General features: G+C 32.7%; 1 long non-coding RNA gene across 1 annotated transcript; it reads right to left on the bottom strand.

The window, feature by feature from the left end:
• Positions 1-11,056: 11,056 nt before the first annotated feature.
• On the bottom strand, positions 11,057-59,855 carry LOC112552720 (uncharacterized). The gene is made up of 2 exons (XR_003096757.2): positions 59,199-59,855; positions 11,057-12,632 (listed from the first exon to the last, which is right to left on the bottom strand). It is a non-coding gene; the product is annotated as an uncharacterized LOC112552720 (long non-coding RNA).
• Positions 59,856-60,378: the final 523 nt, after the last annotated feature.

Raw genomic sequence — 60,378 nt, 5'->3', positions numbered from 1 at the left:
GCGCCACTCCGTCTAGCCCGACGTCTACTCTCTGTCAACTGTTTTATATTTAATCCGAGCCGCTTTAGTAAGCAATAAACAAACACTGTATCACATAAGCGCTGCTCAAATTAGCCTCAATACCGTTTCAAACAGCCATCTCGCATTTATGAAGATGACCGGGGATGGTGGCCCACCGGAGAGTTCTTCGTACGATGGTCGGGAGTGCGGCGGAGGAAAAAAGGGGAATCACCGTAGAGAATCGGCGGAGTGGGAAGGGCTGCCAGTGGGGATTTGGAGGGGAATACGTGATGACGTCACGGAATGCCATGGCACCGCCTACCGGTATGCAATGGGCGGGAATCTCGCTACGATTTACGATCACCACGCCACCGACATCTAGTGTCAGTCAAGCGAAGTTACGCGTTTCCATGGTGGCCATTATACGTTCACGATTGGCTAGAATCGTAGCACAACGCGAATCAGATGACGCTTTAAATATGGATTTTTTTTCTCCAGCTTGAAAATTGTGATGAGGGATTCGTATAAATTGGAAATGTAGTATTAATGAATGTTAGGAACAACAAGCACATAATGCTAATGAATTATTCTAGATGCACATTTGTTTCCAGCAGTAAATCCATATTTGCTTAATCGAGAGAAGACGCGAATGGGGTGGAACGCGATCGTGCATTCTTCTTGCATAAGTTATTGACAAAAATGTTATTTTTTTTTTCTTATTATGTTATATCAAAATGTATATAAATTAGCAAAATTATAAAATTTATACTTTTCAGATATTTTATTTAGATAGTATGATTTTAAATATACATGTATAAGAAATATCCAAATAATTTATATTCAATTTTAGCATCCCCAGATATTTAGATAACAAATATAAAATATTACATAATTTGTAATTATATTAATTTTTATTAGCATTTATATGCAAAAACATATAAATGTCTTTTACTATCAACAAGTAATAATTAAATATATGTACATATTGAACAATATGTTTTTCAAAATTTAGTATAGATTAATTATGAAATACTATCTGTAAATAAAAATATACAAAAAAATAAATAAATTATACAAATGGCAGATAGTTTAATAACAAATCATAATTTATCCATTCATTAAAATTATTAGAACAAAAGCTAGATATGTTAATACTTACGTATTAATACTTACTCTATTGCACATTTATATACAATTTTTAATTATTATTGATAGTTAATCTTAAAATTGAGTTTTATATTTTTTTTAATAAATAGTTTTATGATTTTTATATAATTTGTCTTTTTCTTAAAATAGTGCTACACGCGTTATTCTATGCATTATACAAACTTATTTATATTTAATTAAACAACCAGAAATTTTTTTTCGAATATACAATGTTAGGTTATATTTGTAAATAATGCTACAGAGCATCAGTAACGCATAACGTCAGAAATTCTTTTCTTACTTGATATTATAAATTTTTAGATTTTATTACAAAATCTATTCTAAACTTTAAAATAATTTATTTTATCTAAAATTAAAATATTTATTATTAAAATAAAATACATATAATATTTTGTTTAAAACAAAGAACTAAAAATCTTTATGGAATTTGTTATTTATAATTTACAATGATTATAAACTGTAATATTTTTAGTAATTAGTTGTTAAAATTTATTGCTGCCACTTTCATGAAATTAAGAAACCTCACTCTTACGGTCAAGTTTTAAACTATATCAAAATATTATGAAATACTTGAAAGATAATTCTCCTGCAATGCCTACAGAGTTTTAGAATCTAACTTATCGCCAGTGGAAAATTAATAAAATGGAGAATTATCAATACTTTTAAATAATCTCGTCTACATCAACATATGATAAATCATTGTTATAAGCAAATTTAAAAATTTTAATAATTATTATATTTTAAATATCATAATTTTTAAATATTCTTCAAATGTTTCAATTGTCACAAAATTTAATTAGGCATGAAATTAATTAAAAATAATATTAACATAAAGATGTCATTTATTATATATATATATATATATATATATATATATATATATATATATATAATACATGTGATAATAAAGACATTATTGTTAAATAAAAATATAATATAATTTAAAAATTGTATAATTAATAGATAGCAAGAAAAAGTTTTATATATTTGATTTAAACGTAAGATTGTGAAACATTGATGTTTGTAAGACAAATGACGGTTATGTGATTTACAGTTGTTTTTAACAGATACTGTTGCATGCAACTTAGCACTAACGCAGCTTTACAAAACATAATTACACTAGGTTAATGTTTTATGACAAAATTTATTATCTATTACTTCTTTACATGATATTACATGATATTACAATAATAATAATTGTCAGTTTTATTTCAATCACAAATCAACGAGAAAAAATTGGTATCATTTTAAATACATAATCGCAAATGGGGATACAATACTCTAGAGACGATCTGACCATCTGTTGTCAATGAAATGCTTTTTGCTCATGAAATTAAGATTCCTATGATTATACTAGTTTTCGCTTGAAGTTAACTTTGGATGGTTATAGATGGAGCTAGTTATAATTATAATATCCCTTCAAAATCAACTTTTTACATCTAAATAATTGTTAATTCTTCATTATTTTCAGGTCTACTACTTTATTATACGTTTTCACATTTGTATGTTACATAGAGACAAGAATTTTTTTTATCTACATTTAAAGATATTAAAGAATACAGAAATTGAATATAAAATAATTAATTTTCTGATTTAATTTTATATTTACAATAGCAAATAAATTATTGAAATCATAAGTACATATTTTTAATAATTCGACCATATTATAATTATAAATTTTTATTACCGTGTATAGTCAATATCAATAACTGTTTTTCAAGTCACGTGTATACTTACTTACAGTCGTTTACTTTTCAAGCAGAGCTCCCAATATTTAAGATTGCTGTTGTGAGATGGCGCCACTATATGCCCATATATTTTACTGTATTTCTATAAATGATAGAGCACTACGAATATTCATTTCTATTATTCAATCAGATATTTCTCAAATACAAAGTTATTGAAAAATATTGAGAGTTTATATCTTTTATATCTGAAACAAGAAAAACATAATAATAAATTATTTTAAATCCAGTTCTGTTACAATATTCACAATTTTATATTTTTTATTAACAATATTTTATAACAAATATATTTTATGTGTATATATTTTATGTATGAAATAATTCAATATTTAAATTATTTTTATTTTAAATAATTGTTGAATAAAAATTATTATTATCTTAAGAGCAATTTGAAGTAATAAATCAAATATAAGAGAGATAATATTGATTTAGTGGAACAGGTAGCAAATATATTGAAGAATTAGTCTAGAATGGGTTCTTAAATTTTTATGGCTACTAACATCAACAGAGGACATTTCATGGTGCTTCTATCAATAAATCCACGCTCGCTGCGGGCGGCGGAACTGAAGAGACAAGATGCGAAGTCAAACGTATCTGGCAATGTCATCAGTTACATTTATGAGGCCGTGAAGGATAAAGTGAGCACCTTGAGGTTGCATCATCGTCACTTTAAATCCCGTTTGCCCGCTCGTAAAAGTCTTTGACGACTTTGCCGGAGTGCTGCCGGTATAGCACGAGCGAGTTGCCTGCCATAAAATCAAGAAAAAGGTTTTCCCTCTCTCGTCTATGTACTGTTAACCGTGATAGAAAAAAGATTACAGTTTATTTATTTATCAATAATTACTTATCAATAATTTTTAGTTGTTTTATTTAATATTATTATAATGCAAAGAATACAATTACATTGCTAATGTATATACTATTGTACTTTACATTTTATAAAAAAAAAATTCAATGTTGAGATTAATATTTATAACTTACAATGAACTTGTAACAACTTTCTAACTTTACAATTTCTGCAATAAGTTGTATTATATTGATAATGGTTATTGATAAATGGTACACATACATATTCGAAAGAGACCATTTTCATTTATTTGCAGTATTATTAAGTATAAGTACAGATATTATGCGTAGGTACAAGATTTATGTCCCAAAATTATTTGTGACTTATATTCCACAGACATTGTCTCTCGTTGTCTAAATGAATAAAACATTGTTTTCGATGTGGTGCTTTATTCACATTTCACGAAGTAAGGGACTTTAGATACTCGAAGTAAGCGAGTATTCGTTGCGAGTTCAGTTGGGTCATTCATGAATTGGAAATATCCCACGGTGGCGACAAAACAACCTATACGACGAATAAACCGCTCTATATCGATAAAGCGTTGTACGATTACTACGGCTGTTGGCAATAATCTGTATTATTTATATTTTTGCGTCGAAAATCTTCATTTAATATAGAAGTTTATAATCTTTCCATAACACTCATAATTTTTGTTTTATAAAAAATATTACATCATTACGACTTAAGAAATCATGTTAAATTCAATTAAATATAACCGCATTCTGAACCAATCGTATTGTGCTTTGATGAAAAATTATTTATGATGACTTTAGAGTTAACATTGTAATAACAGGGCAATACTACACACATCTGCTTCCTTTTATAGCTCTCAAAAGTATTAGAGTTTCTATTCCATGTCAAAATATAATAAAGGTGAAGAATGAATCATTACTGCATCAAGATCATATATGTGCAAGTACGTGACGAATTCGATTTTCACATATAGAGATGCAGTTGTTGATATTATACTATTCACATGTGACCTAAACCACTTATGTCTATTACGATCTTCGGTGAAATGTATTGATTGTTCGAACTTTCCCATAAAAGAGAGTTCGAAAGTCTTTCTTTCGTTTCTGCTTTCAACCTATCTATTTCTATCAATGAACCGCGACGAAAGTTTCGCGTGTAAATCTCATAACTGACGTTTCAAATATAGTACCTGTGCAGCGCTCTTCTTTTTTTATCGAAAGATCTCGTGGAACGTTTTCTGGTGCGTTATTAAGGTCAGCCACCTGCCGCTCGATGGAGCTCACTTCAGGGATGAACACTATTACACCCCTCCTATAGCTATATATAAGAAAAAACTTTAGGGGTGCAACGGGGTTTGGTCTGACTGAACAAAGAAAATAAGAGATGCGAAACGGCGCGTCGTAGATGGCGGAGGACAAGAAAGATAGTAGAAGAGCAGTTTCCTTTTGGCGCGAAGAAAAGGGAGAAGGAAAGAGAGGTAGAAGGGAGAAGAGGAAAGAGTCCCGGGACTTCTGGAGCCAGAGAAGAGAATAAAGGAAAAGCGAGAAAAATGTGTCTAACGTGGCAAAGGCAATTCTTCAACCGGAGTTGCCGCCTTAATGTCCGTAGGAGAGAGGCGATTGGTTCTCGAGAAGAGCCCGCGGGAAAGATGGCCGCCATTTCCCTCCAACCACCCGTGGAAGTGTTCCCCTCCTACCATTTAGTCTCTCTCTTCCTCCTTTGCTATCGTATCACGACCTACGAAAGGAACCGCGTTCGAAGAATAAAGGGGGAGAGTCTGACGAAGAGACTCTTATTCTTATTAACTGTTTAATCTTTCCGCGTGACATACGAGACGCATTACCGCCTGCCGGGCTTGTTTATATTTTGCTGGATCACCACAAAGATGCGGTACCTTCGTTCCGCTGGAATCGGTATATTCATGAATATATATTCATTCTGAATGATATATCATTGTTGTCTTTGAAACTTATTTTGTCGAAAGAAAACCAAAATTATTGATATCAGTTTTTTAGAAGAATGCCATATAAAAAAATAATTAGAAAAATTTGTGTGTGTGTGTGGTGTGTGTGTGTGTATGTGTGTGTATATAAATTTAATAAATTTCTATTTAATGTTGCATATATAGTTTAAACGTAAAAATTATTAAAATAAAATAATATATTAAAATAAAATTATAATATAATAATATATAAAATATATATATATATATATATATATATATATATATACCAATATTTAAAAAATTATTTATTTATAAAAGGTAATAGTTAAATCTACAAATAAAAGTAACTGCGTTAGCAACTCCTTAATAGAATATATTTAGAATATTATTGTCTTTTATACAATGCGCATGATCTTTTTCTTATTATCTATTTGTTAATTATATGCATCTTTTTATAATAAGATACATGTAATTAACAAATAGATAATATCGTGAAATCGGCATAGCTTGGTCTAGTTGGCGAACGAAAGGAGGAAAGAGATATTGGAAGGAATGAGAAGAACAGGGCACAGGGAACAACGAGATAGCGCTGAGTTACATCTCTCAATTATTTGATAATGCCGCCGACACCGCGCTGAGGGGATCTCGTTAAAACTTAAAACGAGCTCTCCCGTAATCTCCTCAATGTTTATACTTGATTCGTAAATCTGGGCGAATCTCGGTGGTGTTATCGCTGTACCGACCGAGAAAGGGACAATAGATAATATAAACTCTCGAGACTTACAACAATACTGACATTATTCGTTTTTTTTTCTTTCCAATTAAATTCCTTTTAAATTAAATTATCAGAATATATGATGAAATAGTTTTTAAAACTGTAAATAAAATTTAAATCAGTAAAATTTAAATAAAATTTAAATTTATCAACACGTATTTATTTACAATTAATTAAGTGATATAAATATATATTGGATTTCTAATTATTTATATTTTTATGATAATATTCACATTTGTGAATTAACATGTCTTTTTTTATTTATATATCTTTTGCAATAATATAATTTAATACTAATTTAAAAAATTTCATAGACGAGTAATTTATAATAACGTGTTAAAATTCATATCGCATATATATATATATATATATATATATATATATATATGTGGTTCATCATGCAATTAAAAAGAATCGAGCAATTATTAAGAATCGAGCGATTGTAAACAGACAAATGGCAAATTAGGTGAGTGGACAGTTTCGATGGCCAGTCGAAGTCGTTAAGAGCGGTTGATTAATCGGTTACATTAGTGATTAGTTACGGAGATTACTTAGTTCATTATCGCGCATTGTCTGCTCGTTTTGCCATCCATAAATAGAGCGGCAGAATAAAAAGAGAGAAAAAGAGAATCAACTCACAACGACGAAATAACGAGCATATAGAAACTGGTCGGTCCTTATGAAGACACGTGAGATGAGACAGAAGGAAAGGGGAAGCGTTAAAGAAACGGCGAGGAAAGATTCGAGCAAGACAGGCAATTAGTTGTTAGTTGAGATGGTACCGGTCGATCAGAGGCCGGGTATATCTAGATTAAGATGCATTGGAAAGAAAAAGAGTCAAGATTGGACAAAAGAGACGAAAGGAGAGAGTCGGTCCCCTTTTGAAGGGCTGAAGTGACGAACGACATCATGGGACTTTGAATGTCTTTGACTGTCCATGTATCGCTGACCTCGTCGTGGGTCTTTCGGGCTGAAGGGAGGAGCCAAACGACTAGCGGAGAACTCTCTTTGCGTGATGTACGAGCACGGGGACCACCCCTGATGATAAAATCCCGAATCTTCCAGCCGGTTTCACACAAAAATCATATTTATCGCGTTACCTACCTGTACTGTTCTTTCTTCACCTTTATAGCCGATGGGTAGATTCGTTTTCATTTTTGATCTTAAACTACCCGTTATAGCCTGCACGAGTAATTGCCATGTATGGTTAAATTTATATAGGTAAAAAGAAAAATTCTTGAGCTCTCGATCACTGTAACAAAATAGACATGAATATGTAATGAATATCTTCTTTTCTGTGATATTTATGTTATGTGTTCTATGATAATAATGTTTTTGAAAACAGATAGTCATTATTACAACATCGCAGAAACAATGAACAGAGTAATGAAATGACTTTAAAACAATCGATTGTTATTATTGTTTTTCAAATCAAAGTGAGATAGAAGGATCATAATCGGTCGTTACGACTCGCTCTGTTATTTCTTTTATTTATAAGTTTCTTCTCCCTGTTTCCATGTAATGGCAATAGATGTGTTGCAAGAAGGGTGTAGAATAGATATAGGAAAGCAGCGAAGGTTTTGTTAGACTAGGGCCATTTCTTCCCAAGGGATGAACGCCATTCAATAACTCAAATCCGACTCAATTTTGCGGGAAGAAAGTTTACGCAGATTGTCGTATCCTCGAGGCAGACAACTGACGGCAAGTTTATTGACTTTTTAAATTTATCGCAATACTATGTACAGTTTCATGTTACACAATACAGTTAAATAATAACATAACCTAAGACTTATCATTTATATAAATGTATTCTATACATTTAAAATTAGATATCTGAGAATTATAATCGCATGTCAATTATTGCCATATGACATCGCATAAAAATATGTGGCACAGACAGTGACAGTAATTGAGATATGTAATTTCTGATGATAGCAGAATCACCCGACATTACCACCGTGAAGACTCGAGTCGTAAAAAATCTCAACCTAGCAATTCCAAACACACGCGTATCGCGCGGGGAAGAATGAGAAATGCTAGCAGTGCCCAGGCGCATTAAGAGGGCTGTAGGGAACGGCGCCGTAATGAATTAAGGGAAATCAGAAATTGCTTTAAATAGCACCGTAAAAATAAAGTTCGTTTAAAGAAGGGGAACCTCGGGTGGGAAGCAGCGGTGGAAAGTACGGTAGAAAGAAGAAGACGAGAGCATAGCACCTTGGGTTTCGTGCCGTGGAGGGGTGCTAAGTCGGTGGTGGAATGTGTAGCGCGGAAATTGCCGAGAAACGCGTATTAAAATCGCTGGATTTAGTAGGGAGATAAGCCGCGGCGGTGAGACTGCGGGGATAAGAGTGGAGATCCGGGGGAAAAAGAAAAACTCTCTTTTACTTGCGCCCCGGCAATGCCGTCGTCTTTCCGCAGTCGTTATCCAAAGCTCAGAGCCTAGACTACGTCACCACCCACCAACATCGCTACCCGACGATGTTACCCGGACTCTCGCGTGGTCCTCAAGAATCCAACTCCTAACATTCGCATCATTTAAGTCGCTATGCACACTTCCGCCTGCTCATTCTTTTCTTCTTTATTGCATGCGGCTTTGTGTATTTTCCACGAAATGCTTTTCCGTCTTGAAATAATTCGATGAAAATGTAAGTCGTTACCGTTTGCGTGAAGCTCGGCGCAAGTACGCAATTTAGCTTTTGGTCTTCGCAAATTTAGATATTCAGAATATAATAAGATATATTAATAATTTGACCAGTAATGTTTAAGAAAGAAAATATAAAAGATAGTAATAGCGATAAAGATGATATAGTAATGCAATATAGTGCTGTAGTTATACGGAAAGAACAATTTTGCTGAAGGATTTAAATATTTGACTAAATATAGACTTGAAATAATTTTGTTGGATTATCAAAATAATCATAATATATAAAAGGTTCAAATTAATATATTGCCAAAATATAAAAAAATGTTTATAATATTATCATCATGCTTGAATGTCCTACATAATGGTTTTAATGGTTCAGCAAAATTATTTTTCCGATCTATATCCTGATTAAATTTTTAGACTATTCAATAAAATTCTTTTTGTACAGTAATAATTTATTGATGCAAGAAGGTAAATCGTTAATTGTTAACGTTTAAATAAAAATATTGCAGCTCATGGATATAATCTAACTATAGTCCGTGAGCAATTAACTATTACGAAATAGAAAGTTTCATAAATATATATTTTTGTGTGAAACTTTCTGTAGTAAATATATTTTTATTACATTTTTCTACTTGAAAATTCATTCTTTTAGTTAAGAATATAAAGAATTTTTTTAATCAATTTTAGAAATTTTGATGTGATTTCTGTGCAAGGCGCATATTTAGTTAGCAACTTCAAAAACGTGCTACAACTTTCGTAGACCCCTTAAAAGGATGCAGCACAACGTGCTATAGCGCAAGACCAGATGCTCGATGTGGGCTCTGTGATAAAATCTACTTACATAGATATTAACAATGAGACTTGATATTTTGTAGTTAGAAATACTATATTATATATTAATTTTTATATAAATAACAGTCATTAACAGTCATTACACTTAAGAAGCATCATTTGAAGAAGCTTATCTAATTGAGTATTTTTTGTGTAAATTACGTGTATATTAATAGAGCAGGCTTCTTAAATAAAAATATGACAAAAAATAAATCATTTTCTTTGAAATGAAAAACTAAATTTGAAGAAACGTTTTAAAAAAGATGCGTCAAAAAGATAATTTCGTAGAAAACAAAATAACGAAAAATAACGAAAATGTTTTATAAAGCTTGTTTACTTTATAGAGAAGGATTTAACAATTTTATTCATTAATCCGTATATGTATTTTTATATTCTTTTATCTGAACCTGTCTTCAAATCGATGAAGAAAACCGGCACGCGCCCGAGTATGTGTAAGTATATACACATCGTCGGAGGTAATAATCCATCGGAGGATTCCCCCTTACAGCACTGTGCCCACTCAAATGGTCGTAGCCCGCGCTTTTATGCCGTCGTAAAAGCGCAGTAACAATTAATAAGTATCTCGTAAAAGCTATTGCCGTTGACACCTTTTTGAATGACAGGGGCGGGCTAAGAGAGTACGCCATCGTCGGCACCCTTCAGCATCTCCGTTTGGTCGCGCCGACTTGTGAACGTCAACTAAATAGCAACGATAAGATTGGTCATAAATTTTATTTACGCGTGAATCGTTACTTTTAATCGGACAGTTATGCGAACTATTCTGCGGATGCTATCTATCACCTCGTCTGACATTTTAACACCTCTTATGTGTTTACCATTTAACATGAAACGATCCTTACAGGTAGTAAAATATAAATGTGTAGTAATAGATTTGCTATGCCGTATTACAATGCAGAATAATGTTTGCATGATACTAATATCTGTTTTCGTTATTATTTTCTGAATATTAATTTTCGTAATTATAAAATTCTCGTTAATTATTCGTATAATTTATTTTATGTAATGTTAGATATTAATATTTTCTAATCTTTATTTTATATCATATTATTTTATATTATATTACAATTTTTTTTAACGATGATATATTTATATAAGATGAATATAATTGCATGTAATTACACATAATTGCATATATTTGCATACATATACATATTTCTGATGATGAGAAAATTGGAAATATACATATATTTTACACACACACGCGCGCGCACGCACACACACACACGTACATCTTGAATTTTATTTTAGAAATTTCAGAATTATCCCACATATAGAAAACATAAATATTAACATTTTATACATGTTATTTATAAAGTTAAAATAAATAATCAAAAATAAAATTGAATTTTTTAGTAGGACCTTAGAAGACAAAACTTTACAAAAAAATAAAAATAAAAAAGCTTTGTCTTATTTTATGATTTTATAGATTTGAATTAAAAAGAATTTAGTTTTATAAAAAAACTTAAAAAAATTAATGTTTTTTAAAGATAAAGAAAATTCTTTTCTTAGAATTAGCAAATAATTCTAACACCGAAGAATTCTAATTCTAAAGTGGTTGTTTTAACATTAGATGTTAATTTTTTTTTTCTTTTTGATATTTCTCAAAAGCATAAAAGCATAATAAATGTAAAAATAGACAGTCTAGAAATGTACATGTAAATGTAGATATAACATAACAAATATAATTTCGAGCTACATTGCGGCATTTTACGAGTTGCGAAGAGAACAAGGGAACAGACTAGATAATATTACGCAGAACAGATATAGAGAAACGGTAGCCACAAACCCGCGGTCGGGTTTGCGTCGTTGGCTTAATTAAGTTACATGTTGGTCGCATTGTTCTGAATATACATATAAATGTCAGAATAGAAGGTAGAAAGGAAATATTAATTTATTTTAATAGCAGTTCTTCTTGTCGAATCTATTATATTCTATTGAGTTTCCGATATTCTATTAAGTTTTCATACACATCATCATGTTTAAACTACAACTCTTGCAAATAATATTGTGAAAATATAAAGTAAGGATACAATATAAACTATGTTTGAAATGATTGAATTAAATCGATAATAATGCTTACGATATTCGTTTATAAATCTTATTACTCATGACAGGAAAAAATATAGACAGAGATGTAATCACAGAAGTAACGAAAAATAATAAGTTTCTTGAGATATATCTCTAGTATATATGCATTACTTAATCGGATTTAGAGAATAATCCAGGATATCGACGATAATTAATTATGTCCTACTGAATAGGATTAGATTGAGTATACCAATACTCTATGTCGACATTTCTGAGGGTATGAACGAGGTGCGTATAGAGGCACGAGGGTAGAAGCATTCGGGTAGCGCTAAGCCAGCTTTCTCAGCTGCGGAACGCAGAAGGGAGCGCGGAGTGAAAAGGGGTATCGAAGAAGGGATGGAGGGCAGAGCAATAGCCTTTACGACTTGGCCATAGTATCAAACGATCTATCCTGCCATTAAGATAGTCTCAGAACGATTCGGTAACCTTTGGGTCCGTGGAAAGCGATACGCTATCGACTTCGTAGCTTGGCCGCGGCATTTTGTGAACGGATAAGAAAGGCACTCTTCCCCCTGCCGATTCGTCCTTTCACCCGTCGTCATTTCGTCTTCATCCTTGAATGAAGGTGCCAATAAGGTTGACTGCTGCCATTCCTAGAAAGAAGATTTTATCTAGTCTCACTTTTCGATCATATCGTACACATTTTGACACACGCTCTTCTGTCAATTCGTCAGTTCTTTCAATGTTATGATGGTTATAAGATTTTCGATTTCAATATTACGAGCTATAGAACATATATGTATTCTAAGAACATGTAGCATATGCTTCAATTTTATAGAAAGCGAAATCAAAAACGTGATCAAATATTTTTTGATTAATATTTATCATAAAAAGATTACAAAAAATTACTATTGTAAATTATTATCGTAAAAAATTTACAAAAAATTCGATAATAATTGACTAACTTTAATGAAAAGAGTAATTCAAGAAGTTACTTATCATAGAAAGTTAGCATTTATCATTTATCTACCCAGCGTTTTATTTTCGGTTATTTTTAATACAGATGGAATATTTTTTAAAGTGCATATTTTTCAAAGTTTCACAGCTGTTTATATCATAAGAGATGCATTAAAGTGAACTGTTCATCAAAATAATTTCATTTGGGATGAACATGCATGCATATTATACAAAATGCAATACAAATGTTCACTGAGGTGAATCCGGGGAGGTGGTAGTTTGGAAGGGAGGATACCATGCATATACATCCAAGGGAATGGAGCGTCATGCGCCAAGAAAGTGGGGACAGAGCTTGCGCGGCAACGTAGCTTGGGAAGCGCCGTGTTTGACGGGGGGAGGGGGGAGGGGGGGTTTCCCTGGTACGAGAAGAGGGGTATGGTACCGCGAGAGTTTCCAGGATAGTCCAAGGGGGTGGAAAAGGGGTGGAATGGAATGGAATGGAGTCGAGCGTAGTGCCCGTAGGGCGAGGTGGTGCCGAGGGGCCGAGAGGACCGAAGATTGATAATGCAATTCCAAGACTGCCATTATCCCCGTCCACCCAACTCGCTCCGGCGCTTCTATCTTTTTTGCTTCTGCGTTTCTCTTGCCCGCTTCTTCTCCTCCATTCCTCTCTCACTCCCCGGCCATCGTATGAGGACCGACAAGTTTTAGAAATGTTAACTCCATAAATGTCACGCCGTTCCTTTTTTTTCCTTTTGAGAAAAGAAAAGGCAGGTAGGTAGGCGGTCTGATATACAATCTCGTTTATGGCAAATAGAAGATATTATTCGTGGGAATTAACTACCTCGGATAAACGCTGAGTCATTCAAACTCGCCATATTAGTTTTTTGTGCTAACTTCGTTCTGCGGATTTTGCGGTAAAAACCGCGTTTTAACTTTCAAAACTAATAATTAAATTCAACAAGAAAGAAGAGAAGAGAGCTAATTACAGTTTACTTTTAATTCTTTTTTAATATAGAAAAGAACCATGGCTTGGAAAAATTCACTCTGAATCTTAATACTGGATATGAAAAGGGGCAATTCTAAGCCCGACGTCCAGAAGCTCGAAGATTGATAATCCAATTTCAAAATTCCCATTATCTCCAACCATCCAGTTATCCCTCCGGGCCTTCTAAACCTTCCTAGGTTTTTCTTTAGAATCTTTTACTTCTAAACTTATCCATTTTCAAGAAACGGATTTTATATAACTTTTTTCTTTCTATCAAAATTTCTACGAAATAATTTCTATGTTTTCTAGAAATAATTATAACATGTAACTTTATGTGGATGTCGCAAAATCTTTTTTTAACACTTTAGAGGAATATTCCCCGCGCGAAATACCTCTTTCGCCTTTCGTCTGGTATCCTTCGGGAGATGCCGACTGGCTGCCGTTGGCGTTGCCCTGGGAACCCCCTCAGAGCCGTATTTCCTTGGCAGGAAAGCTCGCGTTTTCGCCTCGCTTCCCAAATCCCGCCAGGAAAGTTTTCGCCGACTGTGTGTTTGAATGGATGTTGAAGTAGAAAGCGAGGGGGTAGTCAGGAGAGTACGTGCTGGTTGTGCAAGCTTTTCGAAAAATACGATTATAACGATAATTGTATCTGCCGACTATATCTTGTTTATTCTTCGGTTATGCACTTAGGCACTGTGACCGTAACGTGAATATCGTCAGATTCAAATGGAGCACAGAATATAATGCAATCGACACTGCTTTACTCAATATATCGTAACATTGTAGAAGAGTTTATCAATCATTTATAATGTAAATAAATTCGTAGTAAAGTAATAATAACTTCAACGTAAAGTAATATCAGTATAGCGTGTTTTCTTTTAACTATCATATGTATTATCTACGCAATCAATAGAATTAATGTATATGATAATAGAATGATTTCTTTTTTATAATTATATTGATACATGTAAAATATTTTATATAAAATATTTTCAAGATTTTTAAAACATTTCTCTGATCCCCCCTCCTTCTCTTTCTCTTTCTCTGTTATTACTATAATCTTCTCAAAATTATGCTTTTAATATAAGCTTTATCAAAATTAATATGTTTTATTTTTAATTATAATATTTGCAACAACATTTATACAAAAGATTAATATTACAAGAAATTATATAAAATATTACGTAAATATTATGAGAAATAAATATTATATAATTTTATATATATAATTTTATATATATAATATAATATTTTATATATATCTAATTTTATATATATTATATATATAATTTATATATATAATTTTGTGTAATTGTATAAATGCGAAACAACTGCAATCAGAATAATTATTTTTTGATAAACAAAAATTTATAAATTACATAATATGTTTATATTGTAAGAAAGCAGCATCGATAAACTATTAAGGAAATTATATTATTAAGTTATATTATTAAATTGTTATATTATTGACACTCTCAAAAGATATACCAATGTCAATTGTAAGTGTACCTGAGGAAATTGGACCCTAATTTTCGCTTGGTCATATGGTTACACTACGACAGTCTATCGAACCGATCTCAGAATTATAATGCATAATATTAGCCTGTTGTTTACTAAGTATCATTTCTATATATATTATTTTATTTTATTTTTTATTTATTTATTATTATTATATATTACTTATTTTATTATTTTTTTAACTATAAGGATAAATAAAAGAGCGAACTTTTATTATCAACGAGGAGCTTCTTCTAAGGTTGGCGGGAGAAAAAGCACATGTTGAACTAAAAAGAATAAACAAAGAAAAATATTTGATAAATAATTTTAAGAATGTTAAAGTGAATGATAAACATTCTTAAAAAAAATACAACAAACAAAGTTTGTGAATTTTTTGATGTATATATATATTTCTTTTTTGTACCTGTATTTTCAGATTAAGGCACTTTTGCAATAAATAAAATAGCTAAAATTATAAATTTGCAAAATAATATTTTCTGTAAAATATATAGACATATAAACATGCTCATTAGGAGCTTTAGTAAATTCAAGATACTAAAAGGCTATGCAAACAGAAGAGTTTACCGAGAATAGCGACGCATTGAGGAGGAGATAGGAAAGTGTTAATCCTCCCGAGCAACTTTGCTGTAGGGAACTTGCACGCTCATGCCGAGAGGATTTCCATCCAATAAATTTGGAGCTTTGTATAAGCTTTCCACGCTTGAGTTTAAATCCCAGTGTTGGCGCGAGCTTACGTGTAACCGTGTTGGGAACGCTATATATCTGCAGTAGAAAACTCACTTTTCTATCGCTATTTGTTAGAGGACATTCATAACAAAGCATACAAAAGCAAAATTTAATCGACAAAAGCGACAAAATTAATGTTTTGTTTAACAAAGCAACAAGATTAATTACACAAACGGTTTTATGAAGTTAAAACTTTTCTAAATATTTCTTGCGTATTTTCGCGTTCGAAAAGATCTAACATGGACAGTGATGAAGAAATCGTGGATTTTATCAGTCTGCATAGTATTCGAAAAAAAATCTGCCGACGGAGAAACGATATCATTGCGTATAGGTATTTATAGGCATAGGTCTGGTCGTCACCCTCTTATGCGCAAATACCTGGAGTGAGACTAGGTAGAAGGAAAATTTTCGTGATCTCTTCGTGGTATGGCTCCCCAGGCGCCCTTTCAGTCCAAGGTGGGTCTGGACTGGAACGCGTAACACGCATTTTTATCAAACGTTACGAGCACCGAAACGAGCGGGATGAAAACCAATATCTTACTACCGCATGGGAATTCGCTCCCAATGCCAGCGCACTATTTCCCGTCTGTGTATTCGATCCCTTGTTTACATACCTTTCGTAATCATACGGCCTTTCATCGGGGCCTTTCTAGTATTTCGAACGTATGAAACGCAATTACTACTAACTAAATTGATAAATTTTAGAATATTAGTGAAAAATTGAACGATTGAATAATTAAAATGAAATTAAACTAATATTATCGTGACAGTTAATTAAGAAAAGATTTGAAAAAGTCGAAATTTGCGTTATTTGTGAACCTATTCTCTCAGCTTATCCTCAGAAAAAATTATTTCTCTTGTAACAAAAGTAATTCAGATCATTGCAATAATTGAAAAAGAAAACGGAAGTTATTTTGTTTAATATATTTCAATATATTTTTTTAATATATTTCAATATATTAAATCAGTTAGTCAATATATTTAATTATTACTTTATTTTTAATTATTAAACGATTAAATTATATCGTTTATTTCACATGAATTCTTTTATTGCTACAGTTTTTATTTTCTCTCCTTCTCTTTCTTTCGTACTTAGTATATATAATCGTATATAGTATTTTTTATAAAAATTGTAAGCTATTTATGTGGCATATTTTTATCTGCAAAATATATCATTGTAAATATTCTTTTCATCACTCTACAATATATTTCTATATTGATGCTTAAATAATGATTTCTTAATTATTATTATTATCGATTATTATCGTCAGTAAATTTTATATGTGAAATAGCATATTTTTTAAATTTTATTAAACTTTTTTAATATAAAAATGTATGCTACATTCTCTTATGAGTTTAAACAGTTTTGCTAAATTCCAGCAGTAGTTTAATGAATTCAATCAATCGATATTTAAGATGTATCCTAATAAACTTGATTTTATGATCCTTAATCTGTTAAAAAAAAAAGCCGAATTAATTACAAGTTATTCAAAACACTTGATTGCAATATCTCTTATCTAGATCTTTAAATATCGTAAACTTTTGTGGATATAATGAACTATCGATAATTAGTTTCCAATCACTGTAGATTATATATAGAATATACAGAATATAGACTGTAATAAATAAAATGCTTTATAAGCAAAACTTTATAATTTAAAGTGTGCTAATTACAGTACAATATTTTACAAAAATTTATTACAAGATTTATATTTATTAAAAGATAAAATTTTATCTATAATTTTTTTCATTATATTCATCATATCATAAAGATTTTAAAAATTGTACAAACTGTTGCAATTTATATCATATACAGATCAAATAAAATAGTTAAATAACATTAATTTTTTATTGCAGCTAAAATATGTGTCTCTCTCTCTCTCTCTCTTATAAATTATTTAAATAAATACATCAACCGTAGTAATTAATTCGATGGTAATAAAATGCTTCGCGATTGCAAAATAACATTTACGAATCTTTTTATAGAAGTGAATGTTGTAATAATTAATTTAATAGACAATAAACATGTTGGTATATTAATATTTATTTATAAAATATACCGAATAATACAAATATCGCTTGGCATAAATTAAATCAGAGTATGTTGCTGGACACGTCATTCGGTGTCGTGGAATTTCCATAGAAACGTAAGGGTGTTGGAAGCAAGTAACTGTGATGGTCAAACTAGCTTGGGAGATTACGAGTAACCTCTGGATCTGAGCAAGCGAATCAGGTAGAGAATGTGGTTGGGGATACGGTCCGATAAACACCGCACTACTCCACTGGAAAGCATTTCTCGCGCCAATATACAGCCTATGAACGTAAGCTCGGTCACCTATCGAGTAGCTCGATCTAAATGAAGACATTTACTCGCAGCAAATTTGATCGTGATTACTTACGGTAATATGTGGATGTATAAACAGCTATATAACTGACTTACTTCTTTAGATTTACTTCTTTACAAATTAACGAGTTTGTTTCACACAGTAGTGGCAAACTCGATTACTTTCTTCGATTACTAGAGTTAATCTGTAATTCTAAATAGTATCTTTGATATATTTAATAAACTGACAAGCTAAAACTATTACGTTATTGTAAATTTTCTTGCGCGAGATTTATCAAAACTGTAATTATATATATATATATATATATATATATATGTGTGTGTGTGTGTGTGTGTAACTTATATTTTCACGTAAAATTTGTTAAAGTATCTTTAAATATACTTTTTTATAATAATGACAAAAAATTCTTATATAGAATATGCATATATTTACGGTATTCTACAGTTGTAGTAGATACATACAGATCTCTCATGAGAGAGATATCGCTCTGCTGAATCAAATGACCCATTTGGTTTTAGTGGCGCGATATAATCGACGTCTATTCGCCGTTCGACATGAGATAATATCAAATATGAAACCTAGAAAATCTTGCCATCGGGCATTTGGCCGCCCGCGATGCACACCAAGAATAGAGCACGCAATCAAAGCCACCGTATCACTTCATGAGCATTCACATATTATTAAGGATTAATTCAACAAAATCGCTTTAATCTTTTTTAAACATTGGAATGAAACTATATTTTCTTTAGCCTTATTGGATAAATATATAGTTATGTAACAAAAATCGCAAACAGTTATCATTATATCAAAATTTGAGGCAACACAATGCTCAAATCGTATCTTGGATCATACGACCGTATTATCGAGTGCTATATGTAATGCTACGTATAGATTTTATTATGTAATTTCCACCGATCTCTTGAAACGTTCGTGCTAACTTTGCGTCAGTGTCTGGAAGACAAGGCGAGATCGAGCGACGGCTGTATAAGAGCATCTGGGACCACATCCAACGCTTTCGGATAGTATGGTCGGGGTAGATTAGTGGAGGTGGAACACGTGTTCGATGCTCAGGGCGGACTCCACATCGTTGGACTACTACTTGGGTGGTAGTAGAAAAATAACAAGCGGGGCGCTGGATGGAGTACGTAAGACGTCGTTATGCGCATCCGGCGCCGCTACCGAATTCGAATCCGAACTCACGAGTTTCAACACCCTCTCGCCGAACATTTCATCTTCCTTATATAAGTGACTGCGAGGACACCTTGTAAAAACGTCTAAATCACCTCTATCGAGGTATTAAGGTGCTATGCGATGTGGATTCTCATTTATTCCGTGGCCCAACTACCTTCAACCTGGCAACGCACCAAATTGAAAAGCGCAGATGCAAAGTTTCCCCGGTCCCCGGTAGATCTGGTTTGACTCGCAAGTTACGGAGGAATATGTATTACAGTGAAGTAATCCAATCCCGGTAAACGTTACCGCGGGCTTTCCATTGATTCATCGAACAATCTGCGAGAGAGCACTTCTGCTCGGAACGATCGGCAGGATTAGATGATTTTGAGCCGTTTCAATTTGGAAAAGTATAGAAAGCACGGACTAAATTAGTTTTCAGTCTTTAATTTAAACGCCGCACGGACTAGTCGGTTTTACATTCATAGAATTTGTTAATAAAGCACATGGTTTCTCTTTTACTTTTCTCTTAGATTATTTTATGTATAATTATACCAACGATTCAATAATTTATAATAAAAATAAACTTATTCCAAATAAGAGATATTGCAAATCATAAAGAAGCAATGGGAAACAAATGTGAATGAATTTCTGGATTGCGTATAGTTTTGGCATTGATCCAAATTGAAAAATACATTCGACATATTTTCTTTACCTTCTTTATTTTAGTCATCCAGTAGTTGGATCTTTAGAGGGAGCTGAATGATATAATGATCCGTCATTAATATGAGTGGAAAGTGGAGAGTCGAGGGGTTCTCTGTACAATAGTAGCAAAGAGCCAGCAGCGGGAGGAGGTGAATTTATAATGAGAAACTGTGAATATTCGGATTTGTGAAGGTAGGGAGCCCATCTAATTTTACTAGCCGAATCAGAGAAATTGTCTGAAAAACCAGACACCAGTTAGTTGATCGGTGAATTCAAATAAAATACAGATAGTGGATTCCGGCGATTGGATAGCAAATCCATGTAATCTATGTAATAGTAATACCAAACGACTATTCTTCCCACCCTTTTTCTCAGCCCTCTCTTCATTCGCGGGCATAATTCTATGAACGAAATTGTAAGTAACAAACGTTTGCTTATCGCATTTTACTCTTTCACCTTATCGGGTTGATCACACCGATAATGAATAAAGATTTAAAGAACGCGTGTATATTATTTGAATATTGAATGTAATTGAATGTAATTTCTACGAGATAGTTGTTGCATCTGCGACTGTAATATAGTTACATCTTAATTAGTCTACGATATAAGGCGTAGAGGGATGGAGGGGAATTTAATGAGACTTTACATGGTCAATGATCGCTTGACACGCACATGAAATCTAAAACGGGAAAATGGTTAAGAGAATCACTCTTTAGCATGATTTACATTTAATATCGGAAAAAAAGAACGTGTGATCTCACTTGTTATACTTATAATAAATATATAAATATATATATAAAAAAAGTTTATTTAATTTACATTTGTAATATTAAGAAATAGTGAAATAAATAAGATGGCAATTTATCTTTCCAAATCAGTGCTTTTCATTTGCAGTTTTATTTCTACTTTTAAAAACAATGGTCGATGATGTCGCGAGACGTTAGTAAAACGGAAGGCGTTTGTCTTCATCTTTTCTTTGAAATTGTATAAACTCTATGTCGGGAAACATTCATAAATCGTATTTCATTGCGAAACGTAAATGTGCACGCGCAGTTGCCCGTGGGAAGAGAAAGAGGAAGAGAATAAACGAAAGAGGCTGAGGGATGCGGATACGAGCGCAGAGCCTTCGTGGCGCATCAGCATTCAAAGTACTTGAAGGTAGAAGGAGGGCGCGGCTCTTCAGGGCAGAAGAGGAACAAAAACCTCCCGAGAGAGTAGGATGTTGCATTAATATTTATATGCGAAAAGAGGGTCTGTTGTGTGGAAGGGTGAGAGGACGAGGTCGGAAGTAGGAGAGGGAGGGTCGAAATGAAATGCAAATGCCTTAACGAGCCACTGAGGGACTACCGGAGCACATCCTAGCTTCGGTCACGGATGTACTCTGCCTCTCATCAACACTTGCGTTATAATACGCTACAACTGGTCCCCTTCATTATCCCCATACATACACGTCAATTCATTCATTTATCTTTCTATCGTCGTATTTTTAAAAATTTATGGGTTTCGATATCTAATTAATTTTAAATCATCGATACGAAAGCATGCAAGAAAATTAATAGCAAGAACAATGGTTGTGTAATGGCCTCTATACCTACATTTTCCTGTCGGGAGTACAATGAGAGAGAACGACCAAAGACGATTGTATATCAAGGTTACGACTAAGAAAGCTTTACTGATTCCTAAATGCGCAACTAGATCTTCATTACGAGGGGAAACGAATCCCACCAATCTTCAACGCACATCATCAATGTGGTAGATAACATAGCTATAAGAGATAAATTACATTTGATTGTAAACTGAAATTCTGTAACTAATCATCTATTTATATAGTAATTCTTTTTAAATTATTTCTTCATTCACATCTCGAGAATATTTGATTATATTATTTTATTCGATAAATTAAAACCGTGATAAAACTACTATAATTTGGATACCTATAAAATTAAATTTTACATTTTTTTAATTTCTATACTACGATTTGGCTAGCGTCTCATCTTCTGGGCAGCATTAATCCTGCCGGCACGTGTTCAACTCATCCAATTAAGCTTGATATAGTAGCAGAACATTCAGTCCGCCATTTAAATATGCAATGTCTGGCTGCATAGGTGCTGCCTGCATATCTAAGATTCTCCACGGGGCGAAAACCACGGAGTAGAAGATGGTGAAGAGAAGAAGAAGAAGAAGCAAAAAAAAAAGAAAGTAAGATGGAAACGGATGTATGTCGGGCACGTAGCCGCGGGGATTGCCTCGATGTGCCATAGAGGCAATCATGCCGGCAATGCAGAGGCCCATCTTACCGCGTTACCGTCCTGCATAGCTACCCTATAGCTACCCCCGAGCTATTCCGTATATATTTACTGTCTCCGTGCTTCCACAAACCGTGTTTCCTCTACCACTCTCTCATTCCCACTCGCCATTACGTACCGCACTTCTCTCCGTTTCTCTCAGCACGCACTTATAAGAAAATTCGTAAGATACAGAATGTATCGTTGATCACAGATTTTACTAATGATTGATGTCAGAAATATGTTTAGATGTGTAGATGTAGATAAATTTTTAATTTAATCACTATTAATACATCTTGCTTTTTTTGAGAAAAGTCTGATTTTTATATTTTATGCATTTTTAATGTTACAATATATTAAATTGTTATATATTTAATATTATAATATGTGTAATAGAAAATTTTGAAAACTTCTTTTGCATGAAATAAAAAAAAAATTAATGAATTGGTATGTATATACATTGATATATTCAAACTAATAACTTTTGTAATTAATAGTTTTCTACAATATATTTGTAAATCAATTCAAACGAGACAAATACAATATACAAATATATATATATATATATACGTAATGAAAAAATTAATAAATTTAATTGATCGCGTGGCATTTAGTCTCATAGAAAAATACGGACAAATCATATAATTCGTATATCATTGATATGGAAGGCCCATCGAAGTTTCGTGAGTCAAATTGAAGGAGTTTCAATATAACCCACCCTTCCACAGAACTGGGGGATTTAGAAGGCCGGTATTAGTAAGTCGCGAGGGTGATTCCAGCAAGGCTCTATGGCAAAAGCTGGAGGCACGAGGCGGCGGTAGCTCACCAGCGTTTCATTAGCGGAAGATGCTCCCCGCGGAGATGGTGGGGCAGAGAGCGAAGCGGTTTGCTTGCTTCGAACTGGAAGAAGGAGGTGAGGAACGAGGCGAGATAGAGGCGGGAAAGCGAGATTAGAATCCTGTGCATGGTTGGCAACGCGTATATCGAATAATAACTCATGTCTAACATAAAATATCTTCCTCTGGAAGTGTAATGCGCGTGTATCTTCCTCCGGGATTGTTCCCCCTTGTTCATTCGAGGCTTCAATGCTGTGATTAAGCTGTTATAAAATTATGCTCGTAAAAGGCGTACATTTTTAATATAACTGTAGCATCTTTATTTGAAAATATCACATAACATTAATAATAATAATTACTAATGTAATTGTAATTACATACAACGCGATTGTAGAAATACTTAATTTCAACAGAGCAAAAAGAATTGTTAATGCTTATCTTTCAATCTTTTATATTTCCAAGAGAAATTTTCTCTCATTGGTATAAATTATTAACGATTAATTATAAACATCATTATTTTAATATAAAATTTTGCTCATAATCAAACATTTAATTAAAACGTTTAATTATTTTATCATGTATATTATCTGATTTGAAATATTAAAATGTGTCATAAAATATATGTATCTTTTATTATATATCTTATGCAATTACTATTTATTGCGTCATTCCATAGCAATATGAGAAAGCCTCTCCTAGTGAATAATAATTGATTACTTTATTATATAGCTTCGAGTGTTTTCGTGTCGTATATTGAACGGCTTTAATCCAAGCTTTCGAATACTCGCGCGACACTATGGCGCCAATGACATTTACATCCTCGCGAACCGGCGAGACAAAAGGGGGAGCGGATGGCCGAGATACGTCAGCGAAATCGCCACGAGCCGCAGCGGTCGGCATTCACGAGCTTCCATGACCGTCGGTTCGACCGTTTCGCAGTAGCATAAATGAGAGACAAGATTAAACCGGGGGTGACGTACGGTATGTGTTGCTTTACACACGGCCAACCGCTACCATTTTTTCAACCCGTTGTTTTTTTTCAAACCCCTCTCTTTCTCTCTACTACGGAGAAAAGGTTTAGGAAGGGAAAGAAAGGTAAATATGCGAAGCTGTTGGAACAATAGATAGGGTTGAATACAAGGGAATGCAATATTCGAAAAGAGGAGCAGAGAAGGGAATAAACAGCGAAAATGGCTAAATAACAAAATTATCTGAATGAAAATGAAAAATCACATCTTATAAATATTAAAAAAACAGTAATATTAATAACATAATTATATACGTAATATTAAACTAAATTCATGAAAATAATACGGCTATTCAAATTAATGAAATCTATTAAATCTCTTACATTTATATATGACTATATTAAAACTGCAAAACCAACAAAGAACAAAAAACAAAAAGTTAAATGAAGAACAGTATATATATATAAATAAAATTTTCAATACATGTGAGTTGAGACTACGCATTACAAGTGAATCACAACTGGAGGAGTTATCGTTGGGCTGGAGGGTATTCATATATATGTCTTGTGGGGGATTAACTTGTACCATGTAGAAGCGTCTGCCGCTAGCGTACAAAGGGTGCTCGTAAGTTTCTGGAGATACCTGGCCAATGAGAGTTACGATCTTAGTAGCGAAGGATTCTACGGCACAGACACATTAGTTTCCTCGGTGTCTTGGTCCTCTCGCCTACGTCTATATGCACCTACCAGCTACTAAGCAAACCGGATTGGTCCACAACCGCGCCTTTTACTTTATTCAAGATACACGTGGCAATAACTCTATCTGCTCTCGTCGATATCTTACAATCAGCACTGATGACATAGATCCGGGTAACAGTAGGATATCCTTTCTGTAGATATTTAGCTAGAATTGTTGGAAATAAAAATCATTAATTATAGAAAATATATATAAATAATTGCTCAATTTTATCATATGCTATTATTATTCTTCTTTAATATAATAAATATTACACACACACACACACACACACACATACACACACACACACACACACACACACACACATACACACACACACACGCACGCACGCACGCACGCACGCGCACGCACGCACGCACGCACGCACGCACGCACGCACGCACGCACGCACGCACGCACGCACGCACGCACGCACGCACGCACGCACGCACGCACGCACGCACACACACACAGTATTTCTTATAAAGTTTATAATTTCTTATAAATATTATAAAGTTATATTAAAAAATATTAAAATTTTATAGAATATATCAGAAGTTATTTTCTTTTTCGTTATTTTGAATTTATTAATCTGTTTTTTAGTTTTAGATAGTATATTATAAATATGTTATTTCATTACTTATTAAAAATAGTTAGGATAGCTAACTTTAAAAACGTTATTAATTAATTACAATTTATAATTGTGAAAATTTGTATTATAGAAAAGATGTGATTAAGTGAATTTCATTGTATACTTATTGATTTAACTAGATGCATATATGTTCTGTTCTGTATAAAAAAATGTTCTCAACATTTCTTCAGAGGCAAAATTTAACGTGGCCATTATGCAGAACGAGTTGTATTGGCAGAGTCTCAATCCCAATTCCCAGGGATAGCTAACTGGTCGAATGGCAAAGCCAAACAAACCTTATTTATGTCTCAATTAAAAACGGGAATGGGATGCACCCTCGATGGAGCGACTCCAGACAATAAAGCAGTCGAAAGAGGGAGGTTGAGCGCAAGAGGAGGAGGAGGAGGAGGAGGAGTAAAAGGATGGTATAGAGGGGTCAGGAGGATGAGCGAGAGATAGGGATGCGAGGAGGCGTCCGAGTGGGACGGAGAATGCCAAAAAGGATTGGGGATGGAGATGGAAAGCCGTGGACTGTTGAACGTCGACCTCTGGGTTCTGCGCTTTCCCGGTCTATGGCCGCTACCGACCAAGAGGGACGTGGAATACCGTCGGTTTGGCTTACGGATCCAGTAGTCGTATATCCAAAACTGAACTAAATACACCGAGGGGACACCGAGATACCGAGGAGATAACGAGCGAATTCGTGAAACGGCCATAGATCAGGCGGCTTAATTATCTCCACGCATCGCTGCCTACCCCTTCTAATCGGCGTTCTACACCCGCATTCGTCCGGAAACTGGCCTCTTCCAGCCAATCCCTGAACGTCGACTCTTCGATGTACAAAATAAAATTTATTGCTATAAAGCTGGACAATGTACATAAGCAAATGCATCGTATCCACACGGCAAATACATATTTAATATATATATATATATATATATATATAGAGCTATTTAAATAATATATATAATAATATATATATATAATAATAATTATATATATAATTATATTATATCATTATATACAATAAGTTATTTAAATCAAGTTTATTGTTATTGAAATATTATTTAAAATTTAATTTTGTCAACTAGTGTGAATCAAAATTTTTTTAAATGTTAAATTTTTAATTTGTCTAAAAACAGAATCTCATAGAATTTTTTATTTTGTATTAACTAATTAGATAGATAGAAAATATAAAAAACAAATTTTCATACAAGTCTTCTTTTTCATCACGAATATATTTTTTAAAATTTAAAATACAAATATTAAGCTTTTATTATTTATATAATTAATACGTAATGTATTTAAATCATTACTATAAATCTTGCAAAATCTACTGCCTCGACTTGCAGTTTGGCATAAAAAATTTACGCGAATCATGTCTATAGTAAACATACGAACATCGCGCCGTCGTCTTTATTTACACAAGTATCACGAAGAATCTCAAGTTTATTCCCACTTCGGCTGTATGTTTGTACGCAATAAGATATATTGATATTCCTCCCATCTAAACCCTTCTTTTCCATCCCCTTCCATCGCCGCCACCAGTTCCGGCACGGCACCAACCCTCGTTCCTTTTTATCTCCGTAGAGTTTCCACCCCATCAGCCTCACCCTCAGACCCCCCCGCCACCCCATCGCGTCCCTGTATGCGCGCCGTTCCCTTCGTCCTCATTCCGCTACCGGCATGAACCGTATCCAACCCATCCCGGTCCCAGCCAGCCCCCTACCCTCTAGCGAAGCGCCACGGCAGTCATGGCGGCAGTTACGGAATCAATAAAAGTGGTGCTCATGCGCCTCAACTGCCGTCGCTACTGCCGTCCGCTGCCACCTCCCACCCCTTCACTTCCTCCTCTCTTCGTCCAACGCGACTTTGCCGCCGTTTCAACCCATCCCTCTCTTTTCGTACCGTTGCTTGCTTTTCGTTGTATCTTGCTCTCTCTCTCTCTCTCTCTCTCTCTCTCTCTCTCTCTCTCTCTCTCGCTTCTTCCTTCATCCCCGTGCTACCATCATGCACCGGGATCCCTCTCGCCACCGCTATGGATTTCGTTCTTTCCCCTCAACCTACGACTTTGAATCGCGCCAACTTCCATCTCCCTGCCCCCTCTTTCTTCCCTTGATGTATCCGTCTTTCCTGAAACTACAGCTAAAACTATACAACGAGCATGCTCTGTACCGGGTGTCTCGGCATAATCTCCTTTCGTTATTTCTTACATCTTGGGATACACAGTACGGCACAAAACACTCGAATGTTTTAGCATGCGATTTTGAAGCTACACTATGGAGGATTTATGTCAGCAAATGGTCTTTGTCTCGCGGATATTCGCGCATTGTTGAATATCGATCATGCTTAAATCCAGCATCGAATCTTTGCTAATTTACATTGAAATTGGTTCAGTGATCTCAAATTTATTTGAAAGCAATGAAAAGCAACAATGATGAATGGAGATAGAAATATATGTATATATTTAAATTCATTCAAAATATTTTTTTCTTGTCAGATCGAAATTGAACAAAATTTGTGATTTACGCCGCAGAAAACGTTACAGTCGTGCAATTTATGAAAGCGCGTGCTATAATAAAAAAATAAAAAAAAAAGATTTTTCTCTTCTCACTCCTCTTGTATCATAAATTTAAATTTGTTTGAATTAATTTCATACTTTTTTGTAAAATATATATTAAATTACATTTTTTCATCAAATATCCTTTCATTGCAAGTAAATTATCTAAAATAAAATTTAGATTCAACTTATAAATCTTATATAGCATATTTGAATTATAATAACAATATCTCCAATTCGTTCGCATCTTGTAGTTAAGCGAAGCACTTCGTTGCTAATTTCATGAGTATCTGGGGTTATTAATTAACTGGAATAACAATGTACAGGTTGATCGGAGTAATTAATCATTTTCCACTATCCTGGTAAACAGAATCAATCCTGCAATGGTTTGTAGGTTTTCCCAATGCGGCGCGGATGGGAAGCTGCGGATGTGGGAGCGGTCAGGTAATGTCGGGATAATGTTTCACATAAATTGTGGTGTGTCACATGTACAACAACGTGAATCTGCCTATATGCTTAAAAATAAAGCGTAGTGATTGGCGATGTATATGCAATCTCTCGTTATACGCTCATCACGGCTTACATTTGACAAGAAAATGTTTCCTAGTGTCTACTATATTCCGATTTTCTTTGAATACGTAAAATAGTACATCTAACGATTATAAGATAATGCTTGCTTGGAAAATCAAAAATGTTAATTTAATTACATAAATCTGTTTTAATTTGTTGCTTAATGTCTTTGAGAAATCTTAATTAGCGTATAATTAAAAGATACCCGTAATCAGTAGTCAGAAATTTTCATATCCGCCGGAAGGAAAAATCCTACAAATCCTACAAATCTTGTGAGCAATACTTTACGGATCATATTTGCTTTATAACTTTCGTGAAAGGACATAATTTTTGTTCATACCATATACTTTGTGTCATGTAACGTGTTATAATTAATATCAAATCTTTAATTAATGAATGAAATATTCGTCTTGAGATAAATTCCTCACTTGAAAAGACGATAAGCATATTTTACATGTGTGATTTTTGCTTTATTATCATAAATCTTATTCGCGACGATTGTCGAGAAGCGGCTTCATCATTTTGCATTGCGTAGTGTAAAAAGAGGTCGCGTTTTAAGGATCATCTCTGGTAAATAGCTCTTTGCGAATAGCGCCGGAGTCTCCGTGTTGTAGGAAGTACCGAAAGAATGCTTAGCCCGCTAGGAGAAGAGGTCGAAACAGACGACCCTTTCACGGCGAATGGGTCGTACTCTCGAGCGAAATAGGCCATAGCTGCAGCAACCAATGGGCAATGCAACCCTACCAAAGTATGGTGAGCGCGTTTGTGTATAGCTCGCGGACACGGCGGAAGAGTATATACCGGCACGGTACACCGGTACAAGTACGTATATGTGGTGGCCATGTGGTGTGTGCGATATGGTGTTTTATCTTAGAGGCAACCCTCAGGGTTTCCTGCTTCGGAGAGAAGTTGTGTTGCTAGCTGCGTGCCGCGGTAGAGAGCGCCTATCCTAACTGAGGCGATAAATGCTCTTCTGTGTTAGTGCAGCTAAAATCTCGGTTTCTATTTAGCAACGTGATTCATAAATAATGCAAGATTTCGCGTAGCGTAGTTTACCAATGATTTTCTCTTACCTTACTGTCGGGCAGTAGTTAAATCCCCAGTTAGTTACATCTCCGAAAGTTCTCATTACTGGTTTGTTTTATAATCCGCTTCAAAATCTTAGAAAGAAATTGTGATCATTCTTTTCTCTTAAAATGTTATAATCCTCTCGTGAAATATCTCGTTAAAGTGATTGCTAAACTTGGAATATGACGGTCACGTTCAGTATTCGAAAGAGATATAAGTTTTATTTTTTGCAAAGTGGGTTTTTTTTTTTTTTACTCTATACAGTTGCTTAAAAGTAAAACAGACATTCTGAATAATTCAAACGTTACACAGCGTATATAAATTCATAACGCGCAAGATATTAAGCTTAACTGTAATCCACAAAAGATTATGCACCAAGATTCCGGCCCTCATTTACATTATGACTGTTCGAAACTTCAGCATTTAAATAACAAAACCTGCACGAAGCAATAGCGCTTAACATGCGTACAAATCGAGTAAATGCAAAATCCAATATTTTCAACGCTCGTGGTAAACTTATTACACGCGCATCTAAAAAATAAACTTTATTGTTAGTACATGCAAATTTCACTTTACATGTTTGTGGGTTTATCTTGCAAGACGCGTCGGGTTTTATTGCGCTGCATCACGCGCGAAATTATTCGTGCACTATAGTCGTTGTCAATGACCACTATTGTGAATCAGTGATTGTACTTCCGGGCAATTAAGTTTTTCCAAACACCCACGCAATTGCGCTCGTTAAAATAAGCTGGGTTATTAGTCAAGGCGCAGTAACGTTACACCTACGTCGGTCAGAGAGATCTTGTAGCATCTTGTAGTATCTACAGGTACAGGTTATTTCAAAAGTACGCTTACCATTATCGTCACAGTATCCGTATATGCTAGGTTCTATTATGGTTAATCTAAATCTCGGTTTCGCAAATAACTACATTATTATGAAACAGTGAATTAATTCTAAAACTATTATATTATTATATTTAAGATTATTATAATTGATAGATATAATATCATTAAAATAATTGCTTGCACGCAGATTCGTGTATTGATATAATATTTTGATTTTACATTCCAAAGGAAAAATAAAAATCACCCATTTGGATGGCTGCTTTTATTTCGAACTAAAAGTAGCAGTCAAATATTTACATAGAAATATATTTTTAAAGTTTTTTTTCAAAACTTTACACATAATTTTTATCAGATATATATAATTAATGTTAATAAATCTTCAAAACTTATATTTTTTATTTTATTGTAGTATATTTGTACGTAATTGCTATAAATTTAAAAAATGATTGAATGATATCGTTAATTAAAAATATCTATTACATTAATTATTTTATTTTGTAACTTTATAAATTTATTTGAAATTCACGGAATACGATTTTTAATAAAATAACTAAAAATGTTTTTATTTTTCATTTGGTATTTAGTGTGAAGCAGGTATAGTTCATAACTCAGAGTGCACTTTTCATAAGAAAATTCAAGGATAAAGAAATAAAACACAGGGACAACACGTTCGGAGATTGTAGAACGGAATTAGATTTAAAAGATGAGAAAATCATTGTTCCTGCAGACGAAGGCTAAAAAATTCGACAAAAGGGCTATGTCATAACGGTGCTTTTTGCTCGCATTGTTATTCCTCAGACGGTTTTTTTATAACTACTTCGACACTGTTATCTATGTGGTAATAAAGTTCGAATCTTTTACGGCAATTTGAACGGGTTCTATTGATTTTTACATTTTTTATACTTTTGCAATATATTGTGCCACTTACTGAGAGAAAACGTAAGAAAGAAAAAAAGAATTACTAGAAGTGTAAAATAAATTATCGATACGCAAGGCGAAACATTCTATTCATTACTGATTGATTTTGACATACAAATTTATATATATATTTTTTAAGGTATCTCCTACCTATCTTCAACATGAGAATGACTGCATGTGTATTAAAACTGCAGCATCTATTTTAAATTTTTACAACTTAAGACAAAAAGAATTATGGACAATTTTTACATATAACTTTATGAAAATTACATATGTTGTGATTTTATAGAAATTAATAAGCAAAAATTAAAAAATAACAACTTTAGTTAAAATTAATTGCAAAATATTCATATATTGTACACACACATACATGTGTGTGAAAAAAAAAAATATATATATATGTTTAACTTGTAAGTTTTACGTGAAAATTTGATGCAACAAATTTTTTCTTTTTGATAAACGTTGAAAAAAGACAAGTACAAATAATGGAACTATAATATATTTGATACACCCGTTATACCAACCTTTACACAAATTAACTTGTATAGAAGAACGACCGTGATAGGATACCACGAGATGTATAGGCAATCTTGCAAATGAGAATCGTGAGTAACGGCGAACATTAGCGCCGTCTGCGCCACTATACCCTCTTCTAAGGAAGAGTATGCGCCTCTATAACTAAAAAGTATATACGTGTTTTTTAGATAGTAGGTATGAGAAGACTTTTTCTAGATAATGGTCTGCCATTGATATTTTTTTTATATTATCGTTTCAGAGAGAGAGAGAGAGAGAGAGAGAGAGAGAGAGAGAGAGAGAATGATTTGCCTAAGAAAGAAATATTATGTTTGTACTATTACTGCTATCTTTGCATTTATCTTTGATAAATGTAACTGAATATTATATAAATTCATATAAAAATTATTAAATTAAATAATCATTTATGTTATATAATTATTTATGTTTTTAAAAATTAAATTATCAAATTTTTCCACTTTAAAATTAAAAATAATTTTTGCTAGAAAGGAAAAAATCAATCCTATCAATTCTATTAATGCAAGATAAAATTTATACGTTAATTACATATTCTTATGTTAAAATGAGTTTTTCAATATATTAGTTACTTTATATATATTATTTTATTATATTTTTTCTCCTTTGTTTTTGTAAATTTAATATGAATAATATACATAATATGATATATATGCATATAAATTGATTTTAATTTTGTGCGATAAGTTTATGTTTTTTTTTGAATATTATTCTTACTAAATACTTAATTAGTGGAAAACATTTCGCGAAATAAAAAGATTAGCATGTTTTTCGCGCGAATATTCACAATATCAGTATTGTATCGGTCACCAGTCTTCGTACGATAAAAAATATTATTTTAGTGACACGATAGTATGAGAATGTTAAACGGTTATCAACGTTTCACGCCATTAACGAAATTCTATCATGCGCTAAAGCCCTCTTCGCTGGATAAGAAAATAATTGCTCAAGTTTCACACTCTAGATGACAACACAACTATTTATAACAAACAAATTTATCGCAAGAGATTCATGTTTGTCTCAAAACTGATATATTCATTTCTCTGCTATCTTTTCTGCCATTTTCAAAGAGAAAAGAAAAAGAGGAAGAAAGTATTTATTTTTAAATTGTGCAGATAAATTTTCTGTTTAATACATTCGCATTACATTTGAATTAAAAACGCGAGCTCATTTAACAATTATTGTCCAAAAATATTGCGACTAGGCGAGACAGAAATAATAGCATCTCGTAGTTGTAATAGTTGGTTGTAATTGCAGGCTCTTGTCCTCACTTAACAAGTAATTACTGCTCCCAAAATCCTATGTTACTTTTACACGGTGTTGTAATTTACATCATAAAAACATCTCAGTCCCTTCGTATGAGAGTTTGCACTTATGGACAGGACACGTATGTATATGATAATGTTATGAACAAGGAAGTTCAAGGGGAATCCCGTGCAAGGGGAATGCACGAACAATGTTTGGCAGAGTACCGTAGAATCCTTCTCTGCCTTGTAGCTAAATATTATATCATTACGACATTTTTATGAAGAACATTTCTATATTATTTCAATCAAATTGAAAGATTAGAATTAAAATTAATATTAGAATAGTATTAGAATTAGAGAATATTTATTATACTAGCAAAATGTAAATAATTTAATATTTTAATTATAAATTACTTTATAAATAAAATTAAATGTACTGTTCTTCGAAGAACGAATGACAGTGATTTTTAAAGTTAATTATTTTTGTGTAAGAAAAATCCATATATATCATATTTAGATTTATTTTTATATTTTTAGTAATGCACATGTCGTCTTCAGTTAATTATGTAAAAAAAATAAAGGATGTGTTAATTGTATATTATATTCAGGGAACCGACGAAAGATACATATCTTCAATACATCGTTAATCAAAGATCATATTGCTACTGCGGCGCTATCACGCAATTAATTCATAATTGGCTTATTTTGTAATCTTAATTCAATCTATCGCCAGTAGCGCTTCGTTATAATTTTTGGCAGTTAAAAATGTTTTATGTTACGGGATCATATTTCACAACAAGAAGAGAGATTTGTAATTCTTAATGTAATAATAATTTATTGTCGCAATCCATAATAATAGTGTTAAAAACAATTAAAAGTATCGCTTTTTCTAAAAATTATCGCATTTTAGAAATACAGATCTATAAATGAACTGATGTATCAAACATAATAAATTGTCTGAAAAATACAAATTTATATTTTATAAAATAATTAACTACGAATATTCGCAGTATGCATGCTATATTATAAATTTTAAATTTTACATAAACCTATATGCTCGAATATTTCTGATATTCGTAACATATATACATATGTGTGTGTGTTAAGTTGACCATTGAAATATTTGTGACAAGAAAATCATATTAATATTTGATTTAATTGTTTAAAAATTGTTCGAAAATGCAAATATCTATGATATTTTTGTCAAATATTATTTTTTTATAAATGATTTGTTTTTAATGTAAATCGAAATAGTACTGATAAGTTATCATGATTTCCGTTAGATGTCAGCACGATTATCACACTATGATTCACACCATAGTTTAAGGAAACGACACAATTATATCAATTTCTTTAGATATTATAACTAATGTATTATTGTCATTTATTTTACGTCATTGTAATATTTGTATTCTTAAAATTCAGACTAGCAAGTTATTAAATTTTTTGTAAAATTTCTAACAAATATATTTTATTTCTTTATTTAAATCTTGTAACAGTTAAAGTGATAATGCATAAAAAAGTAGATACAAAATTCATATGAAGAACGTATGAGCGATTAGGATCGAGTGAGTTAACGAGAAGCGACTGTATTAATCTCAAGGTCGAATTGCCAGTTACAAAACAGCGATGCTCATTACTTGCGGTCCATTAAGAACAGAAGGTCTTTACTGGCCTTTGCGATAGGAATTCCGGGGGCCGTCAGCAGGTCGACGAAGTCAGTTTAATCTCGCGAACGGTTTCCGCGCACAGTTCAAGTAGCGAAGAAAGAAGGGAAAGAAGGTAAGGAAAGGGGCCGGTCGAGAGAAGAGAGATCGACGATCTCTTTCTTTGCGTTCACATGGTCTCCCTCACGCTGGGCCTCCGCATCGGTCCCTTCCGCGATTCCTGTTCGTAAGGTATCCCAGTCCGTTTCCTCCTTTGTCCTCCTTCCACGGTATGTCGTACCACTGTGATACGACTTGTGCAGAGATCGCGCGGGGAGTGGTTGTCCTCCCACGATCTCCTTCGGTTCAAGTTTTCGTTCGGTTAGAGGAGTCGACCGTCGCCCATTGCCCGTCACTATCCCCAGTTTCCGCGCCATTTCTCCGTAACGCGCGCCATTTCCTCCCTTTTCTCTCGCCCTCCACCCTCCCCCTTCCTACCGCCGATGTCTTTCTCCCCCCTTTTTCTCTTGCATTATTCTCTCTCTCTCTCTCTCTCTCTCTCTCTCTCTCTCTCTCTCTCTCTCTCTCTCTCTCTCTCTCTCTATGTGTGTGTGCACCCTCGCGCTGTTTGTTCTCTATTTAGATCGTTTGGTCCGCGCAAATATCACCTTCCGCCGCCGCCGCCCACCACTCTTGTATTCCACGGACACTCTTTTTATACGCGAGACTGATGGCCCGAAGAAAATTTTCAAAACACTTGCGCGGCTTGAGATTTTCCAACATTCACGTGTCTCTGTATGTCTAATCTGTGCGAAATATGATCCCGTAATGCGCTTAATGTCCCATAGCAAACTATTGCTCTATATATATTGAATAAAAGAGGAGTATAGAGTATGGAAGAATTCTTTCAAATAGACATTTCAGCGTATTTTTTGTTAAACATTTCTAATAAAAAAGTTTTTACGACAAAAAGGTTTAAATTAAGATTAAATTTTTATTAGATTATATCTTGAAAACGTTGTGATAAAGATTGTCAATCATATTTTTGAGAGCAATTGAGAAAATCGTTATGCGCGAACCCTGCCTGTTGAGCGTCACGAACGTTTTCGTCCTAAAGATAGCCTTACGATGTTAATCAACGCGCTCGATCGACTTGCTCGTTGATCGTTCAGTCTATAATTTCGTGGTAAATGGCGATCACGCCAGCAAATGGTGCAATGAACCTTTGGAGTGTCCGCTGCGACACGCCCATTTTAAATATGAATACATTTTTTTTCTCCAAACTTGATCTTAAGACATCGCGCTACAATCAGGAATCATTTAATAATTCTAAAATGTACTTTATTTATGATAAATGATTTGTGTAATTATCTATAAATAATATTTTATTGCATAACAAAATTATATAACTACTAATTATGCTTTCAAAATTTTTGTAAAAAATTTTGGCAAAATTATAATTGTCGATCAGATAATTCCTTCAGCATAAAAAAGAGAGATAAACAATATAACGTAATTTAATAATACATAGGATATTAAATTATATCAAATATTTGCAATCAATATTTCATTATTTTCTTTATTATTTAGTTTCAATCTATTTTCATCTATGAATTGGTTAATACTATAAACATTGCGCTGCTAGAGACATGAAAATTCTTTAGATATTGGTTGGTTGATGGATTTATATATTTAATCAGATCTAAGATGGGTTCCAAGTGTCTTGTAGACCTGGGGCACCCATATGTATGTCGAGGTAGAATTGACGATAAAAATAAATATTAGAGCGGGCGTTTGAACTGACGAAAAGTCAGAGAAGGGCAGATGACCCGCGCTGACGTGGCATGTCGTCGTATGTCGATAAAAATGGAGACCTCGAAGTGTCTAGCTTCCGGCGGGAGAAATGGCTTTCCTCTCCCCCTCATTCGATCTTTGAGGCGACGAGTGACCGCCGAAGCGTTTCAATCCCTCGTCGGTTGGTCTGACAACTATAGCTTTGGTATTGAATTAATGGTCTATCCGGAAATATAACGGAAGGAAGCTCCTTACAATATCCGCAGACTGAACAAAAGAATAATATTGCACTCTGAATAAAAATGAAAGAAGCATATATTTTTGGAATTGAAATTAATCTTTTTTGGAATAATTATTATAATATTAATATTATAATATTAATTTTATAATTTAGCATGAAATTAAAAAAATTAATTATTATTAATTTATCTCTTATGTTAATTACTGGTTTGATAAAGTCAATGTTTTGGATGGTTGCAATATATTTACTGATATTTTAAAATTTATTTAATAATAATTGTTATAATTCTCCAAAACATAAAAAAATATGAAAAAACAGATAAATATCACATTAAAACTATTTTCTTTAAAGCTATGTTTTTTCTATTAAAAATGAAAGTAGAAATTAAACTAATAAAACTTCTTGTTCTCTATATATTTTTAATTATATTAGCAATTTTTTTTATCAAATATTAAGATTAATAAAAACATAATTTTATAATTTGCATTAGTATTATACGTATGTCAATATAGGTGTACAATATAAAGCAAAGATTAGTACTCTTTCTATGCTTTTTTCATTGATTGTTTCGGCAGTTCGATAAAATCACGAACTTTTCGAGACGTCGTTAAGGAGCTACGTGCCTTGCTATTTCAGACGCCTAATTCTCCTTACGATCCTACACTATTTCCTAAACCGCAGTCGTTGGGCTTTCGAGACAATCGCGGGACGAGATTCTGCTGAATATCTGCGCCAAGTAAGGAAGCAACGCTAAAATTACGCCATTATCTTGCAAATACAAGTTTCGTCGATGTGCAATAGACAGCATATTATTAACTATTATTATTATTATTCTATATTTTATTATATGGTAGCTACGATGGTTTAGTATATTTTGCATGCGATTTGCATAAATAATTTCATTAATGCCATTGTTTTTCTTACAATTAGTATATTTACGGATAAAATATTTATTTTAGAAATAATAAATTGATTCCAAGATAAGAAAAGAGAAAAAGAAAAAAATATTTTGTAAAAATATGTCGATGCTAAAGCGAAATAATAATAGAAACATGCATACGTATGCTTGAACTATTATCATTATAATTTTATCTCCGAATTTTTATTGTGTGTTAACATTTATTATCGATTGATTGATGATTCATTTCTCGATGGATAAGCATATGCAATTACAACTATAAATTGTCAGTACTTGTTGGTGTCTATTATGATTTAAAAAAAAAAAAAAAAAAAAGAGAGAGAAAGAGAAGAAGGGACATGTGGAATTCTTACTTTGGGTGGAGAATCAACTTTAGACTTGCTTTAGGCAACCAACAAGTCGGCCTTGAGAACCCCCACTCCTGTCTGAATTCCCATTACCATCGTTATAGTATCATGGCTGATGCCAAAGTTTTTTCATCAACCACTTCTACGCAGGCAATATTATTTCATGGGCTTACATAATATAAAGCTAAATACATATTTAAAACATCGAAAACATTTTAATTCTAGAAAATTGGCAAAATCATAAATATGATTATGATATAAAATGAATATGAGATAAGCAGATAATATATTGAAGTTATATACAGTATACATACATTTATTAAAAAACTAAGAATCAAACCAATTGTTTTATTACATAATCAAAGTATTTTATTTGGTCACCCGGTAGAAAAGCTGAATACAGGGACTAGGCATATATACACATATATAGTAGACATGTGCGGTATCTCTACTGCAAGGCTAATGGCGTTTGAATGGCTGTGATAAAATGATATGGCTTCCGAATGTTGACTAAACTGCATCTACAAGTGGAAAATCAACTGGAAAATAACAATATACTATGATAAAAAAATGTTAATCATATCTAATATGTCTATTATATGATAATTAACAGACAAAAATTCAATCATATTTTATATCCGTTTTAAAGTTATTATTTTAACTAAATAAATTAATTAAAGATTTAAACAGTCGAAAAATATTTAAACACAACAAACAGTGGAGAAAACTTTTAATTTAAGAGATGTCACATAGGAATCCAGTTTTATTATACTTATATATACTTTACGTATATTTATTACGTATATTTATTTTAATTAGATACTCTTGTAATGACATATAGAATTTTAATTTTTAAAAAATAAAAATAAAAAGATTGTTCAGCTATCAAATGTTAAATGGATCTTGATCGGGAAATGTTGAATCTTGTTTGATAAAAGTTCACATACATTATCGTTTCTTTATTTTTATATTAAGAAGATGAAAGAGTAGTAGACGAGATAGAAGTAGATAGAAGAATAAAAAGGATGCAGGGAAGAAAAAATGATTGATAAGAAAATGATTGAGAAAGAAATGAAGAAGAAAGCTAGAGAGCAAAGAACACGGTCACTTAGTCTCGGAGCATGCTATTATGCGATGAATAGATAATTTGTGAATAATCAATCGATGCATAACTCGCAACGACCCAATCGCGAATTAATCAGCGATTATCATCACGGCAGGTGAGAGATTTGATCTTTAATCGGCATTTAGTCTCGAAATGGAAGTCACATTCAAGAAGCCACGGAAAACGAGTGGCGGGCAATTGGCGAAACAATGAAAAGACAAAGACGGGGCGGGGGAGAAAGAGAGAGAATGAGAGAAAAAAAGATAAAGGACTATCGTATATTCTCTCTCATAAGTAATGATTTCGCTTTATTCAAACCGCAGGCAACTGCGTAACAAAATATCAATCATATAACCAATTATGATCAAGCCAGTGATGCAGAATATACTACGCGAATATGTTCAAGATTTACTGTTGTTCATATCTTAAACAATATTAAAAATGAAAGATTGATACTTTCAATGTATAAATAGTCATTTCTCATAATATTACTGTGTATCAAAAATATTTTTAGATAGTAATTTGGTAAATATATTTTCTGTAATTATTGCTATATCAAGTTCTTCATTGACTTTTTAGTTTCTTCTTTCTCAGATATCTCTACAAGAATAATTTGGAAAGAATATTTATCGGAGACAATGTGTTGAGCGATAAAGCTCTACGCTTTAACAGCCGTTTCGTACACAATTCCAAAATAACATCGCAGGACACTTTTCGCCGGTTTATCGTCTCGATGGTGTTACTTCCTACGCTGGAATATAAGCGCGTGGAATACGCGCAATCAGGACAGAGTAAATGCTCGTAAATATGCAGATGATGGGAGATAATCCAGATCTATGGTCGCCCAGATGAATCACATGTAGGATTAAGTTTGTGTTTTCTTCGGTGATGCTTGTTTCGTAGCTTGCCTCTCGTTCTTAAGGTAAGAGAATATTGCAAGAAAAAAAAAAAAGGAAATGGCAAGCGGGCTGAGAAAGAGACGGAAGGAGTATAAAGTTAACTCAAGTAAAGGAGAAGACGAAGGGGGACTTCTCTTGGACAGGAGATGTATGCCGGTACGGTGAACCCTGCACGTTGCAGAGGGCAGAGCATGGTGGATACGGGGGACGGGTCGAGTAGCGGGGGAAGATGGATGTTCTCGATCCGCAACTCCCCTCCAACTGCGCTGGAGCCTTCTACATCCTTGCTAGCCGTTCATCGCGGACCCTCCAAACTCAAGGAGCGGCGGCCATAATGCCCGAATGCACCATCATCCCTGCTTTCTCGATCTCAATCGCTTGCATTCTCTCTCTTCTTGAAAAGTCTCTCCTCTCTTTCATTCTTTTTTTCTTTAATTTAAATTTTAATAAAATGTGACACGTCTAATTTAAATCGGCATCTTACTGCCGTTAAGTCACAATAGAACTAAAATAACTTTTAATGATTTTTAAGAATAAAAAAATGATATAAATTTATTACAATTTAAAATACATTTTAAACTAAAATATATTTGAAGATTTATTTATCTCACAATTCAAGAATATGACGTCCCTTACTTTTGTAAAAAATATTAAGAATATATTCTCTCGATATACTCTTTATTTAAATCAGATATTTCGTAAGTTATTTAATCAAAATCATTAATATTTACTCTTCACGAATTGTATTATTGCTCTTTAAAGAATACTATTAAAAAAGATTTTAATAGCGTTAAATTGTCTCCCGATAGCTATAAGAAAAACGCAACTAAAATTTCAAACTTTGCGGCATTTGAAATGCTCGTAAATTTGTTCAGGCCTTTAATTTTATGGCCAATGTGAATCCGTCATATGAAGTGGTAGCTTTTGCACCAGTGATACATCGACTCATCGCACAAGACGGCTTCCGGTATTGTGATGTGTTTTATTGCCTCGTAAACCAACAGAACGGTAGTCAGCATTAGAAAATAACTGTGGCTGTAGTCCTGCTCGTCACTGACGTTTGCAATCTCGTCGTAAAAGTATACTGCACCCAAGTTGACACCTAAGCAACAGTTCTTTTCGTACCAAGCTACTAGATATGTCTTAGGATAAATGTACAATCGTGAAATTGTCCGCTATCGCGCATTTGGGATTTTATAATAATTTTTAAAAGAAGAGTAACTTAGGAAACGTGTGCCAACTGTTTCCTGTTTTCAAAGTTCTTGTACGGCGTGCATTTTTCTCTTTCTCATTCTTTCACTCTACTTTGCAGTCAAAATGCATATTAGGGCTGCTATGGAACTGCGAAGGGAGTGCGATTAGCTCTAAGAAAGTTCGTAGAATTTGACGACCAAACTTTTCGCGTATTCAACAGGTCCGCCTCTTTGAATTTTCATAAAACCGGAAATTGTTCGCCATATCTAAAGAGAGTGACATCGCTACGGCGAACTATCTCGACCGCAGCTTTGCCAACTCCGTTTTCAACTGGTCCGGCGTAAATGACGTTTGCAGCTCTCCGATTACATAGAGAAGAAAGAGGATAGCATACACGTATGCGAGGATCGCATGAAGGATAAATGGGAAGTGGATAACGAAGGTACAAGAGTACGAGAACGAAGTAAGTGCCCCCCCTCCCCCCAACCCCTGTTACATAGCGCTTTAGGATGAAGGGAGCGCCGTGAGCGATGTTCTGTCGGTCCAACGCTCGCAAATGGGCCGCTTCGAAAAAGCATACACGTACAGGGTGATCCAAAATTATTTCATTATAATGAAACATCAACGAGAGGTGTTTAAAAGAATAGCTCGAAATTTTATTGCATTTACATTTAATTATTAAAGCGAGAATATAAAGAATATAAATAAATTAAGACAACAAAAATTCTTTATATAATTTTTCCATAATATAAATTTAATAGTAATTAAATTGAAAAAAATTATTATTATCTTCATTTACATTTAATATAGCAGTTTTTAATTGGATTTTGGTATATTGCTATTCAAGTTAGCATCGTGGATTGTGAAATATCGTATATATATATATATATATATATATATAATATATATATATATATATAATAAATATATATATATATAATATATTATATATATATATATATATATATATATATATATGTACACACACACACACACACACACACACACACACACACACACACACACACACACACCATATATATATATATACACAATATATACACGATAGGTTTCTCTCTTATATGCAAATTAGCTAACATTAGATATGTATTCATGGGATCTTATCCGCTTGCACGTGTTCAGAGTGAATGATCTTTCGGAGATACCCCCCACGCGTACGTAAAAGGAGAGGAAATTCAAATTTTCTAGGCTGGTTACTTGCCGAGCTTTAATTTACGAGAGCCCTGTTTGCGAATATCCCGACGATTCTCGAAATGAGGATATATTTATGAGAGGAACGTTAACGGCTCTCACGGTTCTTGTGCTAAGCATTGATGTGCACGAAGATACGTGTAGTAAGTGAATAAAGCTGAAGAAAGCTGTCTTCAATGGGCTTCCGATCGTGTTTCGCATAAACCGAACGTATAATCGTCTCGTTTACGTATGACTGTAATAACGATATACTTGTATGTACATGTATTGAATTATCTCTTTATCATATCGTTTTCCCGCCGAACTTCTCATTTGAATAAGTGACTGAGGAAAATAAATCGATGATCCAAGGATAGCACCTAGTATATGTGAAAATAACAAAATTTATGTCTTCCAATCACTGAAACGTAATCAATAATGTACAATATTTTAACACTATTGAATTATAATTATGGTTATCACTATCAAAAGTTTAATATATATTTAAAAAATATATTCAAAAAGAATACATCTTATTTGTAATTTATTTATTAAAAACTATATAAAAATACAAACGTAAAAAGAAACTATATGAAGAAACTGTAGATTAAAATTATGACGAAAATAAAAATGAAATAATGGAGTTGCTGAAGTAAGCTGTTGTTTTTTTATGTAAATTATAATTTTCAGAACAATGTTTTAATTGTATAAAACACGCAAGAAAATACCATGTCAATGATACTAAAATAACTGTTTTTTTTTAAACTACATTAAATTAAGCAGTCATCAAATTGAAATACGATCAAGTAATTTAAATCATTTTATTAAAAAAAAAAAAAAAAAATTTGTATTAGATATTGATAAAATCTTTGTTATGGAAGAATTTTTTATTAACTCTAATTCTTTTATTTAAAGTTAAATAAATTATTTTGTTTTTAATAATACAAAAGTTGTTAATTTGTAACGTTCTGCGAACTATTAAGAAGAAGCTAATCTTATTTCTTATTACCAAATTAAATTATTTCTACAAATTCTGTCTGTATACACTAAGGTTTGTTCATTGCTATCTCCTTCTCCTCTACATGCAGTGATGACAATTACTAACGGACAAGATCTCGAACAACGACGTGATGCCGTGACAAAGCGTAAGGTCGGGCTTAACCGGCCATGGCGTGGCATGGGACAGCTAAGTGCGAGATACATCACGGCCACCTTACCAGCTCCTCATGTTCTCTCTTTCTCTCTTGTCTGGCACCTTCCTTACTTTCTTTCAGTTTGGATAACGCCAACAACACCACCACGTAGATAAAGGGCCTTCGGATCGTAAAGCACTCTTGTTAAGAATATGATCCGGGCTTACCTTCGACCAACGCGAACCAGGTACCAACACACCAGTGTGTCACCTCCGCCAAGAACAGCGCGAGAGAACGCACTGGTTCGCCGTGAATTACGATCGCTACTGCCCCTCTTAGATATCGTGGTCGCGTATCCACCACCTTAATATAACCTCGCGCGCCTCGTCAGTGTATAACGAACCACCATAAACAGCATCAAACGTTCACCTCCTTGCTGTACGTACAGCTAACACCTCTATACGTTTTCATGACCACCGTCGCGGACGGATGAGCCTGCCCCGCTCGATTTATCCTTGAGAACGACCATTGCGACTTGATTATTTATTAGGGAGAATTGCTTCAGGGTTGTTGATACACTCAAACATTTACTCTGTGTCTTTGAACACGCGCTACTCTAAACTTTTGCATTTCGATCAGTGATAATAAATAAAGAAAACATTTTGTTCGTATCAACGTGAAAATATGAAAATTGATTAAAAAAAGTTTATTCGTCTCAATATCTTTCTCATGCTATGCTACAGTACTAAGATGTAGTCTTATCTATCTCAATGTTATATACAAAATTAGTAGTTTAATTTAACTTTGTGATATCTATATCTAATGTTGTACAGAAATGTTCAATGTACGTATTAAAAGTTATTCGTATCATAATAATTTATCGAAACACGATAAAACGATAAAACGTACTTAGCCAATTGATATTATATGAAAAAAGCGCAAATTTAACAGCAATTAAAATGACAAATAAAATGTTTTCTCTTGCAAATTTCCAATTTGATCTGTTATCACATTGAAAATATATAAATGTATCGTCTACACATGCTATTTGTTTTAATTTTTCTTGATTTATATGTGTGGACTTTTTAATGCAAATATTCTTCAGTACAAATGATCAAAATATTTTTTAAACGTGGAATGATATATGTTAAAATCACATAATAATTTTATAAAACAGATAATATGTTATAACATCAAATTAGTATAGATTGCACTTGATAATTATAAACTATATGTAAAGATGACATAAAAATATAAATAGTAAATGTACACAGTAAATATTCCCAGGAGCAATCAATCAATCTAAATCAATTTTTTAATTCACACAGAATATAAGCTTTATGATACTAGTTGAAATAGATATTATTTTATCTTAGATTTAATTGGGTAATTAATTTCACATTTTACGAACTATGAATATGAGATAAATATGCATGAAAATATATGCGGTAGTATAGTATTAATAAATGAATATTCTGACAAATATGTGCCTTGAGCTCTGTAATAAATTATTAAAATTTCATTATCGCTCGATAAGAATCATATTTCTCATATCAGTTATTCATCGTACTACATGAACGCGCACCATTATGGGTATCTGAATCTGTAGCTTTTTCTTATATATAATTCTACAACAAAATTTTATTTTTGATTATTGTTAAAGTTATTTCATATTTACGTATTTTTATCTCACGAAAAAATTATATGAAAAAAAAAAAAACAATGGAAATATTTCATGATTTAAATTTTCGAAGCTTCGAAAGATGCTATCAAAAAATTAATGAAATGAATTGCACGTCAAGTTGAAAAAACTAGCATGTTAGATTTTATTTCGCCCTCGGGCATGTCGTTTCGTACAGACTTTTCTAAAAGCGACAGTGAAGTATTTGTTTAGAGAATTTGCAGAGCGCCACGTTCAAAAACAGAAAAATAATTTTCGCGGCTTTGCGCTTTAAAGCTATAAAAATGGAGGAGCTGAGGGCGACTGGCGACAAAGCCAATATAATAAAGCAAGGTCGCATATTTCATCCCCCGTTCTCATTGGTGCATAATATTCGCCATAATCCCGCGGTCTCGAGATTTATAATCGTACGGAGCAAATGCGTGCAGGAATGCCCGACGTTCTCGCACGAGAGCAGAGCTCTCGGCGCGTTACACACCGCCATGGTGACTTGAATTATTCATTCCGGAGCCGTTGCATTTTGTCGTCGGCACTGTATCAAGCGTCTGGCATCACACCAACCGCAAGACGCTCCGTTGTTTCGCGTAATGTTAGCAATTAAATTCCACAGAAGATGTACCGAGCAATGATAATTGGTTTCTCGAGATTATCGAAGCTAATACGATTCACCCTATTGTAATCCGTAATTGTAAATAATTATCGATTATTATCGCCGATTTCTGCTTTACACGTAGACAAATGTTGCATTGTCTATTTATATTATCATTATTACGTTCATATTTCGTTTATAGCAATTACAATAAGACAATGTAAATCTCGAAGACTTATATGAGTAATTTACCTCAACTAATCACGAGAGCATTCAGTTACCGAGGTAATGCCTTCGAGATTTACGTTTTCTTACTATGAGCGAGAGAGAAAGAGAGGGAGGGGGAGGAACAGAGAGAGAGAGAGAGAGAGAGAGAGAGAGAGAAAGAGAGAGAGAGAGAGAGAGAGAAGTTCGGTAAAGTAAAGGGCAGTGCAATGTTCATGCATTGCCATCGGAGTGATTAATGCATTCGAGTAACGTGGGCCAGCGCACGACAAGAAGTACGAGGCATGGAGTTGGGTTGCCTGCACGTGCACCTCTGATTTTCTTCCTTTTATCTTCTTCGGGATCTCACTCGTGCTTCCAGGTATACGTATATGTATATGTGTGTTATGACATATGTGTATAACGCGTATATATAGGATACAAAGTTTTGCATAGATATCTGATTTCGTGTGGCACTCTTACGCGACGCTGCTGAAGCGTCGTGCTCTTGAGATCGCTTGATGCGATCCAAGTAAAACGACTTCAAATGGAATTGACGGTACCGTTTGTTAGCCACAGTAGACTAAAGCACTTTCGTCTACTCGGAAACTTGTCTAAATAATTTATCGCTCGCAACTGCAAGATATGATATTCGCTTGCGTTAACATTAGCAATTGCTTAGCTTTTCTTTTGTTTAGGTCTGTAAATTTGCTTAGCAAAGAAGCAACTCTCGTGCTTTGAAGAAAGGAAAGAAAAATTATAACGGTAATGTTATAAATAAACATGAATATTAAAATTTGATGTGCGATTCATTAATTCTGTCATAATAAGCAATCAAACACAAGCAAAGAAAATTCTTGCTAAATATTCTATTTGTTCTCAGCTCAATTATGAGAAAATTAAGACGATTATTATTCATTATTATTTATCAAAAACTCTGATATATAAGTTAGAATACATGTAATATTTCACACAATTTCATATGTACAGAAAAAAAGGACAAAACGATGTAGCTCACAAAATTATATACTCAATATACTCAATATACTTGAAACAATTATCGAATAATATTTGTACCGTTATTATAGGCTGTATTAAAGTTCAGAATATATAATTTGATATACATTATCCTGACGGTAGCAAAAAATGTTAATGAACCATTTTGTAATCGTGTGCCTATCTAAGCTACTGCGAGATGTCTTTTATACCGCTGTTAAATATATATACATAGATAATATTCAACAATCAACGAATTCATAATCATCTATCATTATATATGCACTTGTTCGCTATTTTTATATATTATTTTTATACAGTTATAATTCGATAAATAAAATTCAATCTTAATTACCTATCTTAACAGATTATCGTACTTGATTATTTATATATAAGAGAGTGAAAAATTTGTGTATATTTTATGCAACAGATACTATATAATAGATACGAAAAATCAATTCAATCAATACTAATTTAGAAAGTTTTATAAAAGAATAGTGGCGTACAAATTGAAATTAAATAATGATTTTGTAATATATTTTACGGAATTAAATAATGATTTTGTAATATATCTTATGAATTTGCAATGTTTTAATGTAAAGTTTTTATATATATATATTACAGATATATTATACATGCCGTATTAGGATGTCAAAAATTACTCTTCTGATACTGATGTAAATATATACCTAGCTAGCTACGTTATCTCATAAGTGGAACTTCAAGTGCTCTTACAAGCTATGAAAGCGAGTAGGCTTGATTATTGAACGATTTATATGTGGTTCAAGCAACATTTTCTTCACCGATCAAAAAACTGTATAAATCACCTGCATAATATCACGCTTGAATTCAGTATCCAAAAATTGTAACGAAATTAAAAGAAATAAAAATATATACAGTTAAACAATAAATATTTTTGTTATTTTATTACTTATAGGTACTTATAGTTACTTATAGGTATAGTACATCAAAAACATTAAATTTTTAATTGACGATATATATATAAATGTATGTATATTTGATTGATCGCTTTTGCAGTTACTAGTGCCGTTCTACTTGCAACTCGTGCACTGGAAATTTTCAAAGGAAAAAAGAAGAAAGATTGGTTAGACAATTCTTGTTATTGACTATTCAATTTGATCCAGTCTCTTATCCTGCGATATTCTAGGGGTAGAAACCAGCGTTACTATCAAAATGGTAGTTCTAATCTGCGGCCGGCGGCAATCGCAAAATTACCACCAATCGGGGGATAATAGCAAGCACAAATCTTATTGAATCATGATTATTTGTTGAATTCTTAATGTCGCGTTTAAATTTTAATGTAATTATTTTGTAAAACATAAAAGATATCTATGTTGTATCTCCATAGCATAGATATTATTTACTTGTGCCATTTTTTGAAATTAATAAGAATGGAATATAAATATTTATGCAATGTAGTATTTTTAACTTATATCATTATTTTTAATTTATTTATTCTACTCTTATACACTTATAGTAAATTGATAAAATAAGATGATTTCCTTTTTTATTTCGAGTCCTTATCTTTTTTGTAATTATTTTAAATTCCAATTATTCTAAATTCCAAATAATTATAAAACATCCAATATAATCTGCTTACGCAAGTTTCCTGATCATATTACATCGTATTTCATCAGCATTGTGATGAACAAACATTTTATTTTATTTAATTGACATTGATCTAACACTACGTTCGTATTAATTTTAGACGAACGCATCATCCTTAGAGTGCCGAGTGGCAAAGTGAAAGGAGTGCAAACGTAATTTTATGCTCTTAGCAAATTCTGGCGGTCATGCATTTTCCGAAACACGTCGACACGTTTACGAGGGTGAGCATCCGTCGGCAAAAGCGTGCGTGCTATAACTGTGCATCTATAAATAAACGATGAAATGCGGCAAGCGCGCGGCTTTAATTGGAAGGTCCGGACGCACGCAACGCTCGTTACGATGGGTTTTACTGAGGAATGTAATCAAAATGATGATCTTATCGAATGAAAAAGACGTTTCAACGTTATTGAAGAAGAGTATACGTGTATTGATGAATGTTTATAAATAAATTTTTTGCGTAATATTCGTAATTGATGTGGTGTACGCATTAAAAGATTTTTATTTTATTCTGCTATAATTCTATACGCACAGGATCAATTATTTTTAAAATTAAAGATTTTTAGTCAGATCGAGATTTCATAATAAAGGTCGAAGAAAAAGGAAATGTCAAAGTGCTAGAGAATTATTTTAAAAATGATGAAAAAAGGATAACTGGATATTGGATAACTGGAAGAAATAGAAAAGCAATAAAATGACACAAAATAACGAATAAACAAGGCTCGATTAGCGATTACTATCATCAACCAAGTTTTGAAAAAATCGGCATAGAATGAAAAGAAGAGATCACTAGTCAAACATCCCAATTGCCACCCTCTTGGAGAAGCCATATCGGGATGTGCAAGTTACTGTCAATAGATTTGCGTCATATTTGTTTGCTGTACACACCCACGTATACGTGTATGCTTACACTTCGAAAATGGCATTTGCGAGAGACGGTTGGATGTTTGATCTCGTATTACAAACTCATGATGGTCGGTGGTGAGGTAAACGTGAATCAACCGCGTGTACCGCGTGTAAATGAAGAGAGAAAATCCATATACATAGGATAGAAACCCAAGAGAATATCGAAAAGGGAAAGGGTAAATGCAAGGGCGTCGAAGCAACTATTGATAAAATTCTATTTATTTATCGTTTAATCAGTAAAAAGATTCATAAAATAGATTAAATTTATTGATATATTATTAAAAAGATGTGATACGTACAAAATTGAAAATATTCTGAAATATCATAATTCTTTTGAAATATCCTTTTTTAATTAACACGGTTAGAATTTACATGATAGATATCACACAAGATATGTGTGTATATGGAAATTGTATTAGAAACTTAAATGTCAATTCTCTTATAACAATGCTTATGCATATATATATATTTAAAATATATATAAAATATGTTTAATATATTGAAATATATTAAACATATTTCACAAGTTATTAGCACGATTGAAATAATAGGCAGAGGATCATAGGTAACCCAGAAAACAAAACAAGAAAGAGAAAGAAAGACAGGTAACGCACGGCCGGAGAAGAGAGAGGCGGACATAGAATGCGGCGGGAGAGGCAGAAATTGAGGGGCGCGCTCGTTCCCTGTGGTCGTCGTCAATCAGAATTCCGCGAATTAGCGTTAACGGGCCGTTATTGCCGCGTCCATTTGGCTAGTGTACAGTTTGGGTCGTGGATATGAGCCCATAGATTCCCCATATTCTACGCCGTATGGGGCGATGGTGCTGCCGCGCATAGCCCACCGGAATCCGGTTAGTTACTGCCACGCGTTATGGACCGCGCTGCTGCGCCTTTCTCTCTCTTTCACCCCCTTCGTCCTCTATCACCCTCTTCCTTTCACCGCCCTATCTTTCTCCCTCCGCGACCGTGGAAAGCTCCACCCTAGCGACGGGTACAACGCGAATGGCCGCGGTCTCTCTGCCAACGGCTCTATGCATCTATCGATACCTATTTACCTGTTCGCGCAGGAGCAACGATTCCTGTTCCTCTAGATAAATGTTCAACCGTAGGGATAAACGGAAATAAAGCGAGATAAAAAAGATTTTCTAAATCGAGCTAAAAAAGAAAAGAAAAAAAAAAAAGAAAAAAAAAGAAAAACAAGAAATAAAGCAATGTTAGGATGCTAAGATTAAATTGTTAATTTACGAATGACAGTAATATCCAAACTGATAAACTATTGAAAATAGTGATCATCGTGATATTACGAGCGTGACATTAACGAGATAGCTGTATTATAATTTTAGATCATAATAATAATAATACCTAATAATTAATATCGACATATTTTCTGTCATGGCATAGTATGGAACTATCTTTACCACAATTCTGCAATTCTGGGAAATTATGCTTTTGGCTCTAATTTGTTATTAATATATAAAATCTTTATGCATAGTTGATTATTCGTTAAAGATAGGGAAAGCAATCTTTTGTTTATTATAGTAGAAGTAGCTTACGCAACACGAAGAAAGAACATTCACAGGAACTGCATACCCGCTACACACAAGTGCAGTAATCTTAAGTGATCATTGCCTTGTTTAACTTTCATACGACGAGTTATTCTAGCTACCGATAATTCTCATCACGTTCCTCGGCTTATATGACCTGTCTCATATGTCTGTCGATTTTGTACAGATGTCTTAATCCGATAATATAAAAATCCTAAACAATTTATGATGTTTAAAAAATGTGAGAAAGATTACGTTATACATCTCATTCTGTGCAACGGCAATCTATATAATCTTTATAAATTTATAAAAATTTTAATATAAATTAATTTAATATAAATTATAATAGATTTTTATAAAATTCAATATAAATTATATATATATATATATATATATATATATATATAATGTACTAAATTTCCTTGCAAGATCACAAAAACGTCTATAATAATCTAAAAATTCACTTCTGATCAAAATAATTAAGTATAATATTTTAATATTTAAAGCATTATTATTTTTATAAAGAGCCGTTATTTTGACGACATTATTTTTATATTCTGCAAATCATGTTTGTTATTGCAATAATTAGCTAATGCAATCGTTAAATCAATTACTGAGTTTAAAAAATTATATTTTTTAATTAGCTAATAGTAATCTTATGCAGTGATATCATGCCTTCAATTTATAATTAAAATATCGTACCTGTAAAATATCCAGTATAAGATTCAATATTCTGGTTATTCATATTGAAGTAGATATTTATTGAAGTAGATATAGTAAATGTTTTGACACATATTATAAATAAACCTTAGATAGATTCTTCACACTTTCACTAATCAATTACGATGAAAAGTTAACAACTTCTTATCGTTAAATAAGCATTGTAATTTAAAAATTGTTAAAATTCATTAAACATTTAGATAGGTTTTTCAATATATCTGTAAACCAAGTATCAAAATATACGAAACAACACAATTCGTGTCGGTCACTGTACTGTCAGTAATGCGCTGTCGCTTTAATATCAAGAATTTTGACCTGCTAGAAAAATATCAAACTCCGAGCAAATACATCGTATTGCTGACGAAGAAATGGAAAAAGAAGGGATAATAGATTTTTATTTTCCAAGGACATTGGAGGACCATATTATATGCTTCGGCCGTTTTCTTCTATCAACGTAGCCACAAAATATGTGTCTTAAAAAAGGATCCTTAAAAAAAAGCATCCTAGTAACCTCATAGTTACAAAATCGCAAGGAATCCCAAGGTTGGCTATTAAAACCTCAAGAAAGAATAGCCACCGTCACTTCCTGCAATAGCGAGACTCTTTATCTACGGTGATCTGTGGTGGTTAGAAAGGGCTGGAGTCTTTTAAGGGTTGTTAAAAAAAGAGTTTTGGGTAAAAAAGCATTTAAGCGCGTGACAATACGGGAAAGTTTATGGTAGAAACAGCCGCAGTGGGTCCTGTCAGATTCACAATTAAAAACGGAGGGTTAAATCTCTGAAGGATAGACTTGTAAAGCCGTTTCGACCGATCAGAATTAGTCGCTTTACAATTGCTTAGCTACAAATGTTAAGTATTATTATATATACATGTATTTGTATATGTATATGTATTTTTTTTTTATTTTTTAAAATTTTCTCTCTTTTTGAAACTTCTTAGAACATCGGCATCACAAATAGTGTATCATGTCTACAGAAAAATATTAATTTCACATAATGCAATTTATATAACAATTTTAATATTCTGTAACATAGCTTGTATTTAAAAAAACTTTTATAATTTTATTTTTATAAACTTTTTCCTTCTAACGCTTTTTAGAATTTGCAGTTAAATAATGCTTTAATTCGTGAAACAAAGTTGTTCTTAAATAATATTTTTCTATTATATAATATTAATAAATATTTACAATCATATGGGTTTTGTCGATAGATCGATTAATTGATGGCAAGTTAACGATAGCATACTTTATTATTTTAGCATACTTTATTATTTACTTTATTATTAGCTAACTTTAAGAAAGAAAGTCACGATTAAGTAACGAGAATCGAGCTTTGTAGAATCAATCCGCCCGTCGGAAATCGGTCTCTCGGTCCGACGGATACAACGTCGCTTGAAGCGTTATATGCCCAATACAACCCAATAAACCCTACAATTCCTTGCCTTAGGTAGCCTTACTTCTTTGCTCCAACCTTCTTTAAGGTTTTTTTTTTCAAGGATAACATTCGATACTGGACTCGAAGAGTTAGTAGGGTTAACCTAGAAGTCAGTTTTCTTTCGACTTACCTACGCGCGACACTATCGGCACAAGTGTTTTTCGAGCAGAAAACTTTGATACTTTGATACTGCTAAATTTTAACTTCTTTCGTTAGTGAAATAGTGTAATTAGTGACGAAGATAGATAAAAGATATTAAAACTTTATTCTGATTTAATCCTCAATATCGTGTACACACGTCTAATTCAATAATTCAATTAAATGGTTAGTAAAAGGTAATATTTACTGAACATCCTGCAATTTAATTAAAGTTAATTTATAAAAATAAAGCATAAAAATTACTAAAATATAAAAAATTAAAGAGAGAGAAAAAGAATTAAAATCGAAGAAGATTTCTTATTTAATTTTTAAGGAATTAAATATAACTTTATATTTTATTTATATAATAATAAATAAAATTTATTTTAATACAATTACATTTTAATTAAAGATTTTTAAGTTATAAAGAGGTTTAATGCACAGAATTATGATAAAATTATGATAAATACTAATATTTTATGATATTTTTCATAAAGAAAAATCTAAAATTTACATGTTAGACGTATCTTTCTATAAATACAATGATAAAAATAATAATAATAAAATATATAATAATAAAATAATAATAAAAATAAATAATAATAAAAATAATAATACAATGATAAATTATAAGTCCGAAGTCAAAGATTGAAATACATATGATAAAAATGTGTTCATTACTGTAGTTTACTGGAATTAAAACTGTAAACTTCATATGCCCGATAGTGTAACTTAAAATCACATAATCGACGTTGTGACTTTATTACAAAATAAAAAATAATTCTTAGTTAACTTATAACAAAAGTTGTCGCGAGATAAATGCAAAACATCTTATTCTGAAGGTATTTATAGATTTGTCACGTCTGGTTCAGGACAAATAAACAGTTGTTAAATGAAAAACGTATAAGACCGTTGAATTATTGGGAACGCAAAACGAACCATTAATTTATTTCTCGTGCATCAGTGACAACAGCTTCTGGAACGTTCGCAATAACATTTCGGTAAAAATGTCAGACAGGAAAAACATATTCGGCGTTTTTGCGCTAATGTACAAATATTTGCCAAGTTGTGAATATTATTTTAGCCAAAAATTTATATGAAATAGATGCGATACAAAAGCGTATTTATATTTTTTAAAGATTTATTTTTATTACATGTTTATTTTCATAATTAAGTTTACTAGTTTTGCGTAATATGTGAAATAAAAAAATTAATATTTTATTATATAATAAATATTTAAAATTATTAAGAATTTAAATTTTTATATTATCAAATTTTAACAGGAAGTAAAAAGCACTACATTACTAAAAGAATATGCAATATTGATAAAAAAATGTATTTAGAAGTTAATGAACTATGCTTAGATTAAGTAATATTTAATAAACAACATAGATTTTGAAAACAAAAATACATATGAACTTTGTATTCTTGATACCAGAACAGAGATAAATTGTAATCACCGGCGATGTCTCGTACTTTACATATCATCATTAAACTTTCTTTTACAAAATACATACATTAAGATATCGTACATTAAGATATCAAAATAAAATATATTTAAATTTTATTTATATTATTTTATATTTCTATAGAATTTATTTTGTGCATATCATTGTACATGCACATAATTAAAGGTGATAATTAAAAATTAATCTTAATATGGATATAATAATAATCGAAAATAAATAATTATCATTTACGGGGGCGTATATAACAGAAAATTGATGCAGAACTCAGTATGTGACTAACATCTTCGTGAATAGTGTGGTAAGATCGTCGGTGTTAGGATAGGTCGAGAACTCGTTGCCATATCAATATACCTAAGTGAAATGATACGAGGCAGCCGTAAAGTCCGACAGTAATGACGCATTAGGGGGTTGCCGGGCCGATTTAGCCGGCTATCAAACAAAAGGCAACTTTTACTGGATCCGACCAAGGCAGCGGCGTACGCGCGCGCTCGTTTTAAGAGGTTCGGTCGGGAGAGAGAGCGCGCCGGCCACTTATACCTGACGCTTTATGCGTTTTATAGGCGCGACGTGCGTTTCGTGTGCCAAACAGCGCATAAAAGTGCAACCAGATTGGCCGTTCTCGTCGTTACCACGTCACGGATTATTCGCGATGTTTCACACCACTACAAAATCAAGTCCGTCTGTTGACTTGGAATTATCTGCCAACAGAATCCGAAAAAAAAAAAAAAAAGACGTCACATATGCGTATGTGTATGTGTGTGTGTGTGTGTGTGTGTGTGTGTGTGTGTATGTGTTATCTCTGTGTATTTGATGAAGTCATGTGCAAACTACAATTTATTAATAAATCTTTATAAATCTCTATGAATTTTAATAATTGTTTTTAAAAATTAATAATTTGATATGTAATTTATGTCTCATATTTTATTTGAAGTTCTATTTATTTTTACTTACGATTTTTTATTATATAATACTAAAGGATGAAAACAAAATTAAAAATTACGCACATTAAAATCTCTGTTTTCGGATGATATTTTTTTAAAAAAGCTTTGTTTTAAATAGAATAATTTTATATATAAAAAAAATGAAATAAAAATAGTGAATATTTACCTATATTGTAATATTATATTGTAAAGCAATAATATTTCAACGATACAAATCACGTAAACAACAAATATATTCATATGTATATATTTCACTAATTGTAATATATTGTTGATGTTTAACATGCGATTGCGATTTAAAGCGTATCAATAAATCATGGCAAAAGTAAGAGTGGATTAAGCTAATTGTAAATGACAGTTATGAATGAGATCTTAAAGAGCTAATAACTTCTAATTTTTTCAATCTAACTGATATGTGAAGAAGTATTTTTAGATATAACTTCAGAATTTATTGTGTAGTATTATTTAATGTGTAGTATTATAACGGTGTCTTATATAGAAAACGAAAGAGAAAATGTCAGAGTTATACATCCTTCAATCTCAAAAATTCGTTTTGATATTAAATACACATTATTACTATATGCGAGGTAATTTTATTATAAATTGTTTTCTTTCTTAATAACCGTTTTATTTACAATATGTTAAAAATTTATTTTATTATTATTTCGTGTAATATGGTCAAATTTCGTGTAGTTACATTTATTCCTGGAATATCGATCAAACATAATTTACAGCCTCGCGTCAGTTGTGATACGAGAGAAGGGAAGGGAAGAGAAGGGAAGAACAGATAAAAGGGAAGACTGGGGAAGGGAAGGTGGAAGATAGGATTGATGAGATCAATATGCAGTAAGTCTGAGCACGGCGTCCGGAGTTAATGGCGGAGACGCGTTGCGGAGAAGCTTTAACGCGTCCTACTAGGTGTGAAATATTTTATTAGTTATATCTTTGCGTTACGTTCAAATTGAAAATTTTGCAACAATAAACAATACTCGCAAAACATGTTCTATATCTTAATAAGAATTGTTGCACAAATACGTAAAATCACATGATCTGTGCAACTATAGATATAATATATTACATAGATTTTTTATTATTATTATTTGCATTGAATCTATATTTTATATTGTAGTTTGTTTTTCATAATTAATAACGTATGAAGTAACATTTTGTTTTCTTCATATAAGGTAGAGGCAGCAAACAATGGAACTTTGAATCGTATCAAATTTAATCCAATCTCTTATGACGTAAATAAAAAAAAGATGAAATTTCGATTTTTATCGCTAATACCAGAATATGACAGGACCGGTTTTACGATACACGCCCTGATAATATTCGATTTTTTGCAACATGAATATATGTAGAGCAGAAGTAACAAATTTTCATCAGTATATTAAATTGAAACGTTATATATTGCAAGCATTATATGTATGAATATCTTTAATTATATCTCCAACAGATATATATTAACTATATATTTGAAGTTATAAAAATAAATATTTTCTACGTAAGGAAAGAATAAACTTTAAATTTAACTCTTATAATTTTATTAATTTCATTCATTTAAGTATATTAAATATAATAATTAAATAAATATCATATAAATATCATATAATTATCTTATTACAAGTGATAAATATACATTAAATGAACTACAAAAATTGAAAATAAATGTGATTAGAATTTTTTCTTAATTTTTTAATTATTATATGTATTTTTTATCGATTTTAAATTCTGACTTTAGTATATTGAAATAGCTTTATAATACAAAAAATAAAAAGGCTATGAATATCATAAATAATACTGAAACTAGTAAAGCGAGAATTCAGTCATGAATATGATAGTTTTAATGTTTCTTTGACTTTATCATTTATTAATTATTTGAAATGTAGTACATCGAATCAGTTTGGTTTATAATGAAACATCATATATTTAATTTGCAATCACGCTAGCCGCGATGGAATAAATTAACGGCATTGGAATACTATCAGCAATATAATAAATGCTCGTGTTATCGAGGATATATATTCACAGCGTTATTGGCTGCTGTAGGTGAAAGCAAAGTAATTAACCAGTGAACTTTTCAACTCCCTGAACATCGTTGGAAGCAATTAATAAATTTATGAAGTATTTGCAACGAATTGAATATGACAAGTTTATAGCAGATCTTATTCGTATTACGATGTGATTGCTTGGTTGATATTGAAATTTATAGCGTATTGTTACAGGATATTTTTACATAAACGTGAATGGAAAATCTTAAATTATTGTTCCATAACTTGTATGGCATAAATTTATATAGTTAAAGTCTGATAATGTGTTTGATAATGGAAAATCTTAGATGTAGAAAACATTGAATTGAGTTATGAAACGTGTTAAAGTCTAATCGCATTAAAGTTAACAATTACAAAAAAATCGCGTGCGTGGTAATGCAAATTTGAGATTGCAATCTGAAAATATTTTTTATCCGAAATTGTTTAAAGTAGATTGACTGTTAAGAAGTCAGAACGTGCTTTAGATTTCGATCGCCATTAGTATCGCACTTCTACTGGAATCGGCCGGCGGCACGTGTCAAAGGATGGGTGAGGTAAAAGAAGAAAAAGAAGATGAAGGTGAAAAAGAAGAAAATAGCGCCGCTGAAGAGGAAGGAGAAGAAATCCAGTGGCGGTGTGTCGAGATACGCAGGCGCGACAAGCGACGGAGGAGGAACGAGAAACGCATATGTGAGGGAGAGATAGGATGGTATGAACAGTCAAGATGGCCGGATCCACTTCCCCGACTTCCCTCGCTCGATCCTTGGACAGAATGCCTGCCGCGACGAAAACCAGCTTTGTGCCGCCAATAGAACACACGCACACAACTGTAGTCTTACATATGCCTACCTTACCACAAATGTTTCCAAAGTTGTTCCGACGTTCCTCTCACCGCCCTCTCTTCGACTCTTCATCCAGCATCGGCAACGCCTTGATTTTTCCATGATTCCAGTGATTTGCGAATTTCAAAATTTTCGTCACTGTTATCTTTGTTGCTGTCGAGGATTTTTATCGCGACACGCACACTAACGCGTCTCCGCACTTTCGTCAGAGATGCTTGCTACCGTTAGACCGTTCCACTATGAGACGAATAACTCTAGAGAGAATGTATTGGGAAAGGGGGAGGGGGAGGGAGTATAGATAAAGGGCTGAGTTCAGAAGCACTGGATGTATCATTTTATCCGTATTTTTCGTCGAATATTAAACAAGGATAAAACGATATCTGGCTGCACTCGGATGTTATTCTGAACGCACCCAAGCTGGGTCGAATTAGGGGAGATAGATAGAGGGGTATCATGCCGGTATTTTAATGATGATTTATTTTGTTAAAATTATGACATAGTGTATACGTACGAATTTCACTTTTACGATTTCCATATTTCATTATTTACACTTCTGAAATAAAGTTTCGAAATGTTTACTACACTTGTCATTGTGTTAGACCAGTGCTCGCAACAACACACATTTCGGGCCGATTTCCGAGGTGACGCCTATTGTCTCCCCACTACTGCTCGAGACTCGACGACCGAACCGCCGATCGCTGTGGCATCAGGGGTGTCCCCATTTCAGAAATGCCGAGTATAGCTCTTCCGCCAAACTATTAATAAAATATTTTTTCAAATAACTTATTTTCATATATTAAACATTAAATTTTCCATTATTATGTATTATATGTGTTCCTTATAAGTCTTAAAAAAAAAAAAATCATCAAAAATAGTACCTTATGGGTGATGTGAAAAACTATTGTTAAAACTATTATATTATATATTTTCTATTACTTATTGTCAAAATATTACATAAAAAACACATATAATACATTAATAATAGAAAATTTAATGTTTAATATATGAAAATAAATTATTTGAAACAATTTTTTATTAATGTTGGCGGAAGGGTCATACTCAACATTTCTGAAACGAAAACACCCCTGAGGCCACAGCGATCGGCGGCTCGACCGTCGAGCCTCGAGCGGTAGTGGGAAGATAGTAGGCGTCGCCTCGGAAATCGGCCCCCGAAATGTGCAGTTCGT

The sequence above is a fragment of the Pogonomyrmex barbatus genome, unplaced genomic scaffold (assembly GCF_055798465.1).
Source record: "Pogonomyrmex barbatus isolate J1 unplaced genomic scaffold, ASM5579846v1 scaffold2, whole genome shotgun sequence".
In the NCBI taxonomy this organism is placed as follows: domain Eukaryota; kingdom Metazoa; phylum Arthropoda; class Insecta; order Hymenoptera; family Formicidae; genus Pogonomyrmex; species Pogonomyrmex barbatus.
The sequence above is the reverse complement of the archived record's forward strand: the minus strand, read 5'-3'. Positions and strand labels throughout refer to the sequence as shown.